Source organism: Vigna radiata, chromosome 8 (assembly GCF_000741045.1).
Source record: "Vigna radiata var. radiata cultivar VC1973A chromosome 8, Vradiata_ver6, whole genome shotgun sequence".
NCBI classification, from domain to species: Eukaryota; Viridiplantae; Streptophyta; class Magnoliopsida; order Fabales; family Fabaceae; genus Vigna; species Vigna radiata.
In genome coordinates, this window is record NC_028358.1 from 33,829,959 (window position 1) to 33,891,662 (window position 61,704).

At 31.1% G+C, this 61,704-nt stretch overlaps 6 protein-coding genes across 9 annotated transcripts; 4 read left to right on the forward strand and 2 right to left on the reverse strand.

Moving 5' to 3' along the window:
• The first annotated feature begins 9,395 nt into the window (after positions 1 to 9,395).
• On the forward strand, positions 9,396 to 18,132 carry LOC106771933 (protein HLB1). The gene is made up of 14 exons (XM_014657993.2): positions 9,396 to 9,899; positions 10,200 to 10,322; positions 10,488 to 10,557; positions 11,331 to 11,444; positions 14,650 to 14,733; positions 14,924 to 14,974; positions 15,165 to 15,194; positions 15,911 to 15,973; positions 16,095 to 16,160; positions 16,280 to 16,408; positions 16,517 to 16,552; positions 16,885 to 17,004; positions 17,123 to 17,311; positions 17,786 to 18,132. The coding sequence occupies exons 1-14, from the start codon at positions 9,541 to 9,543 to the stop codon at positions 17,894 to 17,896; spliced, it is 1,545 nt and encodes a 514-aa protein (XP_014513479.1). The 5' UTR covers positions 9,396 to 9,540; the 3' UTR covers positions 17,897 to 18,132.
• A 155-nt stretch (positions 18,133 to 18,287) lies between these two features.
• On the reverse strand, positions 18,288 to 21,662 carry LOC106771932 (metal-nicotianamine transporter YSL1-like). Of its 2 annotated transcripts, XM_014657992.2 has the most exons (7): positions 21,496 to 21,662; positions 20,927 to 21,334; positions 20,626 to 20,798; positions 20,283 to 20,377; positions 20,059 to 20,193; positions 19,669 to 19,973; positions 18,288 to 19,438 (listed from the first exon to the last, which is right to left on the reverse strand). In XM_014657992.2, the coding sequence occupies exons 2-7, from the start codon at positions 21,303 to 21,305 to the stop codon at positions 18,522 to 18,524; spliced, it is 2,004 nt and encodes a 667-aa protein (XP_014513478.1). In that variant the 5' UTR covers positions 21,306 to 21,334; positions 21,496 to 21,662; the 3' UTR covers positions 18,288 to 18,521. The 2 variants fall into 2 exon arrangements, with proteins under 2 accessions (XP_014513478.1, XP_022640988.1); XM_022785267.1 differs by lacking the exon at positions 21,496 to 21,662 and having other exon boundaries at positions 20,927 to 21,460.
• A 19,252-nt stretch (positions 21,663 to 40,914) lies between these two features.
• LOC106771969 (serine/threonine-protein kinase BLUS1) lies at positions 40,915 to 48,744 on the forward strand. 2 transcript variants are annotated; one of them, XR_001376543.2, is made up of 20 exons: positions 40,915 to 41,760; positions 41,851 to 41,895; positions 42,170 to 42,251; positions 42,378 to 42,446; positions 42,794 to 42,964; positions 43,056 to 43,121; positions 44,171 to 44,239; positions 44,319 to 44,387; positions 44,460 to 44,734; positions 46,516 to 46,652; positions 46,760 to 46,857; positions 46,926 to 46,964; positions 47,055 to 47,114; positions 47,283 to 47,384; positions 47,512 to 47,563; positions 47,651 to 47,706; positions 47,882 to 47,946; positions 48,038 to 48,089; positions 48,253 to 48,438; positions 48,567 to 48,744. XR_001376543.2 is itself a non-coding variant. In XM_014658051.2 (19 exons), the coding sequence occupies exons 1-19, from the start codon at positions 41,222 to 41,224 to the stop codon at positions 48,316 to 48,318; spliced, it is 2,112 nt and encodes a 703-aa protein (XP_014513537.1). In that variant the 5' UTR covers positions 40,915 to 41,221; the 3' UTR covers positions 48,319 to 48,744. The 2 variants fall into 2 exon arrangements, 1 of the variants encoding a protein (XP_014513537.1); XM_014658051.2 differs by having other exon boundaries at positions 48,253 to 48,744.
• Positions 48,745 to 50,205: 1,461 nt separating this feature from the next.
• On the forward strand, positions 50,206 to 51,468 carry LOC106771970 (early nodulin-like protein 3). Its single transcript, XM_014658052.2, has 2 exons — positions 50,206 to 50,696; positions 50,796 to 51,468. Exons 1-2 carry the CDS (start codon positions 50,504 to 50,506, stop codon positions 51,221 to 51,223), a joined length of 621 nt encoding a protein of 206 aa, XP_014513538.1. The 5' UTR covers positions 50,206 to 50,503; the 3' UTR covers positions 51,224 to 51,468.
• A 157-nt stretch (positions 51,469 to 51,625) lies between these two features.
• Positions 51,626 to 53,275, forward strand: LOC106771971 (protein yippee-like At4g27745). 2 transcript variants are annotated; one of them, XM_014658054.2, is made up of 3 exons: positions 51,626 to 52,049; positions 52,155 to 52,276; positions 52,927 to 53,275. In XM_014658054.2, the coding sequence occupies exons 2-3, from the start codon at positions 52,184 to 52,186 to the stop codon at positions 53,155 to 53,157; spliced, it is 324 nt and encodes a 107-aa protein (XP_014513540.1). In that variant the 5' UTR covers positions 51,626 to 52,049; positions 52,155 to 52,183; the 3' UTR covers positions 53,158 to 53,275. The 2 variants fall into 2 exon arrangements, with proteins under 2 accessions (XP_014513540.1, XP_014513541.1); XM_014658055.2 differs by having other exon boundaries at positions 51,626 to 52,045.
• An 823-nt stretch (positions 53,276 to 54,098) lies between these two features.
• On the reverse strand, positions 54,099 to 59,127 carry LOC106769720 (plant UBX domain-containing protein 10). The gene is made up of 4 exons (XM_014655450.2): positions 58,262 to 59,127; positions 55,280 to 55,450; positions 54,908 to 55,111; positions 54,099 to 54,604 (listed from the first exon to the last, which is right to left on the reverse strand). The coding sequence occupies exons 1-4, from the start codon at positions 59,021 to 59,023 to the stop codon at positions 54,368 to 54,370; spliced, it is 1,374 nt and encodes a 457-aa protein (XP_014510936.2). The 5' UTR covers positions 59,024 to 59,127; the 3' UTR covers positions 54,099 to 54,367.
• Between the last annotated feature and the right edge of the window lie 2,577 nt (positions 59,128 to 61,704).

Consider the following 61,704-nt stretch of genomic DNA (forward strand, 5'->3'; position numbering starts at 1 on the left):
TTTTTAATTAAAAATTTAATTAATCTAAATATTTTTAATTATTAATTTATGTTTATAATTAATGATTTATGTTTTTAATTAAAAATTTAATTAATATAAATCTTTTTTAATTATTAATTTATGTTTTTAAATATAATCAATTATATATATTTGATAGTAATAATTATGTCTGTGATTAAATTAATTTTATTTTTTAATTTTGTCAATTAATAAATTTTAGCAATATTTATTAAAATTATATTATTTAAATTATATTTTTATTAATTTATATTAAGTAGACATAATTTAAATTAATTAAATTATTAAAAAAAGTAAAATGTAAAGGGATACATGACTTCAACTATGAAGTCGTATATCCCTTATATCTTCACTTTTTTAATAATTTAATTAATCTAAATTAATTTTTTTTTATGTTAGACTAAAATTGTGTCAAGAGACATAATTTCTTTATTTGTCTGGATCGATTTATCTATTTATGTAAAAAATAATTCTTTTTGTCTAAATATGTAAATTTAAAATCACTTTTGTTTATTTTGATGAAAAACCAAATATTTGAATATATTTTATATTATTATATATTTAATGTGAGTGTATTATATATTGCATTTTTTTTCCTAAGCATTTTAGTAGTATTATTACTTGTATAATTTTTCTTCAAAAATGACACATTTGTTTCAAAATCTTGTCAACAAGATTTTTTATATAAAACTCGTATACTTACTTGACTTTGAGATATCCACATATATGTTTGTAACTAAATAAAATACATATAACTAATTGATATTCAAATAAATTGATTATAATTGAATAATGACATTTTTTTTATAGGTAACAATAATTAATTATATCTCATACTTATTTTGTTTATCTTTTAACTTTTATTCAAGATTCCAAAAGTCTATCAATACAAATTTATTTCATAGGAAATACTCACTTAATTCTCACTCCTAACTTATACTTAGTTCATTGTGTTCTTATTAACTTAAACATCAAAGAATCTTCTATAAATAAATATATCATCACGTTTTTAACCAATAACTCAACAACAAACCATTAGAGCTATCATCTTGACTTTGGAAAGCCTCACTCTTTTCACCTCAAAAACACCTTGTCTAAGTTTGATAAGAACAATATTGTACTTGTATAAGCTAGTTACCAAGACAAACTATTAATTATGATATAATTATTAGAATAATTCAAAGAGAGATAATTTAGAATATTTGAACCAACAAGTTAATAATTAATCCATACCAGAGACTACAACACCTATTCCATTTCAAAATCTTAAGACAATGAGTTTGTGGGTATTTTTTTCTTTTATGCTACTTAACTTACTCACTTTTACTCAATACAAGACTTAAACTCACACTTGAATTTATGATAATCACATGATTAAAACTAACTCCAATGACACATCTTTTGTATAAGCATGTAGATTCTCAAGTCCATCCTAATTTCAAAAGGTGGTATAAGATGTGGTTAGGGGTCATTTCAACAATAATGTATCATTGTCATATGGATGTTAGCCTATGAAATCTTAAATTGATCCCAACTTCAGCAAGTAATGGGAAATAAGAATCATTTAAGGCTTGCTCTAACAAGAATGTATCATTGCCCTATGCATGCAAGCATGCCTAACCTTTATGGATTTTGCGACGACTATTCACTGGAAAAATACAACAATAATAAGACATGAGTTCAATCCATATAAGAAATTGACATCAATTTTAATCCAAAACCTTAAAACGATGAGTTTTGGGGTTTTCTTCTTTATATGTTGCTCAACTTTATTATCTTTACTCAATGACGAACTTAGACTCATACTTGAATTTTAAACAATCTTCCCCCTCATATGTGAGTTTCTTCTCATTGGTACATCTCCCTCAAGCTAACCACATATATTCCTTATTTGTGCCATATTCATATTAACAAGATGTTTTTCTAAACCTCTACCTATAAGAGTTTTGATATAGGGGTCATTGAGTCAATCACCACGATTTATCTTTGATTATGATACCATTGATGGATCTTTCAAGTGATATTTATAACACCAATATGACATGAGTCCAACCTACATAAGGAATCAACACCATTCAATCCAAAATCCTAATGCAATAGGTTTATGAATCTTCTTCCTTCTATGTTGCTAATTCTTCTCATCTCCACTCAATATAGATTTAGATCCATACTTAGATTTCCAATAAGTCTTAATCGGTCACAAATGAAATTGAGAATGTTTCCTTTTGAAACAAAAAACAATTAATTGTCTTATGAATTTTCTTTTTAAGATGCTTATTGTTTTCCATATCTAGAGACGCAAACATAAAGTCATTTGACTTTTTTGTCTACTTACTTGTTAATGACAGATGGGATGGATTATCTTAGAGTGTTATGTTTTCCAAACACGAGGGTGTGTAAACTATAATGAAGATGAATTTAATATAATAATAATAATAATTTAAATACATATTATTATCTATTATCTATTTTATTTCATGTAAATATTTTTTTTTGGGTCTTACAACCACTCCCTATTGTTTTAGTTCCTCCATTGCCTACATAACATGAGTGAGTTGGCCATTATTTGCCATTGTTGTCTTGCTCAACCCATCTTCTTTAACATTAGGTTTAAACCATTTAGACGTCTCTATTTTTGTTAGATATTTCCAATTTAGTCCTCTTCTTTTAAAGTCTCCCAATTGAGTCCTTATAAGTGCTAATTTGAAACAAATTAGCCCCTACCGTTAAAAATCGTGTTAAGTTTTTACTGAAATTGACTATTGACGTGGCCAATTTTTGAAATATGACATTCGCACATGGAATTTTATAAAAAAAACATTTTAAAAATAAAAATCCTGACCTAGGTATCTTCTTCTCAACCCAGAAAGAGAGAAAGCCTAGGGTTCCCTCTCATCATCTGCGACAATCATCTGCCCTCGACAAGACCAGTCCGCCACACGTCCCTATGGCCGGCCGGAAAAGTTGTCGGTGACATCACCTGTTCTGGAAGCACCGCCACATACTGCGGCATTTCTCCCTCCATGCTCGGGATGCAAGTTCCGACACCACAAAGCATGGACGACGACACTGTTGCTCGCCTCTCTGTTGCCGAAGGTTCTCGTCATGACGTCGTCGCCGACAACACTGGTCATCATCGAAGCATCACCTTATTTCTTCTTCCTTCATCCATACCTGTGAAGGTCAACCCTTCCTTTCCGCTGTTTCTCTTTTTTTTTTCTAATGTGCAAGAAGATTGGAGCATTGACTAGCAATGGAGGGTGTTGAACTTGTTTTTCTTGTGTATTTTTTTTAGTGTAGTGGAAATAAAAGAAAAGTGCAATGAGAGGGATGAGAATGGGGTCTTTTGGAGAAGACGATGGTAAAGGTCGTGCCTCTCTTTTCCCTTTTTTCAGTTTTTTTTTCTCTGCTGTATCAAAAGTTCGTGTCTTTTGCAATTGTTACTGTTCCCTTTCATAAACATTCACAGAATTCATTCATTCCTTTGTTACCCATCAATATTTGCTCTGTCAGCATGTCTCAGACTATCTGGGAAGCTCTCTTCCCTCTCTTTTTCTTTTCCCCCCCAAACCTTAGGTGAAAGATTTGTGATCCCTAAAAATTATTTTTTTTAATCCAAAGAAAAACAAAATCCTTGTTGATGGCGGTGCTGCAGGAACCTTTGAATTTAATTTTAATTGGTAGGTTCTGTGTTGCAGGGTTTGAATCAAAGGTCAAAGACTAAGGTTCTCGTGGTCGAAACTGTAACTTTGAATCTGGCTGAATATGTATCTGTGGTTGATCAAAAGGATTTTGATTTAAACATTCTTATTACAGTTTTTGGTGGTGTTGCGGAGTCCCTCCCTTTACTTAGTGTATGTCTGTCATCCACCATGCTTTAGTTGATTCTGTTGAGAGACTGGTGGTTGTTTTCGTAATCAATATTTGTGTTTGTTGTTTTTGTGTTCATCTTCTCTCTTTGTTGTGTCTCTCTGGGAAGAAGATTTCTGAGTATTATTTCTAGGTAGGATTTCTGGGTAGAATTTCTCTGTGGTGTTTTTAATGGAGGATGATTTTCTTTTTACATTTTTAATCAAATATTTCACCTAACACCCAACTTACTTAAAAAAATTAACACATCAACACTCCATCTATGCAAAAACTTAACACTGTTAAAGATTTTTAACGGAAGAGGCTAATTTGTTTCAAATTAGCACTTATAAGGACTCAATTAAGTGACTTTTAAAAGAAGGGGACCAAATTGGAAATACCTAACAAAAATAGGAACGCCTAAATGGTTTAAACCTTAACATTATAGTGATTAGTTCTATAGCCTTGATTGTGCAGAGAACGATATGACTGAACCCCAACCCCACGGTAGGCGCCAAAATGTTCCTAGTTAAGCTGAATTAAAAAGCTAGACCGGAGACACTTACTCTTAATTTATTCTCATGTCTCTTCTTTTTTTGTTTCCCTTTTCCGGAGATTGTGTTGTTTATATATTGTTTAATTTCTTCAACTGCCATTGTAGTTAGTTCCATGAACCAAGATGGAACCTTGGTTAGATTGCTTCTTATCTTACACATGGCAAAGGGAGCGACATACCTGAAAGGGATGGAGTTAGTTATGTGCAGTGTTATCCAAATGACACACGCGGAATAACATAGTCTGTAACTGTTATTATCTGATTGGCCTAATGTACAAGAATGCTCATATCCTTTAGAAGTGAGATACGAGCTACTCAGAGTAAACTCATCCCAAAGACAACATACATACCATTAGCCTCTTAGACTCAAGTTTGCAAGTGATAAAAGTATAAATTTTGACACAAAGATAGTAAACCTTCGACCTAATGTCTTTTAGGTGAGATACAGATTACTCACCATATACCAAATAAGAATACTTTAAAAAAATTCTCTACATTTCACATTAAATGTTAATAACTAATATTCAATGCTCACTAATGTTATATTTAACCCTTATTATTTAAATGATTAAATTAAAAAAAAGAAACAAAGAAAACACTTTCAAAACCATATCATATAATTTTAATATTTTTATATTTAAATTTGTCATAAGAAACAAAATATAATATTTGATTTTCTCATTCTAATTTTATCCGTTTAAAAACATCCTAAAGTAATCCATGCTTACAATTCTTTACTAAAATATTGAATTTTGTAATTGTATTTATTGACTGTGTTATGTTTATGTTCTATTACTCTCGTATGCAGTTTGTTGATGTTGTTCAATTTTTCTTTTCTTTCCTTTTTTTTCTATAGTCCTTTTTAGTTTGTGTTGTGATGAATCTATATTGTGAATCATTAATATTTTTGTTTTCCTTTATCCCTGTAATTGTAATATGATATAAAAAACATGCTTTTTCCCTTTCTATTTTTTTTTCCATGTTCTCATCTTTCATGGTTATCCAACTTAAAAAATTCCAATCAAGATTATACTCATCTCTTTTTCTTGCATTAATGCAGAAGTACAATAGTAAGTAAGCAAGTGTGAATTTCTTTTCTTATTTTCTTATATATATATATATATATATATATATATATATATTATATTTATAGTTTCTATTACTAATATTTCTTATTATTCTTATTGTTTTGTTATATCATTAATTAATAATAAAATAGAAATATTTAAAAAAAAAATAGACACAACGCTTGTTTTTACGCTAATGTATATAAAAGAAATTTCTTTCTACCATTTCTTTTCCAATTTTACTTTTTAAATTAAAATAATTATTTTATGCAAGTGAGTGTTTCTTTCTATTTTAATCATTTTCATATTTTTAAAATTTAACTATTTTTTAATTAAAAAAAATACCTACAAAATAATTAAAAACTAATGAAAATTAAATTATAAAAAAATATTTATATTTAATTTTGTAATAATAATAATAGCAACAATAAATTTATTATTTTTTATTGTCATAAAAAAAATAACGCACGACGAGTTTTTTCACGGTATATATTAAAAACTTAACTATTTTTATATATTAAGTGGCTTGTTTTATAAATATTAACATTTTTTAGAATTATACTTTTATTATTCTATGTGAAAAAGTATTTTTTCCATCAAATAGAAGTGGTAGAAAATAGAATGAATATTTAAATTGGAGTTTTCATTAAAGTAAATTGATATTCTGTCTCTTTGGATTATTTGATAGCATGTGTATGGTTTATTATTTGCATGTAAAATATTGTCATTGAAAATGAATTTATTTAGCTTAATATCAAAATGAAATATTTAATTTTTGAAAGAAAGTTACAACTTCTTTCATGTCTTGTGATCATTGAAGTCATCCTTTAGAACACTATGAAGTCAGAAAACTCAAATTCATAATTTATGTTATTATTAAAGAAGTCTTTGAAATATTTTTAAAAATCTTAAGTTTGGATATTTGATATTGGATGTTTTTAAATTATGTTGAATTTTGATGAATAAAGCATATATAATTACATATAATAATGAGTTGGGTCAAATATAGCTATTGATATTTGCCATATACTTGAAAAATATATATAATATAAATTAAATTATATATAAATTAAAATTTAATTTAAATTAAATTAAATATAATAAAATATAAATTAATTTTTTATTTTATATTTTTGTAAATAATATATATTATATTCAACTTGTTTATAAATAAATATTAAATTATTCATTACTCAAATATAAATATATATAGATATTAACTATCTATTATAGATTTTATATATAAATATGGGGTTTGCTAACTTGCGTACGCCTGTTTTTCAGTTGGTACATTTTAGCAATGTGTACCGGGTTTCAGTAGACAAAAATACCCTTATATATCATGAATTCTAAGTTTTAAGGTTAAGGCTATTTTAAAAATTTTCATTCTCAAAATTAAAAAAATAAAAAAAGGAAATCCCTCAAACCCTTACCCACCTCTCTCATTCCTCTCAACCCTTCTTCTTTCATCTCTTTCACTCCAACATTTTCTCTCTGTCATCCATACTCTAGCCCAAATTGAAAAAAATCAGAAACACTTGCTTTATTTTAATAATTTTCATTCTCAAGATTAAAAAAAGAAACCCCAAACTCTTACTCACCTCCTTCATTCCTCTTAACCCTTTCTCCTTCATCTCTTTCACTCAAACATACATTTTTTCTGTCGTCTCTCCACTAGCCCCAACTAAAAAAACACTCATTATTAAATAAAATGGTTAGAGAAAAAAAATACTCACAAATAAAAAATTAAAACACCTAATTTTTTTCTTTATATAATTTTAAATAAAATTTCAAGATTTACAATTTTTATTGTTTGATTTTATCGTTGAGAATTTTATTGTATTTTGATTTGTTTTTTCTTTATTAAAGGAAAACAAGTTAATGAATTTCTACCAAAAAAAATTAAATGGCCACGGAGCAAATGTTACGTAGTAGTCTCAGAATGTAAAGGAAGGATGCTCATAAGTCTTGGTGGAAGTTGAGTCCCGGCTGTAATATATATATAGTCAAGATAATGAAATTAAAGAGATTTTGAATGAACTTTTTTCGGAAAATGAATATGTTAATGACTCAACTCTTTACAAAAGTAAATCGTTTAATAATAAGTGTTTTTTAGTTGGGGCTAGTGTAGAGACGACAAGGAAAATGTTTGAGTAAGAGAGATGAAAGAGAAATGGTTGAGAGGAATGAAGGAGGTGAGTAAGGGTTTGGGTTTTTTTTATTAGTTTTGAGAATAAAAATTATTAAAATAAGACAAGTGTTTCTGATTTTTTTTTTTTCAATTGGAGATATAGTAGGGATAACAGAGAAAAGGTTGGTTGGAGTGAAAGAGATGAGAGAAAAAGGGTTGAGAGGGATGAGAGATGTGAGTAAGGGTTTGGGGGTTTCTTTTTTATTTTAAATTATTAAAATACCCTTAACCTTAAAACTTAGAATTCATGATATACAAGGGTATTTTTGTCTACTGAAACCCGGTACACATTGCTAAAATGTACCGAAAAACAAGCGTACGCAAGTTAGCAAATCCCTATAAATATTTATGAGTATAAGTATTTTTTGTCACTCTTACATTGAAGTAAAAGATTTAAAAATTTTATTTTATATATATTATAAATATTATGAGGTTTATTGTTGATGTTTATCTAAATAAAAATATTCTTTGACACAACTAAATTTTTCATTCATTTGATATTATCCTTACTTACTTTTTACTCTCTTCTTTCTTGAAAAATTACAAAATTTTACACTTTTGGGACTATTTTGTCCTTATATTCTGTGTTAAATGAATGTAAAAGTGTGTCATGGTATTATTACTCTTATCTAAATTGAGTTTGAATGAATTGTTAAACTATATTGATTATTTTGTAATAATGGATTTGAGATATATTATTGAACTTTACTTGTTTTATTTATATGATTTTGGTAAAAAAATTGAAAAACTATTTAAAAACTTGTAAAATTTTATAAGTTTTTTTTTTACTCAAATAGATTTCTTGTTTCTTATACTTTTAATAACGCTCAAGAAGGAAGTTGCGATAAAGCATTAGACCAATTTACGGATTAATTATGAAGTGTCACGTTGACTTTTTCTTCTAAAATTAGAAGGTATGTTTTGTGTGATGGATTTCATATGCCAAATATTCATTTAATAAAAGACTAAGATAAATTTGATCAGAAAAATAGAAAAATGACTTCTAAAGTTAGAAGGTATGTTTTGTGTGATGGATTCATATGCCAAATATTCATTTAATAAAAAATTAAGATAAATTTGATCAGAAAAATAGAAAATGATTTACTTAGGTTTTGAATATCTATTTAATACAATTAATTGTAATTTATTTTTTAATAATATTTAATCCCTCACAATAATATCTTTTTAAAGTCTCAAATTTTCTACTGTTGTTTAAAAGTTATGTAGATTGAATCGGTTAAACTGTTCTCTTCTCAAAATCTATCGATACAATATTATACTATTCTCACATAATTACCAATATTAAAAAAGCAATTAAGGTTTAAATATACATGTTCAAGAGTCTAATTGATTAATTAATTCCTTTAAGACGTGATATTAGTGCTTTTCTTTAAAAACACGTTTTGTTTTACTAAAAATAATATAAAAATACATTAAAAATAACAAATAAAACAATTTTGACATATTTCAAAATAAAAAAGTACTTTACACTCTTTAACTAATGTAATGAGAATTTAAATTTAAACCTCATTATTACAATCATTATCTATACTATTAACAAACTCATCGTTCAAACCTTATTAATCAATCATTTACACTAATTAGTTTAAACACGGGTACAATTAAATAAATTACTTTTTTTGTAATGCTTTTTTATTTACCTCTTTATTCTAGTTCTTCCTTGTTTTCATACATCAGTATAAAGAAAGGCAAACGAAAATTATACCAATTAAAAAGTGTTTCGCTTACGCTGTCTTCTTCCTTCAGTCCTCGCACTTCCCATTTCTCGACTCGGATCGGAGACTCGCTTTTCTTCTCAATTTTTCATTTCACTCTCTCTAAAACCCTAACATTTCATAATGCCCGAACCGGAGTCGCTAAACCACGAGGCAGTGCCGGCAGAAAAAACAGAAGTGGTACCGGAATCGAGATCAGCATCCGGACCCGTATCAAATCCGCAGCCAAAAACAGAACCCGTGCGGACGGAACAAGCGCAAACACAATTGGGGCCGAAATCGGAATCAAAAGCTGATCCCGCGGAAAAAGACGCAGATCTCAGGAAAACGACGGTCCGTTCCAATGAGGCGAACGCCAATCCTTCTCCCACTCCGCAGCTTCGGAAAGACGAAGGAAGCCGTACGTTCACCATGAGAGAATTACTGAACGGATTGAAAAACGATTCCGAACCGGAGAAAGAAGATGCTAACTCACCTTACAGGTTAATGCTCTTTCGCTTCATTGAATTAGGAAACGTAAAACGATAATGCGCTTGGCTTACTTCTTGATGCAATCTTTTGCTTAGTTACGGAATGGTAGAACACATGAATGGTTGATTGTTGCGTGTAAAATATTTGATTAAGAAGTGGTTCTAGTTTTAGCTTCTATTAGCGAATTTCTTTTTGTTCAGCTATGGTAAATAAAAGTGATATAGATTTAAGGGTTTGACTTTTGGGTTAGCTTGTTTTCCTTTTGTGCAACGTGAACTGCGGCTTACACTGTAGTGTTTGAAAAATTTCAGCCCAGAACGACAGCAACAGCACGCAGAGCAGAACAACGCTGCTATGGATTTGATAAATAGCGTTGTAGGTGTTGATGATGAAGGCCGGTCCCGACAGAGGATTCTAACATTTGCTGCCAGGAGGTAACATGTCTGCTTCTATTTGCTACTGGGAATTACCCACTCCGAACACTTGGTGCAAAACTGCAATCTGCTTTGTAATCTTTTGCAAATAGTATGTGCTCCTTGGTAGGGGCTGCACTTGTCCATATTTATTCAAACTTGTAACTTCTTATTTTGACTTTCTAGGTATGCTACTGCAATTGAGAGGAACCCTGAAGATTATGATGCATTATACAATTGGGCATTAGTACTTCAGGTCCGATGGTAGTCGAGTGGCTGGTTTCCATGTTATGTTTTTATGTTTTTTGCTTATTGGCCTTTTTTCCCCTTCTGTTTGTGGTTAGAATACTTGGGTGGTATGTTTTCAAATTGTTGTTCTGTATAAGTTAGTCTGTCATGACATTCCAATAGTATGATGGAATTTTGTTGGCTACTTATATTTTGCATTATTGTAACTGAAATAAATATTTTTTGTTTTCTGATGAAATGGAATTACAACTTCATATTATTTTAGCAAATGAAATTCCTTGGATATCCACTCCAAACAAAGTTCTATTGGTTTATGTTAAACTCAAGAGTAACCACAATGAACTATGTAGAAACAATCTAGTTTTTAGGCCAGAATTACAGAACAAGATACAGGCAATGCAGGGTCTCCCCACAACAAGAAGTTTCCTCCTGCATTTAGCAATTAGTAAGAAAACTACCCAATAAATACCCTTAATCTCTGTACATATTATGCATCACATCACACACTAACTGTGCTTCATTGAATTGACCGTTTTACATCTGACTAATTAACTAAATTAAAACTGAAATAATGCGCAAAAGCAATAGTTTGGATCCATAGCTACCTAAGGACAATTTCTATGCAAACTCTAATAATGCATGCCTACTAAATTTCGGTTTCCTTCTTATCCTTTCTTACATAAACTTTCCAAGTTCTATCTCTGTTGGTTTGAATTGTAGTTATGCTATACTTGCTCCAAGCTTTACATAAGCTTTCTATTGAATCCTTTCTGGTGGCAGGAAAGTGCAGATAATGTTAGTCCAGACTCCACTTCACCCTCCAAAGATGCTTTGCTGGAGGAGGCTTGTAAGAAGTATGATGAGGCCACTCTCCTATGTCCCACACTACATGATGTATGTAATATTGTCCTTCTCCATAATGTTTTATATGAATGGTTAGCAAAAGTTTGGCTAGGATCTGGATACAAGTGTGGGTGAGTTGAACATTAGAAATGCTTGGGCATGGCCAAAAACAGTCAAGCCTTAATGAGTCTAAACCTCAAATCAGACTTGGTATGCAAATGCTAATAAATACCACTTAAAAACCTTTGAAATGGGCATGCATACACATATGTGGAAGCTGTAAATATTATTGTGTATATTATTATTTTCTTACTATTTTATTTTTATTTGAGCTATTAACTAGCTGAGCCAGGCAGTAAAATTCTCAAGCTCAAATATTTTATCGAATGAGTTTGAGTCTTTTGGGTTAGTCATGAATGTGAAAAGTTCAAAATTGGACCAAATTTGGGAAGAAATGAGGGATTCTTATAATGAAATGATCAGTATGGATGTGATAATGACAAGTGATCAAGAATGATACTACTTCTGGTCCTATATATAAGAAACAAATGAGAAGTACATTTTTGTTCTAAATACTCTCTTTGGGCTTTAATATAATTCTAACGGAATAACACGAACCAATACAAATTTAGTTCATTTTGTTTGTTTTAAAAACTGTTACCAATGCACCAATTATACTTTCAATATTAATGACTTGAAAAATTCTTTTCTCATTATTCATTAATATAAAACACAGACTCATAATATTTAATAGAGGCAAACAAGGAAAATAAATCTGATGTTGTATAGAAGTTATAAAATGCCTTATAAAAGGACAATATGAGTTTCTTATAAAATGTGCCTTATATTAAAGACCGGGAGGTGCATTAGAAACATATAATCACCACATAAACAATTCGATTTTATGAACATTTGTTTCTTATATACAAGATTAGATGTAGTATTATGAATCTCTCATTCCCGGATCAGGTGTTCAACATATCAACTTATTTACTTTACATGTTTTTTAAATATGCAACCAATTGTTCCAACTAAACTAATAGTCAATAAACATATTGAGTATGCCAAGTATCTAATGTAGTGAGTCAGTGATTGATACCCAGTAGTTAGTTAGTTAGTTACATTGTTGAGTTAGTTAGGTTTGTGTGCCAGAATAGGTTGAAGCAGATATGCTGTCTATAAATAAGAAGGGAGGTTAAGAGAGGGATCACATTGTCATTTGTGAGAGTAAATTAGGATCATATGATGGCATAGGAAGGCACAAATACCCAAATGCAGTGTGTGTGTCCTATTCTATAAACTGGGGATTTCTTCCCTTATTTTTGTAATAAAGATGCTAGATTTCTATTAATGATACACAACTACCAGAGTTCTGATCTTGGAGCTTTGAGTAGTGTAGATGGGAGGACCTAGGGGCTCTACAAGTTTGGCAAGAATGAAGAAACAGTTTTTTTATGTTCTTGAAGAAATCAGAATAGAGAATAGAAAGTTTTAGGCTTTCGGTCTCAAGGAAGAATGATAATTGTTGGTGCAAAAATACGATGAGAAGGTAAAAGACCTTGGAAGGAAGAAAATAAAGGGGATGTTGAAGTCTTGAAAGATGGAGGTGAAATCTTAGGAGCAATAAAATAGAAGGGAAGAGAAAGTCTTGAAGGATAGAACAGTCACTGAGATGGTTGAAGCAGAAAAAAAGATGAAATCCGAACTGTTCTCATTGGAGGATGGGAGCAAAGGAATGAAGGACTGATTCATGTAAATGAAGAAACAATAAAATTTAAAAAGTGCAAAAGATAGGAATCGACATCGAAATGAGGCAGAATTTTGAAAAATTGAAGGTGAAGATGTAGGGATTGGTTTAAGGTAAATCAAATTTCACCAGTGAATCACAAACTGCAAAAGGTGAAGAGTTTCAGGTCATCAAACAAAAAGAGATAGTTGGGGGACCTGAAGGGTTGACCGTAATGGGTGAATATGTGAAGTACTGTTCTGCCATGCCTACAGGTGTTTGTATCTCAGGTTGTCCAGTCAAGGAATTGCTACAAATGCCACCAGCTTTGTGTTCTTGCATGGATTTAGATGGGTCACTGTCAAAGATGGAGGTGTGTCCCTCGTGTGTTTAGCTTTCTTCTCAGTTTGATTGGGATGCTGGTAAGGTGGTTGTTGTTGCTCTATTAATGAGACAACAGTGGAGAAAGGCACTGCCTGTCAATTCCAAAGAAACACAGTTCATATGACAACAAGTAGTGCAGAAACAAAGTATAACATATTATCCAAGCCATCATCATCGAAACCACTGGATCATGTTTTTACGAGAAAGAGGACAATGACAATGAAGGAAGAGTGACTGACAAAGCAGGAGAAATAAAATTATGAGTTTAAAGGGTCAACCCAATCTACTAAAGACAGTGAGTACCAAGGAAAAAGTTGTTATTCAATTCACGGGGGAACCAGGATGTCTCATTACAGCTAAGCAGTGATGATGATTCTCTTTTCATGGCTAATATTGAAGAAGAAAAGTTGTTATGCAATTCACAGGGGAACTGGGATGTCTCATTTGATGCAGAAGTGTAAGTTCATTTTGGGCTGCCTGCAGTGGCCTGGTTGGGTTGGTCACAGTGCTTCAAAATTAAACAACTGGAAAACTGGTGTATGTTTCTTTGATTAGTTGACCGTCAGTTGAAGGTTAGTAAGTCAATTGGTTAGGTTACTGAGCTGAAATAATTTGAACAAGGCATGTTGTTTATAAATAAGTGGGGTGGTTGAGAGACGGATCATCTTGTTATTTGCGAGAGAAAATTAGGTCCTTTTAACATTGAGTGGTTCAGACCCTCAAAATTCTGTGGCATGTAGAACTTCTAGATCTTTTATTATTATCACCCTTGTTAATTAAAGAAATTTGTTGTCCATGTGTAACCCTTTTGGAATTTCCTGGTCATGTAATCCCACAATTCCATTGTATTAGTATTAGTATGAGCTACATTTTACATAACCAGGCATGCTTCACCAAATATCCGTATCCATACCTGGTGGGAGTAGTAACCTGTGCTATCTCGGTAGCCCTGCATTATCAGTAGCCCATCTATCTGCAGGAAAATGCTGTCCATATTTTGATGATACATAAGTAGTACCTTTGTCAAAGTCTATTTATATAATAGGAAAGCTCAAAATTGTTCCTATTTGCCTAAGTATGTCTGTGTTTTTACACAAAAGTGCAGGTCTTTACTTTTCATTTTCCTCTACATTTGATTGTATTCAGGCTTTCTACAATTGGGCTATAGCAATTTCTGATCGGGCAAAGATGCGTGGCCGCACGAAGGAAGCTGAAGAGCTGTGGAAGCAGGTCAGTAAAAGTAAATGCTTCCTTTTATTAATGATTTTCATGCACATTTTGTGTTATTATGGGCAAAGAACTGAATTTCATACTGAACTTCAATGGAAGAACTGTTCACATTTTGGTTATAGCTGTCAAGGTTTGGTTGATTGAGAGAGGCCTATCATAACTTATCTAATTTTTTTAATATTTTTCCCAGGCAACAAGGAATTATGAAAAAGCGGTTCAACTTAACTGGAACAGTCCCCAGGTTCTTCTCAATTTATTTTTAAGATTTTGTCTTACAATTTCTTATAATATCCAAACATGATTTTGAAATAGCCTTTCTTGTTTCCTTTGTTATATTTGCTTTATTCCGTGTACACACACTTTCTGTTCCTACACTTTCAATTTTCTTCACAATTACCCCTAGTTACTAACATTCCCGGAATCTATTTCAGGCGCTCAATAATTGGGGACTTGCCCTTCAGGTATATTTAATTTTCCTGAGTACCAGCATTTCACTACTGCATACAAATGGCAATGAAAAATAGTAGTGTATTTGCATTGTTTCAAGCTTCTAGCTGCATTGTCTCCCCCATTGATACATATGTATATTGCAAATAATGAAAATAGAATTTTAGGAGAAGCTACATTAAATGCTTTTTAAAAGCACATTTTCATTTCTCTGAGACTTGGATCTTTTCACTTCATCTGAAACTTTCTTTATACCAAATTCACTTTGGGCCCTTTTGAATAAATCTCATGAATTGTGCAGTGATAATAACTATCTTTTCAAGTATTATAATTAATCACCTAAACTTGAAAGTGGTACAGTAGCTCTTCTGGTTCATTCAATGCTGTAATTAAGCATCCCTGGGCACAGTTCAATCGTGAATCCATGTCAGAAAAATTCAACTTAGTTTTAGTTTGGCTGTGGATGGACAGTATTATCTCAAGCTTCTATAAATGAAAAAGAAAAGAATGGGATAAAATCTTCAAACCACTGCACCACATATGTACCCCTTTATTTATTTTTTTAATCATAGCCAACTCTTCTCTTTTTCAGAATATGTTTCCCCATGCCCTGAGAGTTATTTTGCAAACATTGTACTTTATTATTATAAAATTCATAAATTTTTTTATTGGAAATTCTCGGTTAATTTGTTTGTATTGTCTTGGCTTAAAAAATTGATTTCCAATTTAGGAACTCAGTGCCATTGTTCCAGCCCGAGAAAAGCAAAAGATTGTGAGAACTGCAATCAGCAAGGTAACAATTTTTTGGAGGAAATTAGATGGAAGTGACAAAAAGTTGTTTTACATCAGCCATGTCCTCTGAATATACCACATTTCCTCTTCCACTTTTGACTTTTTCATATTCTTTGATGCAGTTTCGTGCAGCCATACAGTTGCAATTTGATTTCCATCGGGCAATTTACAATCTTGGGACTGTTCTGGTCATATTGCTTCTTCATTTTTACACATATTTAATGACACATTATACTTTGGTGTCTTGTATTGACATGTATGTAATAGTATTAAGAGTTAATATTTGACTAGCTTAATGCCTTCACAGTATGGGTTGGCAGAGGACACTTTAAGAACTGGGGGATCAGTGAGTGCTCAAGAAGTTTCACCCAATGAATTGTACAGCCAGTCTGCAATTTATATTGCTGCCGCTCATGCATTGAAACCAAATTATTCAGTAAGAAGCCACTATTTATCCTTGGATCCTGTTAATTTTTTTCTCCTATTTTAATCATGCAATCTGCTTATGTATTGTTTTTACTCATTATTTTGGTGTATCTAACAGGTTTATAGCAGTGCCTTGCGGTTGGTGCGCTCTATGGTGAGTACAATTTATCCTAAAACATCCGGATGAACATTGCAAGATGCTACATAATTTATCATTTAAACGACTTAAAAAATATTGCTCTTTATAGCTTTCTGAATTTTGGTTTCAACTAAGAAACCGTGCGGTTTATGGGATTATTGGTTCTCACGTCTCATCCCTTCAAGTAGTACTTGCAGTGAGACAATATATATTATTTTCTTTAGAAGCTAACTTATCCTCCTTGGATTGATATGTACCATCCGTTATTATTGTTTCATTACTTTGTAATGTCAGTCGATGGAATCATTCATTTAAATACTAACTTTGACAGAACTCATTTTTCACAGCTACCATTACCACACCTTAAAGTTGGATATTTAACTGCACCTCCTGTGGGGTCAACGATTGCACCCCATAATGACTGGAAACGGTCAGAGTTCCTTTTGGATCATGAAAAGCTTCAGCAGGTAAGTTGCGGCTGACAAATTGAATTTGTTTAGTTAGTTTAAAAATCATTTATAACCCTATAGGTTCTAGTCTTACAACTGCTAATTTTGATTAAATAATTTGCATTCCTTCATTCAGGTACCCAGAGGAGATCATAAACAAGTACCTCAAAGCCTCTCAGGCAGATCAGTAGATGCGGTGAATGCGGATAAGAAGACTATCAAAGTAGATATAGCAGATATAATTTCTGTATCAGCATGTGCTGATCTGACCTTACCACCTGGTGCAGGGCTCTGCATAGATACAAGTCATGGATCGTTTTACCTGGTAAGCAACAGTTTGTTGATCTGAGTTTGTTCTTATTGCACCGATTTATTGCTTGTTTCCTCTGCACTTATCAAATATTGTTTAATCAATTGAACTAAATCAATTTTGACTGAAGACAACATTTAATTAGGACACAGACATTGGAGTGACAGTCAATGACCTCTTTCATAATGAAGTAATCACTGCACCTAGAGGGCATAACCTCCATGCTTCGAATAGTTTTTCCGTGCTTTTGCACAGAAAGGCAAAGTCCTTTCATGTGTTTTTGTGTTTCCCAAGTATTCACCACTGATCACCACCATTGTTCTTTAAAATTGGATATCCTAAATCCAAATTTAATTCATTATACAAGGGTTGATTTCATATTTGAGATGAAATCTTTGAAATGTGATTTCATCTCAATCTAGAAACACGAGCATCTCTTTAGATTTTGAAAATGCAGCTCTAATCTTCATTTTTACTTGCATTATCAAGGTTGCTGACTCTTGGGAATCATTGGATGGCTGGCTGGATGCACTTCGTCTAGTTTACACAATTTATGTGCGAGGCAAAAGTGATGTTCTGGCTGGTATAATAACAGGATGAATATAAGTTTTAAGTGTACCATCAATTTAATATTCCAATTTAGTAAGAACTAATTCCCGCGTTTTGCACTTCTCCGCGAACTTGTGTATAATATTGAGTTATGTATGAAATAATTTCAATACAATTGAAAAGTCTTGGTTTACTCGTTAACGAGGTTGTTTCTAACGTTTACAAATATACATTTTGCAAAAGTTGCAGAGTTTTAGGAACTGAAATATGAATTAATGTTGTTTACACTCTCATTTCTATGAATTTCTTTTCCCGTTCAAGGCTTATTTTCGTTGCTTGATCCTCCGCGCGATTTTACACTTCGTTGGTTATACATTCTTAAGTCCGTGTCCTGGCAAGGCTGAAAAACCATGTATAACTCAAGACTACATGGTTTCTTTACTTTTTTTTGCTGGGATGGGGTGTACCTGCAAGAACTGCGCTAAAAAAAACAGACCTTATTTTTGTCAGAAAATTTTGATGATACAAACTGTATGCGGTTACACTGACACTCTTCTGCAATGCATATGGATGATGTCAGTCCAGAGTGTAGTTGTGTTCACCAAGGAAAAAGAAGGGTACGCTAGCTAATTCCTATAGCATTTAATTAACAGCTTGTCCTGTTGTCGGTCAAACTTTAGGAGGGAACGAATTTCATGCAGATGGGAGGATGGATTCTTGCAAGAGCTAGAATAGCAGCAGGTAAAGTCCATAGTCCTTCCCCACAAATGAGTCCAGAAGCAGCTGCTGGAACCATGGACTCTGCCTTCATGGAGTCCAGCTTGTGCCACGCAAACACAACCACGCTACCTATGAACATGTCGATAGCGAAGTATGCTCCAACCAGAAATGGTACGGCCATGACCATTGGTAACGGCATCCATTTACCAATCTTTTTTGGTGAAAAGTCTCTGATCATGTTTACTCCAATGGCAAAAGCGAAGAACCCAAAGCAAAGCTGCAAGCAATGCTGAGGCAGTGCTGAGAAACCTTGGACACCAATGATTGCCATGTTCCTGTAAATTAAAGCATAAGGAGCTTTGAATTCTCCTTGCGGATTTCCCACATCGAATGCCTTGTAGTATAGGAAGAAACTGAGAGGAGCTGTGACACAGCCCATTGCAACGCCGATTACTTGGCATACGAACATGGCTCTGGGTGAGGTACGTGTGTAATGAGCAGTTTTGAAATCTTGCATCAGAATACAGGACACTGAGACCACGGATTTAACGAGACCGCAACCTACAAGTCCAGCCACCACACCATTTTCTTTTCCAGTAAGTGCTGCCAGGGTAAAGAGTGCAACTTTCCCATAATTATATGCCATGTTTATGTCCGTCAGACCTGCTCCAAAAGCATTACAGAATGCCAGAGAAGGAGCGAATATATAAGCAACCACAACGTAGTACCATTTCAGCTGAGGAAACATGCGAGGCAAAATAATTATGGAAATTATTGTTAAAACGGCATATCCAACTATTCCAATCCGCATCGGAATGCTCTCCCTCAGAAACGTCTCAGCTTGTTTAGTCTCTTCCTTTCTATCAGCAGTCACTGTTCCAGTAAGAACACAACCTCCACATTAGATATAATATATTATTATTATTACTGTTATCATCATCATCATCATCATAATTGAAAAATAAAAGTGTAGTCACTGTTGCAATAAGAATATGATCTCATCATTAGATATAATATATTGTTATTATTATTATCTTCATCATCATCATAATTGGAAAATAAAATAGAAACAAACTCAAGTATGTGAATTTGACGGATCTTACCATTTTTATTGTTCTTGCTCTTTATTCTGTCATGGACATTGAGGACTGTGCAAATTAGAATCTTGGTGAAGTTGTATATGCCATCACCGAGGATTAGAGCGATTGATAGAAAAACCTTATAACCGTATAAACCCTTCATGTTACTTTCTTCTAAATTGTTCGGGAACCAGTCTCCTCTACGTCTATCTGTGAGTGGATATATGAGCCCATAGGAGATCACAGCTCCAAGGAGCAAAGACGCGTTCACAAGGTGAGAGCAAATCATTCCTGCTCCAACAAAAGTCATACTAAAATCGAAATAAAATCTGCAAAATAAATCCAGAGTGTGATCAGAAACATGTAGGATGCAACATTTCATTTAGAAGCACTTAGCATACTGAAAAATCATACGTTTGCTTCCAAGCTTGTAATCCAAAGGTGGGGAACTGTTCGAATCCACAGTCCTCTATCCCTGAGAAGAACCACTTGAATAAACCCCATAAGAAACTGATAGAAAAATACTTTGTGAAACACCGTACCTGCTTCCTGCAATATTTTATGAAGATAAAAATTATTATATATGCAACAAATTGCAACAAATGAAGGCTGATGCATAGTAGAGAGGTGTAGGGTACTTGGCCATTTTGTCTCCCTGGGTATGGAAACCATTGATGAGAACAGCTGTGGCCAAACCACTGGGATAAGTCAAGTTGAGGTCAACTATCATGATCTGCAGCATAAAACAAGTACTGTAAGAAGTATTTTCTTACTCGTGAGAGCATTCATTACATGCAACTCTTTCAACTTCATCAAGTCAACCAATATATCACAAAATCAACAAAAACAAAAATTTGGTCTGTTTTGTTGATGAGTGTTTCTAACAAGTTCTATATACATGCATCCAATCATATGTAAATCACATAAAGATGTTCAGCAAAGACACTTTGCGCATGCACTGAAAAGATATAAAGGTAATACCTTTCTGAGTGGAATCAAGACAAAGAGGCCTACAAAACACACCACGAAAAGAAAGGCAGTCATCCAACCAAATCCAGGTTCTTTGATAGCATTTGGGCTGTTACCCTCGTTTTCTACTCCAGACAACTCATAAGTCGTTCTGTTTAATCCCAACAGATAAGAAGCAAATCCTCCTGCCAATATATGCATAGATCAAACTTTAAACAAAAGTATACATAGAGAGGGAGAGTGAAAATTCAGTAAGAAATATATATGAAGAGGACATATATATTTTAAAAAAGATAGAAGACAAAACTCTAACCTCCAACAGCAATGCTATAACATGCAACTGCACAAGTCTGTATGATGGTGTTTTCCTGGCGGCTGAAGGGTTTGGCTACAATACCAGCCTTGTGCAAAACTTTGGTCCAGGTTCTGATAAACACAAAGGCAAGGAGTGCAGCAGAAACATTCAGGTTAGGAACCATGCCAGTTGTGAGATTGAGCTTCATGACTATTATGCTATATATGATTCCAATCATCATGCTCACAAACACTCCTCTCACAGTTATCTGTTCTCTCCATGGTTGAGACTGAACTTCATCTACAGGTAGCTGATCCTCCAAGTCTTCCTCTCTTTCAACTATCTCTAGTTTCTTCTCTTCTTCCATCTTAAGGTCACTAGAAGGGGAGATCATCATCTCTCTAACTCTAGTAACAGTTGTATGACCTGTTATGTAACACAAGCTTTGAACATTAGACAAAAACACAACTCAAGCATACCAAAACTGATAATGTCTGTTTGGTATTAATACTATGTTTTTTGGTTGTGATGTATGAGCAGAAATATTGAAAAGTGGAATTATAATATACTGTTAACATCCTCCTTACCTTAGTTTAATTGTTCTTTCTCCTTTGCCTTTTCCTCACCAATTGGATGGACCATGAAAGATATTAAGATGCTTTCTTTTCTCAAAGGCACAACTACTGTATGGATTGATGTGGGGTACATATATAGAAGCAGTGTTAGATGGGACAAACAGTAACTTCATTTGGCTTCTTGTTGCAGTGAAATTGCTTGGGCATCATTGGGTTTATCAGAGTATTTATAAATTATTATTCTCTTAGTAAATATATTCAATCTCTCTGGTAAGAAAGTGAAAAAAAAAATATATATATATAGGTTTTTACATGTTAAATGTTCGTATTTATTGAATTTTATGTTTATCAGACATTTTAACTTTCACACATTAAGCTTGTTGACCTAGGAATGCAGTGGTTGGGATATGATGTCTAAAATATCATACATAAATATCGGATTTAAAACACTACAAAAATACTATTCATTTATCCGAAAATCAACCTTGTGTCCACCAATCATACTGCAGATAACAAATTCGCTTCACTACAATTTGTTCATACAATAATCTCATATTGTACATTGTTTTCCTGTTATTTTTTTTGTCCTTTATGTAATTTTTTTTTTTATCAAAACAGAATTTTTCTATTACAAACAATTATTACTTCAATTGATTAAACAGTGTTTAGAATGCATACAAAACAATTTTTTTCAAGATAAGGACGTTAAACAGTCCTTGATCTCAAATGAAAGATATTTAAAGGATTTATTAGCTGTATAGTAAAAAAGTTATAGGTTTTTTTATTGACAAATATTATTTATTAATATTTTGTTAATGAGAAAGTTGTGTATGTCACTTTATTTTATTAGTAAGTTAATCTTATAATTCCAAAAGAAATTATAGTTTTTTTCTACAGGAAGAAATTAGTATATTTTAATATTATAGGTAATAACATATTTAAAAAAAAAAATAACAAATATAATGTTAATATTTAATAGAACCCGACTTGGTCTCCGTGATTCAAAGAAGGATGAATATTTAAAAGAAAATAGATATTAATAAAAATTTATTAACTGAATCACAACTGTTTCAAAGCTTGAAAAGTATTATATAATATAATACTATTACATGTTTATGGTTTTCATCAATCTTTACCCAGTATAATCAATTTTTTCAATTTACAAAAAATAATAAAACTTGGATACAAATTATGTAAAATTCAACAATTTCTTTCACAAATACACGAGAAACATACACCCATAAAAAAATATCATGTCATTGTAATGACTTATGTCAATTATTACATCACTAATTACTTGTAAAAAAGAAAATTTTCTAATATAATCAATCATCTTGAATTATGTAATTCGATTGATAAAGGCTGAAATAAAATGATCAAGATAATGATATTTAGCCAACATTTTTTTTACAATATTTGAACAACATCTACGTATATTATTCTGTGATTGGTCTATAGTGATGTTTATAATTATTAATATTGATTGTAGAGTAATGACTCGTAGATGATGTTCAAATATTGTCAAAAAAATATTGTCTAAGTATCATTAACCTATTTTTTAATTAAAATAAGAGGGAAATTAAGTTCTTTACCTTGTTTTGTTTCTGTAAAGTGTTGCTCCATAATTTGATGGATTTTGTTCTTCAAGAAGAACCCATAAACTATACACTTAAAGTCTCGAGGAACAAACAGTTTTGACTATCGAAAATTTACTTTTCACAGATTCGCCACAAGAACAGCAAATATGTGCCACTTTGAAAAAAATGACAAGGTTCATCTGTCCAACCACATATATATGCGTTCAGAATCAGAATATATATATACACACAACAGGCACACGCACAAAGGTAATGAATTGGATGCACTTGCCATGGCAACAAAAGCTTTTCTTTCTGTTGTTTGCTTTGACTAATTAACGTTACTATTGACCCACCTTTTTTCCACTTTTACCCTCGCATGAGGTTCTGATAACATTTGTAACTAGTGGCAAAGATTCTCTTCCCATAAGGAGACTAAGCTGAGCCATTGCATCCCTTAGTGGATGGGTTGCCCTGTCATATATCAGCATCCAGTTTGAAAACGATACAATTCTGATAAACTTGGATCAATACTTTCTTTTTTTTTCTTCTTTTTCTTAATAATATAAATAATATTAATAAAATAAGGTATTTTGAAGCAATTAAATGATATGGGAAATAAAAAGTTTATATCTTGCAAATCAGATCTGGTCTGAAACTTTATCAGTCTATGTGTGCTGATTTCAGCTCATAGGATAATAATTGAAGTGTGATGAATTGGGTGCTGAAAATATAGCAGAACTTTCTGCCTAGCATTTTGAAGATGGTGATGATGATGATGATGATGATGTAGTTGCATCATTAGAACCGTTGAATATGAGCACTTGGTTTGTTTGTTTGAAAGATGCTACACTCACACATCACACATCACATCGTGCACAAATTCTGTGTCTGAATGTAATTGTACATATGCAGAATGAAAGGGTAAGTTAGATAATTTAGAAGAATGAAAGTGTTTGTGCATCAATTCATGTTATCATGTGTGAGTGGCTATGGCTATAGGTAGCATCTATTTCTACAGAAAAGAAAGGTGAAGGTTTTTTCTGTGTGTTTGTGATGACCACTAATTTATAGTGGATACTTGAATTTGAATCTAGTGGCTCATGGTAGATCAAATGAAACAGGACATTGACACGTAACACGAAATTCTACCTTAGTTAGTGTGTGGAGTGTGGTCGCCATGTGCCTCATTCCTACGCTTTTGCCTAAACCTCAGCTTGACACTGATTTTCTGTCTTTTTGGAACCTTACAAAATGCATTCACAACTACATAGTAATAATAACACTGTTAAGAACAAAGAATAACATTAGTTGCTTAACAACAAAAGGAAAAACTAAGTTAACAGTGTTGTGTTTTGTTCATATTTAGACAAAGAGACTCAAAATCAACTTCTGATGTCATGTTATGTACTTCAATTATTACAGGATGGTAAATGATTGATTGTGATAAGCATTTCGAAAATTTTGACAAGTTATGGAAATTATTTTACGTGAATTAAAAAAGTAAATAGAGATTTAATAAATTTTTGTTATTTATATGAGAAAATTTAAAAAAATATTCAGATATAAAAAAAAATTAAATGTATGAATAAGACTTTCTTCCACCTTTCTCTTCCGTCTAAGGATCAAACAAAAGAAAAGTATTTGGAACCTACCCCAAACCAAACAAAATAGAATAACATGTTAAAAAAATAATGATAAGCTATTTCATACTTATCCATAATTATTCTTCTTTTTTTTATTTTTCTGACTTATCATTATTCTTTCTCATTCTCACCAATCAAATAAAGAAGGAAACTATATTTGTATATCAATGAAACAAAAAAATCTAATTAAACATATTGTGTCTACATAAGAAGTCAGGCACCAAATTTTTGTAATTCCTTGTTATTTACTATATGATTTCTTTTTAATATAATCAGAAGTTTGTGTTAAAGGAGTGTTTTATAACTAGAAAATAAGTAAATATATAAATTATCTTTATTTTCAACCTGAAATGACAATAATATTAAAATTGTGATTTTTCTTTTTTGAAACAAACATATATGTAAATAAGTATAATCACCATGCATATAATAATAATAGTAATAATATAATTAGTTAATGCAGATTTACAACTGTATTCCATTTTTCGGTACTTCAATATTTTTGTTTTCATTTATAAATTATACATTCATATTACATTTTGTTCTATAAATTAAACAGGGTCAACATGCAAATAACTCTAATAACAATGTTTTTAATAGTGTGTATTCTCTTCAATGAAACCCCTAATCTTTTTTTTAATATAAATTTTGTAGTCTTGTCATCATGATATATTTTCATATTTAAAATTACATCTTTTGGTTGATCATAAACACTATTTGAACATGGTGTGCTTGCAAATAAAATCTAATTACTATGTAAATATTATAATTAATTACTTTTTTTATTAAATTTAATTTTACTATTTTATCTCTCTTTTGGGCTGGGAAATGCTAGCTTTAGACTTTGTTTATTTACTAAATTAAGATGTAAAATTTTGTTTTCACAAACTCAAATGGAAGCAATAGGGGAGAGTTCTCATATATACATGGTTTTTTCTTCCAGCACTCCATGATCATTAACTGAAATCCTATACTAATACTACAAAGAGATTTTATATATATATATATATATATATATATATATATATATATATATATATATTAGTGATGTAAAATGTTGAGTTTATACAAAAATTGGTTTAATGAACTTATTTTATAGAGTATCTCATATAATCAGCAAAACTCGTGTTATGGAAAGCATCAAATAAGTTATGAAAAGTCTAGTTCAAAAATTTTGTTTTTAAATTGAAAAAAATATTTCAAAAATCTTGTTTCAAAATGTCTTTCATATTTTTTTTGAAAATTTTGTCCTAAAAGTTTTGTTTAGAAAATCCTGTTTCAATTTTTTTTTTTCTAGAAATACAGTTCTAAATTTTTTGAAGAACTTTCAAGAATTGTAAAGGATTAAATATTATTTTAATAATTATGAAGGTGTGGTTGGATGTTACAGGGGTGCATAAAGCAAAAGACATTCACATTAACCCTTTTAGTTGGTGGGCTTATCCACAAGATTGTTGGGTCATACCAGATCCCATCTCAATCTCATCACCTTCCTTATCCATAAACCTTGAACCACTTATACCAAAATAATTTAATATTTGAAGTTAAATTATTCATCATAAATTTTAAATATAATATATATTTAAAAAATATTTATTTTTATGAAATATTAAAAAAAAATTATTTCAAAGTTTAGTTATTTAAAGATAAATATTTGTTTTATACAATATAAGTACTAATATGCAAGCATTAAAATAAGTTGGGTTAAATATGTTTTTAGTCGACGATTTTGGTTTTAGTCCATTTTCAACTAAGGTACAATTTAGTCCTTCAACTTTAGAAAACTCTGGTTTTAGTCTTTTTTACCAATTTTTTTAACTTTATTTATTATTTCAAATGCGTTTCTCAGTTAACATTGAAGCAAAAATATGTCAAACAGTGTAAACAATCCAAATGCTATAATAAAACGTAGAAGGACTAAAAACATATTTAACCCAAATAAGTTACTTGTAACTCAAATTATTTATTTCGCATTGAGAAGATAATTATTCCATTTGTAACTTTTTTATTATTAAAATTAAATATTATTATTTATATTAATAAGTGACAAATTTATTCAATTTATCTTTTCTGACATAACGCAGACGAATAGGTCAAAACATTTGTTCATGTATCAACTTCTTAATGTATAATAATCATAAATTGTGTGCATGGACTCAAAATATATCAACCTTACTATTAACTATCACTGTGCCTTGTATTTCTTTTTTACATATTACAATAACTATACATCACAACATCAAAATTTGGGAATAAAATAATAAATGAAAAAAATCATAAAAAAACTAATATTAAAAATAATAAAACTATTTGAGAGACTAATTTAAAAGTTAGTAAAATAAATTAAGAGAGATTCTGAAATGTAAGATTTCACCTTTCTTGTTATTCAATCTCATATCTGATATAATGATTGAAGGATAACAAGAGGAAAAAATATAATATTTAAATTATAAATAAAGTATTGAATTTTTATTTCTAATCACGACTCTCAATTTAAATAAATTAAATAAAAGAAAACATTTCAAATTGTGTCTTCGCTAAAACATAGTTATTGATATATTTTATTATATAATAAAAAAAAACTACTTTTAATATAAATTTTTTAATTCAATTAATTTTATTTAAATTTTTCTAATGGTTAATATAATAAATAAATATAAACAACAAAATTAAAGATCAAATATATATTTAATTACTTCAATTATTAATAAATTTTAAATAAAATAAAAAGAAAAATATAATTTATATTTTTATTATATTAAAAATAAGACATGCTGATATTTATGATGTTAAATAACTATTTATTTAAAAATATATTATAAACAGTAAAAAAAAAGGTTAGAATAGTCCAACCAAAAGAAACAGAAACTTTGTTCTTCGTATAAAATCATTTACTATGCTCCAACAATCTTCATAAACAGCATCGAAGCTCTAAGAAGCGTTTGTCACAATGATTTTCCAAAACAAATATCAATATATAGTTCACATATTTTTAAAATGATACAACACAAAAATACAAAAATAGTCTGTCAGTATATAAAGGAATCATGATTTCTATCTTTGAACTCGTATTTTTATTTGTTTTTTTTTATATTCATTTTTTTTTTCTAAAAGGAATTAAAAATTACTTATATAAAAATTTATTGTTTATTAATTATTAATCAGTGTTTAGATACATAATCTAACATCCATTTCAAAACGACGTAATTTTTTTTTCTTTTCCATTTCAGACGGCAACATAGAACTTGTGGTCATCGATTTCACCAAATTCACTTCCACAACCAAAAACATTAGGTGACACAAATAAACATTAAAAAATAAAAAAACAGTGAATCTAAGGTAACCCGTGAGTGAAGAATCTGAATCACGGGACCCTTTGGTAGTTGATTTATGTAGAAATATAAATATATGCATGGTGGTGTCTGTTCCATGTCTCATAGTGCATAGACAATTACAAATGTAACTTAAAAAATAACACTAATCCGTGTCTTGTTCTTCTCAAATAAACACGATTTAAATGTTATTTTAGGAATGTGTTGGAAGTCTCACATATTGATTAGAGATAAGGTAAATTAATAATATAATTGGTGTAAATCTCATCTTACAAACTAAATTTTGTGGGATTGAGTTAGACTTAAAGTCCACTTTTAACATGATATCAGAACCATTGTTAAAACCTATCCTAGTTATATTTGTTGTTTGTTGGATATATTGTTTTATCCGTTATCGGGCCGTTATCAGACCGTATGCTAATGTCTAATTTCATGCTTGAGATGTATATACTTTGACTGATGGGGTGTGTTGGAAGTCCCACATCAATTAAAGATAAAACAAATTAATAGTATATTTGAATGCAAACCTTATCTTACAAACCACTTTTATGAAATTTAGTTAAATTTAAAGTTCACTTATAACACTATAATGTGCATTGGAAATGTGCAATGTACCTTAGGTAAAAGTGTTGTGTCTTACAATATAGGAACAAGCAACAGAGCTTCATTAAACATTGATAATGAAAGTATTCATAGATTCATTTTCTCATAACAAGTTCAGGAGTTGGTTGGTGTGACGCAACTGCTACATATCAATCATATATAGTTTTTTTTGTTGTTGTTAATTTCTGCCATTTTTGTTGATTTATTTTTCCCTTTTTCTTTAACAACTACATCTTATTGATTAAGATTAATTTGACAAGATTGATAATAAAATTGAGATTATGATATCTAAATTAATTTCAAATTCAATAATGCCTTAACTATAATTTGAACCACTTATAAACACTTTACAAGTTGACTAAAAATGTCTCAATTAAAATTAACTAGATCATTTAATCAAGCATTTATTTATAATAAACATTATTTTTTTTATTTTATAAAACTTAAATAGACGTGTCATCTAAATCTGATTAATAAAATTTAATTTGAAACCAATTCATTAAACTATAATTAATGTGATTTTGATTAATATTTATATTTATATATAAAGTATTTTTTTTTAGTGTTCACATTCATTTAGATTTATTCTGTTTTTAAATTAAAATAATTACTTTATCAATTTTATCATTTTTTAAAATGTAATTATTTTCTTTCAGTTTAACATTTTTTTAAATTTAATCATTCTTTAATTATAAAAGTACTTATTAAAAAATAAAAACTATTTACAATAAAATTATAAAAATATTGTATTTGATTTTATAATTATAATAAAATAATTTTATTATTTTTTATTATCATAAAAAAATAAAGACGCAAACATGTTTTTTTAACTAGTAATTATGAAAAGATTTAAATTTTTGCATTTTCTTTGTTGAGTTTCAGTCTTATTTCTTGAATCAAATTCACTACTAATAAGTGCATATATAACTGATTTCTTTTTACTTGTTATTATTACAAGGCACATAAGAAAAAGTAGATGAAGAAATCTTGGTTTGGTTGTCTTAACAAATGGGATAAGTTGAATGTCCAAGTTCATTCACTTGAGTGATAAAGTTGAGTTAAAATAAATGTCAAAACTTGCATCATGTTGGGCCATATTTAATACAAAATTCTAAAAGCCAATAGATTTTTCTCCAGTTTTATTAAAGTTAAGTATTAGTTAGATTTTCTTTTCTTATACAAAAAAAAAGGTTGTTCATCAATATTTTTAAATATTTTATGATAATTAAAATATTTTATGATAATTGAAATATTTTATAAAAAAATATTGTTGAAAGTCCGCATCATAAATACACTGTTGAATCTTAAGAAATAGTAGTTGATAATGAAAGTCTGCAACATAACTAAGCTACTGTACATGAACAATTGCCAAAATAAATAAATAAAAAGTCTAAATTAATAAATTAACAAACGATGACCAATCAAACTTCTTAAAATTCATTAGTATAGTCATCTAATTTTACGATCAACCTAACAAACAAGAGGAACACTTATTGGACAATAAAATGAAAAAAGAAAAAGCTTAATTTTTTTTTATAAAGAGCGTGAAGTCATTGGAAGTAATAAAAATAAGAGTTTAAATAATATTTTTAAATTCTTTTTACAATATAATATCTCATAAATAAATGTGAATGTATATTTAGAACCGTTAGATTTTATGGAAAGTGTTTAGAAGAATTTGAACTTGTTATGAAATAATATTAATACTCTCGTATTTTAACTCGTCTAATAGTTAGATTTGTTTTAATTGTTTATATCTTGCTTTCAATCTTATTCAAATTAGTTTATGTTATTTTAAGAGTTTGTTGTGCTTATTATGAATCAATTTCACTGTCATTTTCGGCATCATTTACTAAAATAATTATGTCATTATTATTTATTCTAGCAAACTCCTCATCAAAGCGATTGTTAACCATTGGTCTTTAAGATGTATTCTCAAAATACCTATATCAACAGTTGAAGCAATAGGCAATTGATTAGGTAATACTCCAATTTGTCCGCTATTAGTAGGTAAAATGATTTCCTTCACTTCTGAATCCCAAACAATTCGATTGGGGGTCAATACACAAAGATTTAAAGTCATTTCTTCAAATTGCTCTCCGTTTCTAAGTTTGTAGCTTTCATAGTAGCTTCATCCATATTACTTACCAAATAAAAAGCTTGTTCAGGAAGGCTGTCTAATTCTCCAGAAAAAAAATCAAATTAAACCCTCTAATTGTTTCTACTAGACCAACATATTTTTCAACTAAACCAGTAAAAACTTCTGCTACGAAAAGAGATTGTGATAAGAAACACTCAATTTTTCGTGCTCTTGCTACAGTTAAACAATCTTTTTTGGATAATTGTCCAAGCCAAGGATAACTATAATATCTTGAAGTTCTTTGTAACATTGTAAAGTTTGTTTAACTCATTGCGCAGTTTCATAATGTTCTTCACCAACGATTCGAGGTTAGAGCATAATTGAGGTTGAATCCAAGGATCTATTACTAGATAGATACCTTTGGAAGCTAATCCTCTTGATAGTACATTGGTAGCATCTAAATGTGAAAATGTCGTAGCAGGGGTAGGGTCAGTTAAATCGTCTGCGGGTACATAAACTGCTTGAATAGAAGCCATGGACCCTTCTTTGGTAGAAGTGATTCTTTCTTGTAAAGAACCTATTTCAATACTAAAAGTGGATTGATAACCAACAACAAAGGGCATTCGACCCAATAAGGCAGATACTTCAGATCCTGCTTGAACGAAGCGGAAGATATTGTCGATAAATAAAAGTACATCTTGCTCATTGGCATCTCAAAAATATTTCACCATAGTTAGGGTAGTTAAACCAACTCTCATACGAGCTCCGGGTGGTTCATTCATTTGACCATATACTAGAGCTACTTTAGATTATACAATATTTTGTTCATTAATTACTCCATATTCTTTCATTTCCATATAAAGATCATTTTCCTCGTGAGTATGCTCACCTACTCTGCCAAATACAGATACACCTGTGTGAGCTTTGACACTGTTTTACCCACTCCAACTCCATCGAAAAGTCCTTTTTTTCCTCCGCGACGATAAGGAGCTAAAAGATCTACTACTTTTATTCCTGTTTCAAAAATAGATAATTTTGTATCTAATTGTATAAAGGTAGGCACATATCTATGAATATGAAATGTTGTATTCTAAACAACTTATGGTATCCTAAGTATTCTAGCTACTCTTGGCATCCTGAGTATTCTAGCCACTCTTGACATCCTGAGTATCCTAGCCACTCCTGACATCTTGAGTATTCTAGCCACCCTTGGCATCCCTAGAAAACCTGATACCAACCTAATACGTTGCCTAAATTGAGTATCATCCACTCATGGTTACAAGTGTTTTATTTCTCTCCAAAACATACAACAAATCTACTACAGGGTATTACAAGATATTACAAGATACAAAAGTTTAATGCACGATGAGAGGATATGTTTACAATCATAATTTGACACTTGTTCACTTACAATCTCAATTTAACTCTCTTAGAAAGGAAAAAATAATGAGATGCAGTCTTGTAACATGGTGGTTGTTTTCTTTGTTGAAGAGCATTAGACGATATAGGATTAGAGAATGGCGAGGTTAATCTTCAATTTTCATGCTTATGCTTGCTCTTTATCTCTTCTTTTCAATAAGATTATTGGTTTGAGAAGCATTAGACGGTGTAGCATGAAAAGTAACAAGGTTGATCTTCAATTTTCATGCTTATGCTTTCTTTCATTTCTTCTCTTTTCTTTGAGGAAGTTGTTCTTCTTGATTGAAGAGTTATAGAATGTGTAAACTCTAAGCAACCACTATATTCAACATTCAATCAATTTCCATATGATTGGTCCTTCTCTTCTCCATTCCTTATAGATGGAAGAGCATTAGACAATGTATATAGGCTATATGAGCAATAGGATGAATATTCAATTTGTGCTCTCTTTCTTTTCTTCTCTTCTTCTTTTCTTTTCAATATTTTCTCTTCATTTTTTACTCCATTTCAACCTCAGCTATTTCAACTTTTTTTTTCTCTTTTAGGCCGTAAATATATTTCATTCTTCTCTTCTTCTTTTTTTCACCCATTTTTCCTTCTCTTTTTCATTTCATTTCTTTTTCACCATCTTTCTCTTTTCTTCAAATCTTCTTTATATATCCTTTGAGCGAGATGACCATTGGATGTAAAGTTGACCCTTGTGTAGACTTCTTAGTGTGTTTTGATAGATGGTCAGACTTAAGTCTTATTATGAAAATGTATAACGTTTTGTAAAATAATATTCATGGAAGTGTGTGTCATAAAATAATACTCTTAACAATTTTATATAACTTAGAAACTAAGATCAAAATCAATTTATATACATTTTTTTCTCATATTTTTTGTGATGTTTTTCAAAAGTAAAACCATGAAATTAAATTTAGTTATTAATTTTAATAGTACAATGATATGAAATAGTTCAAAAGAGATAATACATCAAATTTAATTATTAAGTTTAATGATACAATGATTTGAAATAATTTGAATTTGTAGTGACTCGAATTTATACTAGTAGTTTAGTTAAACTAAGTTTGATGGTGACAATATATTTTATCATGCAAGTTAAACTAAACTACTATTTTATATATCTTTTTAAATATTAATTTTACATTTTTTTAACACATCTATTTTACCAAAATTTTAGAAGATTGTCATAATTAAAATCCAACAGAAACAAAAATATATATATTAAATCAACTAACAATAGATCAAAAGTGGAGTATAGCTATGAGACACTTATATACTTCTTCCATTTCATTAAAGTTAAAACCTAAATATATAAGTGACAATATTGAGCTATTACATTAGCATTGAGAGCAACTATTTTGATCCTCATACAAAGGACTTGGACCACGTGACACCACAAACCTAATCTAAATTTACCTTTTTTACTGAAAATTCGTAAGATGCGTCACATAAAAAAATAAAATAAAATAAATTGACAATCTCATTACTATCATGTAACACCAAAAACATATGATTGAGTATATAATCATTCATCAATAATCTTCAACCAACATCATCACATTAACCTAAAGTAAAAATTACTAATATATTTTTCATCTTTTACATTTTTCTTTATCACATCTAATAGTTTTATATCATTTAAAATTCAAGGACAAAAATAATTTATAACTTATAAAAACGTTTAAAAAAAACGAAATTTCAATCTTTAAAACCAGCAATATTTTAAATGTATGATAGTTTAGTTAACTTTATTAATATCATGTAACGAAATCAAAACATAATTTTTTAACTTACATATACGTAAAGAACTTTTATTAAAATACTTAATCTTTGTACTCATACAAAATAATATATACAAATACTTTATTTTCCTTAATTCCAATTAAGAGAACTAAATAAACAAATGATAAAAGTGTCGAATATAAGTATAAAAAATCAATATTGGAGTGGTGTGTTTAAAAGGATGTATACTCAATACTTCATCATTTAATGAAACGTCACAGTCAAAATACTTTCAGGAAAAGTTCCTTACACTAAAATATAAGATTTTACTCATTCAGTGAAATCAAAAGCTACTTTGCCTCTTTCTTTTCTTATAATTTCCTTTTACTTCATCGTTCCATAAAAAACCAAATCTAAACACAACTTCTTTATGCTATATTTCATAGGTATCTGTCATACTATTAATGTTTATGAAATGCATACAGACAATTATAAAATAAATAAATAAATAAATAATCCAATATTAAAATATTTGTTACAAAAACTTAAACAAAGTCGTATGCATTGAACCCACTCTCACTTTCCTTTTCAAATATATGAATAATAACAGGAAAAAGATATGTTGTGATTAGTGATTTATGCAAAGAGATATAAGAGAATGCGTCACTTAATTTTTATGATAAAACTTTCAATTGAAAAAATTATTGAGTGGATAAAGTCTATGATTTTTTAAGAAAATTTAAAAGTATTTCATTATATATATAAATTTTAGTTGAAAGATTGCGTAAATACTACTTAAAAAAAAAGTTATGCACTGAATTGATATCAAAATATCCGATCTTTATATTAATAAAATTGAATGTATGATATGCGTAACAATATATAAAAAATTATGGTAATTATAACTATAATTTCTTTTCTATAATCAGATATATACAATAATTCTAGTTACAATTACAATAATTCTATATATTGTTTCTTTCGTCATACACAACTAATTTGGCATACGAATTTACAATATTATCAATAAAATTGAATTATTTCACTTAACAAGTTTTTATTATATATATGGAAATTAATAAATAAAAATTTGAGAGATGGTAATTAAACATGCAAATTTATATGCATTTTATTTATCAATTATTTTAATATACATATTCTTTTTAAAATGTAAGAATATTAATTATAATATTTACCTACAAATATGTAATTGATCTAAAGCTTTACGTGAATAATCATCACACTGTTTTCGCATTGTCTAAGGGATAAATATATTTTTACTAATACATTTTGTTATATATAGAGGGAGAAAAAGGAAAAAAAATTGACATCATGATTGTTAAAAATATCTACTTTATATTTATTTCATTTAATAAAATATTATATTATAATAAAAAATATTCATTTTGTAAGTAAAAAGGTAAAGCGGTGTGAATGTGTCCTGATTAGGATATAATGCAAAAATATAGATTTTGGATGCACTATATATTAATCATTTTCTTAGAGTGAATGTTTCAATTTAAATTTAAATTAATAGAAAATGTATATAGAGTACATTATTAAACCTAAAATAAACGTATGTATTATAAAGTAAAGTATCTTTTATTTTTAGAAAAAATATTAAAATATTAATTAATCTACTTTTAAATATGTAATTTCATTGTTGATTTGTTACCATTTTTTTAAAAAAATAAAAGCAATTATGTTAAGGATTTTTCTTTTATGCTAAACAAAATTTATTGATACATTATTTTATATTCATTTTGATTGGTAAATTGCATTCGGCTTATCAAACATAGATAGTAATGACTTAGTGTTCTCTTGATAAAGGTGAAACTTTGATGAACATTTAATGAAATATACATAACATATAAAGACATTTCGGTAAGAGTTATATATATATATATATAGATGGATCTTTAATCTTAATCTTAAAGATAAAATTAACTATGGTGTCATGTAAAGAAATAAATAAAGAATAATTTTCTTTACAGAGATTTTCAAAATCTCGAAAATATTATTTGTATTTTTTTCCTTAATATAAAATATATGTACTCTGAATATTAAAAAATTAAAAATAAAATTTATTATTGAAATTTGTAACATCATGTTTTAATAATATAAAATTATTAAAATAAAATGTTATATAGTTTATAATTTACAAGAGAATTGAGATTTATAAAGAAAGAATTCTTACACTGAAGAAACTCAATCTATCTATAATGTTTTTTCTCATTTTATGCTAAATTAACCGGAAAGATGTCTCCTTCCTAAACTCACACCAGTTAAGGTAATCATTACAAAAGAAAAAAAATACACACAATAAGGGTAAGCTAGTAGTAAAACAATTCATCTTAATCAACTTAAAATTCCATCATACATTATATTACACAAAAAATAAAAATAAACATTCATCCTAAACTTGCCATTGACTTAAACTTAACCATCCGAATATAGTATGAATGTCAAGTTACAATAATTCATGCATTTGTAGTGGTGATACTCCTGGCTCAATCCAAGCTACCACACAAGGTTAGTCCGTTAAAGTGTCCTTTGTCACACGGAGAAAGGTCCTCAGACTAAGACCTCTTGCTACTCTCCACGACATAATTATCTATCTCTATTTGAGATTGAGGTTATTGAGAGCGTCAAGATAAACCTCCAACTTAACTCCGGTCATTTATACTAATAACACTACAAGGCACCACCATGTAACCTCTCCACGAGGATCATGGAATTGCGTCCATCAATACCATTCACTTAATCAACAACATACTTATCATCATCATCATCATCATATTTTACACATAATCACATACATATATTCCACATAAACATAGTAAAAAATCTCATATAACCATGCAAAAGAACAAATGAATCACTAAATATCTATCACAAAACCATAAACAACCATCAAGAAAATCACAACAAAGCCTAAAACCACCTAAAGAGGAAGAAAGAGTTGGCACTCAGGTACCCAGAAGCTAACGCTCAAGCGTCCAAAAGCTGGCGCTCAAGCTCCCAGAAGCTGGCTCTCGGCATCCTAGCTTCTATTTTCTGGCATTTAACGCCCTGAGGCTGACGCTCAGTGCTAATGCCACTAGAATCTGGCACTTAGGGGGCGCTCAAGCGTCATATCAGATGGCAACACACTTTGTTGATGGATTCCCATGAACTTGGGATTTGTTCTAATGACCAAATGAATTTCTTACACCTTATAATTGATGTAGAAACACATTTAGAATTAAGGCAAAGTACTCCTTTGATTATTAGATCGAAGTTAAGTGCACTAAGTTCATTTGATAGCTCTAAAAAGACCTAAACTCAAAACAACAACTTCTAACTCATATTTATGCAAACTAAGAGTTTTAACAAGTCATAAATGACTTAAAAAATTCTCCAACACCTCAAATTCACTACAACCTCTATATTTTAGATTTTCGTTATCTAGAACCTCCAAATTGAACTTAAAACGTAACACAAAAACAACACACATACTCCATATTAGATCCACTATAGATTTGACCCAACTTAACTCCTAAACAAGTTCTAAAAAACTTAGGAACTAACCCTAAGACACTGGTGTAACTCTAAAACCGCTTTCTAAAAAACTCAACTGTCAAAACCCTTGAAAATGAATTTGAACCTTTCTAAAAGCCACTCTATTGCTAACACTTGTTTCCACATCAGATTCTTCTATACATGACTCAAACAAGTTCTAATTGTCCATAGAAAATATTCGAAATAGATATTTCTTCCCTTAGACTCCCATTTCTAGTATTCACCTCTCAAACTTTTACTTTTACTATAACTAATGACTTGTAGCTTAAACCAAACCAACTTCTCTCCAAATTACAACCAAATTATCATTACCAACAACTCAACAACATTATAAACAAAATCAATTCCAAAACAATTCATCAAAACATACCAACATCATTCAACCAATAATCATTATTTTACTAACATTTCAAACTCAAAAACAATCATTTTAACACAATCAACAACATGCATCATTTTCTTGAACTATTAAATATCATTTTACACTCAATAATTCAATTACAAAATAAAATTAGCTTCCCTTACCTTACACTAAAGCTACTGAACTTTAAGAACGCCAAAACCCTTGCTTCTGACTCAAGGAACTCTAAAAATGCCTACAAATTGTTGGAAGTCCCACATCGACTAGAGATAAGGCCATTTAAGTGTATATAAGTGGGTGCAAACCTCACCCTACAAGCCGATTTTGTGGGGTTGAGTTAGGCCTAAAACCCACTTCTAACATGGTATCAGAGCCAAGTTAGAGCCTATCCTAGCGATATTTGTTGGACAGATTGTTCCACCCACTATTGGCTGTGATCGAAGTGAGTCCTTAGGACCACACATTTACAAAGAATCAAGAATAGAGTACAAACAAATAACAAAAGGAAAATTAAGAAGATTAAATGAGTGAGTAAAGAGATTTCTTAGGGAGAACTAAGAGAAAATTAAGAAGAATAGTTTTATAGAAATGATTTGTGTTTTAAGTAATGTGACAAGTTTAAATTTTTGTTTATTTATCTTAGTGAATTATTTTAATTTTAAAATAATCGATCTTATTATTTTAAAATATCTATCCATTCTAATACTCCATTTTCTATAAAATATTTTATTTTGACAAAGTAATTAAAATATATTATATTTCAATATTTTTAATAAAATAATCAACTTTTTTTAACAAAAAACAGTTTAAAATAGTATGTATTTTAAAATTTAAATTGAATATATATATATATATATATATATATATATATTAGTCAAATTTAAATATTTAAATAGCACTACAATTTAATATTTTCAATATGTATGTTTATAGTCTGAATGAAAAAGAATGATTAGTTAAGTAGAGATGAAAAAATACAAGTGAGTATTTATTAGTTACGAATATTTTAATATCTGTTTAGTAAATAGATTTGATGTGAATATTATTTTACAAATACTTGTTATTTATAAAAATAAAAATAAAAATATAATTTATATTTTATATTTTATTAAGTTATATTTAATTAATATTAAAAATAATTTATATTTTATTAAGTTAAATTTAATTAATTTTTATTTAATTTAATTTGTATTTTATACTTTTTATAATTTTATTTAGATTTAATTTTAAAAATTTATAAAATATTTTTTTTAAGTATTCGTTTAGTACGTAAAATACTCACAAATATTTTCAAACAAATATTTAACAAATTAGACAACATATAACAAGTAAATTTTTTTGGTTATTAGTTAAATAAATTATCTGTGTTCCACCATACATTTTCATTTCCAATTGTAAAATTTCAATTTTCTTTTAATTTAAAATTATATTTCTTAGTTATTTGAAATATTTTTTAAAAATTTGAAATTTCAATTTCCTTAACTGAATAATTCATTTTAGTTCAAGTAATTTCAACTTCATCTTATATTCTTTCATGAAGTACACTATTATGTTATATTTGTATGAAATATTTCAACAATTGAAATAAATGTTATGTGAATTGTTTATAATCAAATCCTCTTAATTCTCTAAAAAATTTGTTTGGATAACATTTCAATTTTCATTGAATTCCTCTTTTGAAATACAATTTTATTTTAAAAATATGTATTTTAAAATTAACAATTCCAATTTTGTTTTTGTTAAATTTAATATTAAAATAATATTTAACAATTTAATGTTTTTCAATGTGTATATTTGTATAATGTGTATAAAACTTAGAAGTATCAATTTGACTTAGATGATAGAGCTTGGTTTTTATATGCAAGGATGGATCTTGATCCATATGAATTAAAACAAAATAAAATCATAAGATAAAAAAACCCACATGAAAGAAAGTAGAGAAAAAGAGAGTAACAAATACATGAAAAGAAGACTTTTATTTTAGAAGAAGGTCTCTGTATGCTATTATTACTTAACTTTTCCATACTCGTTAATTTAAATTAAATAAACGTTGACCTGACTTTAAGTTTTTCATAAAAAAAAAATTCACACACTATAACAAACAATATGAACATATTTTAAACATTATTTTGTACACTCTAAATTTTTGAAATTCTCATACTCTAATTTATAAAGTTGACTAACAAAATAATATGAAAAAAATAGACCTATTAATTTTGTTATTAACTATATAGAGTAAGATACATTGTCCTTCATGACTTACTCACAATGATTAAATTTTATATTTATTTTTTATTTTATTTTCTTAAAAAACAATTATGTATATACTATATTATTTTCTCTGAATTTTCACTCATTTAAAATTTTTAATTTAAAAGTTTAAAGTATAATTCCTCACTATATTTTTAACCAACTCAACAGGTAAGAAATTTAATTGATGTATCAAGAATATTAATTGGTAATATTTTTTCTTTTATTTGCTTACAATTTTAATTTTTTACTAAAACTCAAATAAACATACTAACATTTTTCTCTTAAATATTTTATTTACATATCATAATTGTAAAAAATGAAAAGAGCAAAAAAGAGATACCATTACAAAATCACAAATACTCTTAACAAAATTATTTATATTTTTAATTCATATATTATTTTCTAAAATAACTGAACGAATAAGAACAAACCAATACGCATTTTCTTTCTCATCGAAACAATAAACTTTTTCTAGCAGTGAAGATATAATTTAATATATTTTACTTCATTTTAAAATAAATTACCATTGAAAAAAAAAATTATCCACTTGCATTGTTATGAACGACAAAATATAAAGTAGACTAACTTTTACAATGAATACAATAAAAGTCAATTTATCCGGGTAAACGATATAATCTACTTTTATATATATTTTCTGACTTTCAATATTTCAAATTCAGATAAATTTTTAAAAAAATCTGATTTTTTTTTTATAATTTATTGCATCGATGTTTCTACCATCATAAATACAAGTTGAATGTAATGGCATGAAAAATATGATTAATAAAATATGGTAAAATAAATGAAAAAAAAAATGGAGAAGAATGATTGGGAAAAGTTAAGGGCAGTAGAAAGTGAAAAAAGAGTGGAGGGTCCCATTGGAAGAGTCGGAAGAAGCGGAGAGGAGAGAGAGGACGAGGAAGAAGGAACATGTCAGGCGTTAGAAATGGGCGTTGTTGTTTTGTTGGTGTGCCCACCCTTCACCGTCATTCTTCTCTACTCTTAAGTCTTTACTTCTCTTCACCACTCTAATAATCTACTTCTTATTCTTATTATTGGTATTGATATTCCTTATTATTCATACTCCATACTCTCTTCTACTCTTTTCAATTCAATTGATGTGGGTCAACGAGAGCTGAGGGTCAATTTAGGTCTTCCTTCACTTAATTCAGTTTCAAATGGGGAGCAGAAGCTACTCCGCCAATCCCGCCGATTACAAGCTTCTAGAAGAAGTTGGTTACGGTGCTAGCGCCACCGTCTACCGGGCAATCTACCTTCCCTACAACGAGGAGGTCGCCGTCAAGTGTCTGGATCTGGATCGATGCAACAGCAATCTCGACGATATAAGGAGGGAGGCGCAGACCATGAGTCTCATCGAGCATCCCAACGTGGTCAGGGCCTTCTGCTCCTTCGTCGTAGACCGCAGTCTGTGGGTGGTCATGGGATTCATGGCGCAGGGCTCCTGCTTGCACCTCATGAAGGCGGCTTATCCAGAAGGATTCGAAGAGGCAGCCATCGGATCTATTCTCAAGGAGACTCTCAAGGCGCTCGAGTACCTCCACCGACATGGACACATTCACCGCGATGTTAAGGCCGGGAATATTCTTCTCGATTCCAACGGTCAGGTCAAGCTCGCCGACTTTGGAGTTTCCGCTTGCATGTTCGACACGGGCGACCGCCAGCGTTCCAGGAATACCTTCGTCGGAACTCCCTGCTGGTGCTTCTCTCGCTTCGGTTACAGTTTTACTGTTCTTCTTTTTGTGCTTCCTTATATGATTTTCATGGTTTAGTGTTCATGTTTTCGCAGGATGGCGCCGGAGGTGCTGCAGCCTGGAACCGGTTATAATTTCAAGTCAGTTAGTGCTCTTTTTCTTCTGGATAAAACTTGGCGATTTTTAATGTTGTTTTTATTAGAATTGGAGTTTAGCCTTGTTAGCTTGTTAATTTGTGTTGACCTTTAGTGTGGACCGTATTATGCGTATTTACGAAATAAAACCAATTCTAATTCTGATTGAAGAAACACCAGGAGTACTTTAGTAACTTCATCTACGTTTTGTTTGGTGGTTTTGATTACTTGTGATTCAAATTTGGTTTCTTATTTGCTTGAATTGTGATGGGTTGGGCAGAGCGGATATTTGGTCTTTTGGAATCACGGCGTTGGAGTTGGCCCATGGTCACGCACCTTTCTCCAAGTATCCTCCCATGAAGGTATGTCAAAATGGTATTTATTTGCTGCAGCGTGTTCAGAATGGTTATGTTCTTCGGGTTGTAGGTTTTTGTGATTTGTTGTGATGTGCATATGAAATAGGGATTCATAGTTAGTTTTTTGTGTAGGTTCTTTTGATGACAATTCAGAATGCTCCTCCGGGGCTTGATTATGATCGTGACAGAAAGTTCTCCAAGGTATGGGTGTTCTTTCTGCCTAGACCAATACTTCGGTATTAAATGCATTTGTGGCTTTATTTGGTTTATCGTCAAGGTTTATTAAATGTGAAGACACAAACACACAAACATGATGGCGACTATGTTTCTGCTAAACAGACACACAATAAAAAAATATTGAACAATTTAATTTTCATGTCAATATATAATTAGATGAATTGTTAAAATATATCAAATTTAAAGAAATAGAAACGTGGACACATAGAAATGCCATGCTTGTGCTTTCACTACTGATATAAGAATAATAATCATTATTATTATAGTAGGAGTAGTAGCAGTCTAATTAAAGTATTTCCAGTTGTGACCAGTCTTTTAAGGAAATGGTTGCTATGTGCCTGGTAAAAGATCAAACAAAGAGGCCATCCGTGGAGAAGTTGCTCAAACACTCCTTCTTCAGACAAGCTAAGCCTCCGGAGCTTTCTGTTAAGAAATTATTTGCTGATTTACCACCTCTGTGGAACCGTGTCAAATCCCTCCAGGTTTGTCGTCATGCATACTTCACTGAATGTCTGTTATATAAATTCACTTAATCTGTTGCTTTTCCTGTGCTTGACAACACAAACCTTGCAGCTTAAAGATGCAGCTCAGCTAGCACTAAAGAAAATGCCTTCTGCAGAACAAGAAGCTATATCTCAAGTAAGTCCGATATCATATTTTATTTGTCACGTGATGTGATATATAGTCAATGATCCATAAGAGCATTTTCAAGAATGACTGACGTTATCCAAGTTTGTCCCTGCTCCCCTTTCCTTGATACTGGTTTCCTTTTCTGCTTGAAACCTTGATAGCATATTCAAGTTTGGTTGATTGGTACAGTGCATTACATACTTTAAATGGTATAACTCTGGTTGATCTTGCTTCAATATTTGTCGATTTCCTCTTGTACTGTAAGTTAGAACACAATTTGGAGAGTGACACTCATTCTCCTCACTTTCTTAATCAGGCATTCCCAATATTCTCTTTCTTTTCTCCATTTGGATATCCATCTTTAACGCCACTCCTGCAGTTGACTTATGAATTTCCCTATCAACCTTTTTGAATTGTCCTTCTCTTGTCTTCATATATATGCTTGATCTTCTTAATCACCTATGTCTTTCAATCTATCCGCATTTTTCATCTTTTATCTATACCTTAAACTTTAGTATCTTTTTTGAGAAATTTTCAATCAAAAGTTAAAAGTAGCCTTGCATCACTATTTAAATTGCTCATTATAAATCCAAAATTGAACATTTATTTCGTGCAATTTGCAAACTAAAATACTAAGGGGACCATTTCAACACTTATATACAATAACCAAGATTTCCTGCTTATTTGGCCTTGCTATGAAATTTTCTTTGTTAATAAGTACTTTTTTGAAAAACATTTCAATAAAAAGATTTATTATAAATAAATAATTCTGTCGTAAAATTATGTTTTTCCTGCTTGTGCATTGTTTCCCTGGAAAATCTCCAGTTTCCAGTTTATTACACCTTTTTAGTCTTTACAACCGAGAGGAATTTAGGCAATTGGTCCCAGTTCTGAAAAAGGCCTTTCCAAGTGAGATTCAAAGATAGCCATTTATTTTGGAAGCTTGGCTTTTGAAGTTTCAGTTAACATCCAAGAACACGAATATCAAGGAAAAATAGCCTTGTTACTTTTATAACCAACCATTGAAATCTAATCCACTTATTTATTTTATTTTCTAGAGTGAATATCATCGGGGAGTTAGTGCGTGGAACTTCGATATTGATGATTTGAAAGCTCAAGCTGCATTGGTATGCTATGTTTCTTTTAGATGGTTTTTACTTGACTAGTTTTTCTCTTGATCTGAACAAATGTCTTCAATTTTACCAGATGCAGGACGATGATGATATTGCAGAGATGAGGGAAGAAGATGAAAACAAATTCTTCAGCTCTTACAAGGTTTGATCAACTGTTCTAAACTTTCTATATCTCAAAAGTGATTTCTAAAATCTTTGTTGTTTGTCATGACAGGGTATAAGTGATTTCCAGTTTTCTATGGACAAAAAGAATTCAAATAACTTGCAACAAGATGAGTTTGCAGTACAAGTAGGTAGTAACGACATACCACAGAGTGAGAAGAGAAATGGATCAGTGGCTGAAGCAACATCTTCTACTCTAGAGAATGATACCGGAACAAGCAAGATTAAATCACAATCAGTGAAACTTGGTAAAACCCAAAGTGGACCCCTGGTGCCAGGATCAGTGCTTGGTCATTCTTTATCTGAAAAAGGGCGTGCATTTGAAAGGTACGCTGTATTTTCAAATTATATATTTATTAGTTTTTATATTAGGCTGGTGTTGGTAGTTTGAGAGAAAATGGAATAGAAAAGGAAAGGGACGGAAGGAATGGAAATAAATTGCCTTCCCTATATTTAATGATCAAAGGGGAAGAAAATGTGGGGTAAAAAAGGTGGTCCAGTGCATGTGCCTCCCACCCAGTGATGGTCTGAGTAGGGTACATGTGTTCAGCCTTACCTTTGAAAGCTGCATGGCTGTTCCTAGGACCTGTGACCTATAGGTCACAAGTGGCAATGGTTCCCATCATACTTACCTTTGTATTGTTTTAGTAGTCAGGGAGCTATTTCCTTCCACGCCACTCGTTGTACCTTGTGCATTTAGGCTTTGAAGTGAAGAAAGATGAAAAATAGTAGGCTTTGATGTTTTAGTGTTGAAGATATACTGCTATATATAAATTATTAGACCCATGACCTGGTACTTTTTTAATTTGCAAGTTTAGATACTTTTTATTTTGTCTTGACTACCAAGTATTGGACCTAGAAATCTAGGAAATCAATTTCTCAAATTCAAGGAAAAAAGTACCATTCAGAAGTTACCTGTATGTAAAATAATATCATGAATATAAGCTGTATATATTGGTTCTATACTTTATATCTTTGAAAGCATTTCAGTTCTACGTTGCTTTTTGGTTTGAGCATGTGTATATACCCTAGTATGGAAAGTGGATCAGCTGGAGGGTAACCCTATTGTTAAATGTAGAAGAAACTAAGATAAGCAAGAGTGAAATCATTAGAAGGATTTAGAGGTCAATGGTTTGCCTATAAACATCACTCACGGTAGAATATTATGATGATGTTTGATTCTTGTAGTGAATCATAATATAACATTGATTGGTTATTGTTTTAGTTGTTCAAGATCATAGAAATAAATTATGCTAAAATATTTGTTATAGGGAGTACCGTAAGGTGATTTCCTTCATGTGTGTAAGCAATGGAGATAGTAAGGCTTTAAAAGGGTTGAACTGTTCATAACTTTTTAAAACTCATTAATAGCTTGTTTTTTTTTTTTTGGTATCAAAGACAAAATCCTGTAATTCAGATAAGGTAATGTCTAAAAAATACTGCATATTATTACTTAGTAAATTATGAATGTATATTGAGAACTTTAATTTAATTTATAACCTATTACTACCCACAAGTTACCTGCCTTCATTGTGTTGCACTTTCCTCAAAGTCTTACTTCATCTTCTACAGTAATTCTTCGTGAGCACAATAGCACAACCAATTGAAAAGCTTTGAATGTACTAGATTTTATGATAATATAATCCAATGGTCATCCACTGGAAAGTTAATAATTGGTGAAAGCGTGAGTGTAATTCGCATCAACATGAGTTGATCCACGTGTCTGCACATACCTGCCAAGTTGGGATGCATTCTCCTTTTGGAATTTGCATTGATAGTGTGAAATAGCCTTTAATTTAGAAACTATGTCTGGTGACCTATAAACAAGGCAATCAGTCATACTTATTTTATTTTTACGGAGTTCTGGTAAGTTCAAAGTCTATCTTTGTAATTTGCGTATTTTCTGGATAATCTTCTTTATCCCTTCTATATTTCTTGAGTTGTCCATAAATGCACTCTGTAAAATGTGTAGTTTGAATTTTGGATGAATAAATCCAATGTGTACTTTTTTGTTCCGCCCTTTATGCTGCTTGGGGATTGAGGTTTTCATATTATCAATAATGCAATATTTGGCTTGTTAAGATTTGTAATGCTCTTATTACTTTTAGGTTTGAGAATGAAAATCAGTTGTCAGGTGAGAAAAGTAATCGTGATATTCGACGAGCTCCAAGCTTTAGTGGTCCATTAATGCTTCCAAACCGAGCTTCAGCAAATAGTTTATCAGCACCAATAAAATCTTCTGGAGGTATTTGAATCATCATGTACACCGTAAGGTTATTTGTACAAGTTCTAGTATATTTTAATCAGCCATAATAAACCTTGGTGTTGATTCTGTTCCCCAATTCTTGCTAGGATTCAGAGATTCCTTGGATGATAAGTCTAATAAGGCCAATCTAGTGCAAATTAAAGGACGGTTTTCAGTGACATCAGAAAATTTAGATCTGGTGAAGGTATGCATTTTCTTAATAATCAATTTGTCCCTTTGAAGAACCTTATCTGACTTCATCTTATTGCATAGGATATTCCTGTAAGTTCAGTTTCTCGCCGATCGTCACAGGTTGGTTGATGATATAATTGATTATTGTTTTATTTTGATGTTTTTTCTTATCCCTCAGCTGACATTCTCTTCCTGTTACATTACATGCAGGGGTCTCCAATGAGGAAATCTGCCAGTGTTGGTGATTGGATGGTGGATTACAAACAAATGGTTTGTACAATTTCCATCGGCTCTATACCCAAATTCCTTTAACATTTTTTTTTTCTTTTTTAGTATTTGGATTCTTTGGTTGCTTACAGATTGAGTAGGATGTTTCATTTATTATTGTATTCGATAACTAATACTTCTCTGTCTTTCATTGGATGTATTTCTCTTCAGCCAATTGGTCAGTCCTCCAATGATTCTGCCAATATCAATATTCCTGCATCATTTCTAGTGCCTCATCTTCATAATCTTTTCCAGCAAACATCTATTCAACAGGTGAGAGAAGCTTCAAGTTCGAGCAATGACACATAATTTGCTTGTGTTTGTCTGCTGAAAAACTGATAATTTTAAATGTAACCTCTACCAATTTATAATCATACTGGAAAGTTCTCTTTAATTGCAGGATCTTATAATGAATATGTTGAATGGCTTGCAATCCGCAGAGGCAAATGATGGTGAGTGAAGGATTTTTCATCGGTTACGTTTGAGGATATTTTTTCCTTAATATTGGATGAACTAACGAGTACAATCAATTTTTTCAGCTTCTCAGAATGGAAAGTTGCCACCATTGCCTCGCAATTCAGAAAACAATGGAAGTGTAAGCAAATTTTGTTAGATTAATTCTTTTCACTTGTTCGCTTAATTTTTATTAACTACTTTGTGTCAATTTTCTGCTCAGAGCTAGTCGCCTCTTTTTTGACATAAACCTGCAGTAGAACACGGTGATTTTTCATCAGCTTTACGTCTTACCTGACATTTGCGTCATTTTATAGGTTGATACAGCAGTTTCAGAGAGGGAACAGGTGCTGCTAGCCAAAATTTCAGAACTTCAATCTCGGTTAGTAAATATCAAATCATAAAATGCTTTCCTGGTCAACATTTCTCTCTGCTTCACGAAGTTAACACACCTTCTGGCATTGTATTATCAGGATGATTAATTTGACTGATGAACTAACTTATGAGAAATTAAGATACGTGCAGGTTAGTTTCTGTACAAGATTTTATGTTTCACCATTTGTTCTGGATTTTCTTCCGCTACTTGCTTGGATAACAAAAAAATTCATATCCAAGCTGAGTCCATTTAAATTGAAGCTTTGAAGGTGCCTGTGAAACTAATGATCGATCTGGTTATCGCTTTGTACAGTTACAACAACAGCTAGCTGCTGTCTACAGCCAAGAACAAAATGGGGAAAGAGAGGAATATGCATGAAGGTTGATAATTATGATCCTCTTTGATGAAGTACATGTAGGTGTACATGTACATCCAGGCGAGTGATCAATCATGCTTTGGACTCCCATTCTCTCTTTACTGAAGGAGAAATAGTCCTTGGTAAGTGTCATATATATTTCTGATCCAGCCTTCCTTGTGTTCAATAAGCCTTTGTGACTATCTAAGCCCAGCTAGTGCAAATGATATGTCATAGTCAATCTCATTATTTATTTCATTTAAAAATTCAGATGTAAATAAGCTTCTCTGCTGTATCCTTCTGCAACGTGCCATGTTTGCAGATTAATCCGGAATTCTCGTGATAACTGATAAGAAAGTTGTGGGGACCACCCCGTGGCAGAAATAACATCCCTATATATTGAACTCTTTTTATTATTATCCTTAATCTATATCGGATTTGAACTTGTATAGTCTTGTTGTATTCTACCACCTCAAAAATAGGTTCTGTATCAAATCAAACTCAACATGCCAAAATATTCTCGTTGTACTATTCTATTTACGTTATACCATCGAATTTAACAATTTAATTATGTAACACGAGCCAACGTTAAGCAATTGATTGTTCAATTAGGACCTCATTTTCAACCTAAAAAGGAAAGGTTATTTTATGATGCAATATTTGTTGTATATTTTTTTTCATATGCCATTGTTTTCCGTTTGATACGAAAGTGTTAGAATAACTTTTTTGAGGTCTTGATGTTTTTCTTAAAAAATCTTGTATAATTACCATGCTCTTATAAAAGGTATCTTTTAATCAAGAAAGTATTTTTCTTAAAACCCAATAATTTTTACCTAGATTAAAATTTTATTAATGTAGCCGTTAAGTATATTTTGTTATTAATTGGATGATTTTGTATACTATATGTTAGAAGAATTGGATAGTTACAATTAACAAATTTTAAAAATATTGTTTGTTGAGTTAAATTTGTAAACAAAGTACTTGTATGAAAATTATAATAGTATAATGGTGCTGAGAGTTGACTCAAATTGTAAGATTTGAAGGCTAATCCTCATATGTTAAAAGATCTAATTGATTTATGAATACGAATTTATTGGTTGTTGAAATATTTAATTTATGAATTTTACATCGATTTTAAAAATTTCATCTTTACTTTATCTGGACCATCAAGCTTAAAATTTGTAGAATTTTCTCCTTCTTCTGAAAAACCTCAAACTACTATTGGGACGGATTGCTTTACAGTGTCTTTAACTTTAATACGTACTACCGATCCTGTTACTTTATCAAACAGCTTTTGTACCACTCATCTCATACAAACAGCTTTTGTACCACTCATCTCATACAATCTCCGTAAACGTTGACTTTCCTTTTTCGCTCCAACAAACATCTGCCACAAATTTTAACTAACAAAATTTTTCCAATGTTCATTATTATTTTCGTGTATGTAACGAAATAACAACAAATTCTTTTTAATATACTTGTTGTTGACGTGCTGAAAATGTTTTACTTTTAATTTTGTAACTTGTAATAAATTTTATCAAATAGCTTGTTAAAAAACAACTACATTTATCATGTTTGTTTATTCTTACAACTTTTGATTGATTTAAATTTTTTTAATTCATTATTGATGTCTGATAAATTACGAACAGATTTCAGGCATCCCATTTAGCTAGCCATGTGATGTGTCTGGAGAAGTTTGCTGTTTTTCTTCCTCGCCGCACATAATAATGCAATATTGTGTGAGGCAATTATACACACAGACACTATTAATATAAGAAGAAACCTCATTAACTAATATACTTTGCCAACTGGCTCATGTGCACATTATTAGTGCATATAGTTGTCAAGTTTATCTATTTCTTTGTTTTTAACCCTTTACACTCAGCACTACTTTCTTGCCATCACATTATTCCATATTCTTCTTCTATCACTATCTTACTCTTATTTAGTCTTAACCATCTTTCTTTTCTCATGTTCTGGATTGTTCAGTTTTCATTTTAAATCTAGGTCTCTTTCATAAGAACAAAACTAATGAATGACAACCAATAAATTGTATCATGTAAGAATTATAATAGGGGCACTCAAGTAAATTGACCTTCAAAGTGTGGTTCTTTTTGGATCTCATTATCAACCCTCCATTGGCCATATCTCAGTGGTCCTAGATTATAACTTCAAAATCTAATGTGAGTGTGACTGAGAAGAAGCAAGATGGGCAATCTTTCAAGTCCCAACAGAATATTGGCGTTTCTCTTCCTCACATTGGTCCAAATCCAAAGCAAGGTGTTTTGCTACCAATACAAAGTTGGAGATCTTGATGCTTGGGGCATACCCACCTCAACAAATCCACAAGTCTACAAAAAATGGTCCACATATCACAATCTCACAATTGGAGATTCCCTCCGTAAGTTTACACTATTTGCTATATCATGTTTTTCAATTTGGTTTATACAACTCTACACCAATGATGATCTCATGTGTATCATTGTATATGCTTACACAGTGTTTCTATACCCACCAAGCCAAGATTCAGTGATTCAAGTTACTGAAGAATCCTACAAGAAGTGCAACATCAAAGACCCTATCTTGTACATGAACAATGGCAACTCTTTGTTTAACATCACATCGAAGGGCCAATTTTACTTCACTAGTGGTGTGGCTGGCCATTGCCAAAAGAATCAGAAGCTTCATATAGCTGTAGGTGAAGGAATAACAGAAAATGTGGATGATGCAGCTGCTCCTGCATCTGCACCCTCTTATCCCACAGTATTTGGCAATATTCCAGTAGCTGCTTCTACCTCAACCCCAACCTCAACCTCATCTCAACTCACTTCAACTTTTCAACTTCTCATCATTGGATTTCTGACATCTGCACTCTTTTCTACCTTATGTGATGCCAAAATGCCCTTACCTTTACCATCACAGGCTTAAATCAACAGGTTTGAGTATTAGCTACGTAACTATGTTAAATATTTGGAGAGGGAGTTTTGACAGTAATCATATATTACTGCTGCCTGTGTCAATGTCAATGCTCAATAATTCATCATGTTGATTTATTTTTTGAGTTTACCCTTTTCATTACAAGGGCCTACTTATACATTACAGCATTATTCTTTCACCATTGTGATACTTTGTAATGTTTCAATCCTTCATTTATCAGAGAGGAATTTGACAAATGTGGCGCGGTTACAACCATAAAGTTTGTCTCTTATAATAAACGTGTTGTGTTGAATTATCGTCATTCTTTTAAAAGATCTTATGCAATCAAAGTTATGAAATAATCAGATGTAAAGTATTTCATATTCGTTACGGTGAATTATCCTCATTCTGCACTATCAAACAAAAACAAGAAAAGTTAAAATCAATTCTGTATATATCCAGAGACATACTTTCATTAATGACTCAAAATAGGAGGTGGGGGATCGAAAAACTATCTTTTTTCTCTGTTCTTCACAAGAAATTAGACGAAATTACACGTGTTAAGAGAGTAGTATCTGCTACCGACCATTTTTTTTAAAAAAAATAGGTGGCACTGAAATTCTAGAGACTTTTCAGTGTACTGATAGAAAATCTTTTAACTTTGGAATTAAATCACTGTGTTAATCAAACCCCACCATGATATAACTTGTTAGAGAGAGAAATCTCACATTCTGTGACTGAGGAAGCAGAAGAAAGCCCTGAAAAGGAGAAGTTACTAAGGAAAGGGGGCATCTTTGAAGACAGAGCAGAGTCAATCATCCACTGCTACAAAAGGCAGGTACCTGCAAATTCATTTCCAAGTTGTAATTCAAAACCTAAAATGCTATGATCATGGTTCTTGATCTGATGAACACTATTGATTAAACTGTTCTTGGTTGAAAAGGAGTGATTTGAGTTGAGAGAATCCTTGAGATGGAGGAAGTGAATGGACTCAGATTGTACTGTTGCTCTAATTGTAGAAACCATGTTGCCCTTCATGATGATGTGATTTCAAAGGCTTTTCAGGTGAACACTATTCTTAGTCAGCTTTATCTCTTATTCACAGCATACCCTGCTATCATGATCATATCACATGATATCATTAGATTTTTGGAAGAACTTCAGCTTGCTTTCTATTCATTCTTTTTTAATGTGTAATTTTCTAAAAGGAACACAACTTTTTCTCATTCTATGAAAATGATGAACTTTAGCACAAAATCTTAACTTTTATAAATCGTGTATCTTTATTTTGTAAACTTTAGACAAAACTCCATCCAAATGAGAAAAGTATTGGATTCTCAAATGAGAAAAGTTTTAAAACAGAATTTGAGTATTATAAAATAATGATGATAATAATCTATTTCGAATTCAAAATGGAAACATTACATTAAAATGTTTGTGAAAAGTTTATTGATGAGATGGAATAAATGTAATTTTTAAAATAGTTTTAATGAACTGAATAACAAAAATGAAATGAAAGTTTATTCATTTAATTATTAATGATTCATCTGCATTGTTTATTTTATTGCAATGCTTTTGAAACGATTCCGATAATTATGCCATCAATGGTTATTAATTCTGTTCCATTACTCTAATGCTCATAAATTATTTTACCGTTTGAATATTAATAATTTCTCAAATTTAATTGGAAACGAAGTGTTTTAATTTAATTTCAGGGGAAAAGTGGGAGAGCTTTTCTGTTTGGTCATGCATTGAATGTTAGTGTGGGATCAAAAGAAGACAGAGAACTGATGACAGGTCTCCACACTGTTGCTGATGTCTACTGTTCTGACTGCAAACAAGTTCTTGGTTGGAAGTATGAGAGAGCCTATGAGGAATCTCAGAAGTACAAGGAAGGCAAGTTTGTTCTTGAAAAGGCTAAAATTGTCAGGGAAAACTGCTACTAAGCATTTTAAAGTGCTTCTTATGTGTTTGTGATTATGCTCATTTCACCATTTTTTTTGTTGCTTGCTGTTTGCACTCTCCTCAATTTATTTATGTATGTTTGGAGTGATTTCTTTGTTTTATTTAAGTTCTGAATCATCATGAAAATAGTATATTGAAAATCCACATTATTGTAAGAAGGTATAATAATTTGGATATATTTAAATAAAATCTAAAAGAAGTATTTTTTTTTTTTGTGGGTGAAATTTGTATGGTATCCTAATAATTTAATGTATGGAAAAATATCTGATATGGAATGATGTGATATTGAGGGTGTAGTTGGTTAGTGTGTCACTTTTTTCACAGAAAAACGACCTTTCAGCTGATTCGATCATCAGTTGCAGGCACCACATTCGATCAACTCCACCAAAGAATCTTCAGAAAAATATTCTTTTGGATGAATAAACTTGCATTTCAGTGTATAAAAGAACTTGACGGTAATGTTCTTGAGTTTAAAAATAATTTCTTTATCTGTCTCTTTTAAAACTTTTGAAGAGAATTAACATAATCGTGAAATTAATAAGCTTCGTAACGACATACATATACAGCACTGCAAAGGTAGAGAACACCTATTCGTACTTGACATGGTATGGTGAAACAACAGCAATAATAAGTAATGTGGGACATATTATCAAGAACACAGATACCAGAGCCTATGAAGCGATCATATTTCCAATATTTTGAATATCATTTTAATGTTTTCAAACATTTTATATTTTAGTCTTTACTTTTTTATATAACTAATAATATATAAATTTTATGAGGATTAAAATCAATATTTTAAGACCAAAAACAGATACTACCTTCGATAAATACTATAAAAATGTACTGCTCGTGCCAACCCGGTAACTGGTTGAATAGAATGAATATATGATCAGAAACAAAATATACAGACAGATAACACTTAGGAACTTCCTAATTAAGGGAAGGGCCAAATATATATTATATATTATATATATCATTATTCTAAACCATCTCCACATGTCGCTATCTGTTTGATTGATTCAATTGAAAATAAGAAAAATAAAAACTACAAAAACCACGACAACCTATGCATCTAACAATTTTAATTGTTCAACCAGTCAATTTTTTTAGACAGAAGAATGAAACACCACAGAATTTCCCTATTTGCAGGCCTTATCTTCATGTATTCATAAGAGTATTAGGCAAGTTTCATTCTAATGAAGTGAGCTCCACAAATAAGCTGGCCTGAGGATGCAATCCTGCTTCCTTCAAAGACAATGCCAGTTTGTCTTGTTCATACTTTACAATTGGAAAATTGGATACCAGGATGTAACTGTCGACTTCTAAACTTCCCAGTGAATCAACATAGTCATATAAAGACTGAATTGTCGCTGTGTTGTGGAACCTTCTTCCCTTACGTTCACCATTTGGAAACCGTACCATAACCTATCCATTCATCAACATAGATGTAATTATCATGTAAATTACAACACAATCAAACAAAAACTGAAATGAAAATAGAGAAACTAAAGAAGGAGGCTAAGCAATTCCAAAACATACAGAACTAGAAGTAAATATCATTCATCATACATATAAGTGAAACCATCAAGAATTTTAAGTTCAACCTTATCATATGAATTAAAGCTGAGATCATAAATACAAGTGAAACTATATAAGCTGAACAGTTATTATATAAACTAATGAAAGATGCTGGCACGAAAGGAGAAATAAAACATAGTAATACTGTACCTGTGTAACATCAGGTCCTTTTTCAGGTTCTTCACCAAGAGACTCAGCTTTCTCTTGACGTATTTTAGCTAATGCAGCTTGTTTCTCTGCAGCTTCTTGTGCTGCTCTTTCACGAGCCTCTTCCTCCTCTTTGCGCTTCCTCTCAGCTTCAGCAGCTTCCCTTGCAAGACGTTCTTCTTCTTCTCTCCTCTGACGTTCCCTAGCCTGAACATATGTACAACATTAATCGATAGCACTAACAGGCCTGTTCTTTCAATAAAAGGCTCTGCAAAGAAAATTGAGATAGAAAAAATAGACAAGACATTGTCTGCAGACCACAAAAAATTATACGAAACAAGAAAACAAAAAATCATAAACTGCAAAACAACATACTTGATCAGCTTCTAGCGCAGCCCTGTATGCAGCATCTTGCTCTTCTCTTAAGCGCATATTATTTCGTCTTTCTTCTGCATCAAGCCTAGCTGCAACAAGAACAGGGGAACTTTCTTCAAGCACTCTCTGCAGTGTCACTAGCAGCTCCTCACTAGATTTTGGACCTTCAACCTGCATTACATGAACTATATTAACAATGAAAGCATCATAATCAGAATACTTTATCAACTATAATAAGTGGCACACCATTTCAGTAGAAACAAAAAAATATGGACTCAATAAGCCTTTCTAGAAAAAACTACTTACTGGATTTACGGAGCTTTACTTTAGGTATACAAAAAGGGAGGAAAAGGATATAAAAGTGACTGAATACTTAGTTAAATACAATCAAATTGATATGATTAGTGTCTTACAAAGTGATATAAAACATGAAGAGTTAATTACTAGATCATAATGAATAATAATGAACTATGAGACAATAGGGAAACTAAGGCTAATAAATAACTCTAAGAAACTCATCAGGGAAAATCAAATGTGCAAAGCCTGAAATCCGGAGATTCCTTGTCAGCGGAAAAGCCTGTCTTGTCTATGCAATGAAGACATAAATTCAGAGTATTTACTCTTGGGTTTAACAATCTAACATACAATATTTTTATGTCATTAGGTGAAATATTCTTCACATATTCTGACAATACTGATGGAATTGAATCTATATACGGTTATCCTAAGCATACTTGTGGCACAACCACTTGACATCAATCAAAAACTTTCACATATGCAGAAGTGTTTTGTACCAACTGGGGAGGAGGAAAACATTTTCAAGTGACGAAGGACCAAACCGAGCAACATAAAAAATATAAGTTGTCAAAACCAGCTCTACCCAGCAAGTCCAATCAGTTGGGCTGGGAACTGGTTGCATAGCAGGTCTAAAATCTTTATTGGATTGAATATGTCACTGAACTGGTGTAAACTGATTTTAGAATACTTATTTTTTAATTCATGAGTTTGACGCAGTGAAGTGGATCTTCACATTGTGCAACAAAAACTGACATGCATCCCTGTGCACACAGACTAAGTCTATAAGCAGAGTGAGTTTGCTATCCCAAGGAAATTATTTACTAAGATCGAAAGCGTTACCAAGTTTTAAAGACCTCCACACAAGGTAGAATTTGAACCCAGCTACTTGGATTGGTAAAGCTTCCCTTGTCAACTTATACAGTGATATTAGTATTCATCTATGTACCAAATTTATTTATATACAATACCTTACATGCATTTTTTTATATAATTAATATATACCAGTTCACGCAACTTAACCATTGATCCACCTCAACCAGTTCAATAACTGGTCCAACATTTAAACAGTACTAAAAACTAAGCAGAACATCGACAACAATCCCTATCCTACTAGGTAGGAATAGCTACATAGATCAAACAATCAGCTTCAAGGCTCATTAGATACATCAAGTGAATCTTCATCTAGCCAACATCAGTTCTTGCTACATGATAAAGAAAAAGGTACTTGATACCAAAATGTATTTCTTTTTTTTTATTATTGGCAAGTGTTAGTTGTTAGTATTATGTTAGTGGGAGTTGAACCCACAATCTCTCCCTCCCTCCTTCCAACTTTACCACCAAGCCACATTATTAACTCCTACAAAAATGTATTTCTAATGATGATCATTGTGATCTATTATTCTAGTACTGAAGTAGATTGCAATATGTTTAAGTCTAGTGAAAAGGAAGAGAGGAAAATCAAAAAGGACATCGAAGGAAGTCAGCAAGGGAGATCTCATGGTAAATAATATTCCTAAAACTTAGTTTTAAAGGTGCCGAATGGTGCCATGTGATTCCTGTAGCCAACCTAAGTTTGTGTGATTTGTTTTTGTTCTAGCTCTAGCACTGGAAATCAAGTTCTGTACAATAAAATAGAGGAGTTTTATTCAGCTTCGTAACAACCTCTAAGGTATGAAGACAGATATCACACCAGTAAGAAAATGAAAAAGTGGTTATCCCCAATAAGAGGATCCTGAAAAGGATGTTTCCTTCACGATGTCATTGTCAGTGTTTAAACTGTGTGTGGAACTAGCAAGATTATTTGCCACTTGTCATTATTCCTTTCTCTGACAATAACAAGGACTAAACAACATCAAGAGTTACATTTAAATCCTCGAGACTCTGGAATCATATAACATTAAGAATTTTTTTGGGGGGAAGTCTTTTATCCGTGTTTTAACAGATTATGAACATAGTTGTCGCATTACGAAGTGCCGAAAGCCAATTTCGCCGTCTGATCTATCATAACTTACCAATTCTAACAACGTTAAAAGTGTAAACCTTGTTTTACATGCAATTTTTGCAAATGAGGGTTGGCTCAGCCACTAAACAAATAGCATTGAACTGCGTGAATATGACTGGCATGCCTAAACTTGGAATCGGTAACACGCAATAAACACAAGGCATATCAAGTAAGAAAACTCTTGTGAGAACCAAGAAGAGATAATCTTATAGAAAACGGCAAATATCTCAATGCTTGTCTAGTCTGACCACATATCACGCCAAGGAATTCCACGACACTACAAAACACTACAACTAGGACATGATAGAACTACGGGTACAGCAGCGATGACAGCAGATGATCATGAAGGCGGGAGGTTGAAGGAAGTTGCAAGAGGAGGACGACAAATCCATAATGCAATCAAATTCAGAAAGTGGAGAAAGTGATGAGAGCAAGTATGTGCATAGAGGTAATGTAACTGACGTTAACTAGAGCTACAATAGGCATATAGTCGCACAGACTGTGACTACTTAAATCATACAGGGGCACAGAAAATGCAAGCCGAAACACATCAAAGAAACTATAACCTGCCCAAAGACTAATCATGATGACAAATATAAATATTTTCATTTCATATATGTTTCTCAACCTGACCCAGTTCACTCCAATTCGCCAAACCGAAAAATCCATAAGAAATAACAAACCTGTTGAAGGAGAGCGATCCTCTGATTAGTGGCGGCCATGACGAGAGCACAAAAGGGAAAGCGAGAGGCTTTCAAGCTGTTACTCATCTTAAACCCTTCGCTGGCACGAATGCTGCCACCCCAGCAAACAAAATTCTCGTTAACAAAGGCGGCAATGATTTCGGAACAGAGAGTACTGCGACAAAACGAAGGCGTATCGGGGTGATCGGGGGAATGCAAGTAAACAAAGAGAAGCTTGAAGGAATTCCGGGAGCGCTGGAGCGCGTCCATGAACCCCTCGCCGACGAAATTGGGCCCAGAAGAGCCATACTCCCTCTCGAATGCGGCGACAAAATCCATGGCCTCGGAAGTGGCCGCAGAAACGGAAACCAGGGGAGCAGAGGAGGAAGAGGAAGGGGTGGAGCCAAGGCCCACCAGGCCGAGGGAGTAGGAGAGTACTCCCCCTGCGGCCCATAGGCCCAAGCCGATCGCGCCGGAGATCAAGCCTAGACTGCCGGAAATAACGGAAACGGGTAGCGTGATGAGTTTCCAGGCAAGACCTGGCGGCGGTTGGGGTAGAGGTTGGAGATCGGGTGCGGAGGGAAGATGATTGTTAGGGTTAGGTTGCGGGGTGTCGGTGGTGGGGTTTACGGAAGTGGTGAAGGAAGAGATTGCGAGTTCGAGGTCCCAATTGTGAGCAGCTAGGATTTCAGTGCAGAGGTCTGCATCTTCTAAACCAGTTATCGCTTGAAAATACGCTAATTTATCTGCTACATCTCCCATTTTCCTTCCTTCTTCCACCTTCTTCTTCTTCTTCTCTTCTCTTCTCTCTTTAGGGTTTACTTTCAAGATCCTTCCTTCTTCTCCATCAAATTTATTCAGCTCACAACCGCCTTTTCTTTTCATATGGGTCTATCTTATTTTGTTATTTTAGATATTCAAACACTATTTTATCATCTTTTATCTCTAATATATTTCTCAACTAACTATTTTCATATACATTATCAAAGATAAATTACAATTTATACAAGATAAACTCACATCCACATATAACTACTATTTTATTTATCAAAATATGCCAATATCTCACTGACAAAATATTCCTACTACTTTTCATTAATCATAAAAATAACACTTACATTATTTAGAGAAATATCACTCATATTATATTATTATTAATTATTTAACTAATAATAATATTATTATTTATATTATAATAATTGTTATTATATTGTTATTATAACTATTATTGTTAATATTATTTTTTTAATTATTATTCTTATAATTATTAATATTATTATTATTCTTTTAATTATTATTACTAATGTTATTATTAATAATAATATTAATATTATTACTGTTATTGTTATTGATATTAGAACAATAATAATTATTATTATTATTTTATTATTATTAATATTAGCATTATTTGTATTATTATTATTATTTGTGTTAATAATTATATTAGTATTAGCAATATTAGTATAAGCATAAATATTTATTATTATTATTATTATAGATAATATTATTAATATTTTTTGTTTATTATTATTATAATTAATATTAATATTAACATTAACTTTAACAATAATATTATAATTATTATTATTATTGATATCATTATTATTAATAATAGTAATATTAGTATTATTATTGTTATTTATACGTCAATATCTAAACTTTTATGTATGGATTTGCATGTATTTTTATTTAAAATTTTTAACACCAACTCCGTATCTAAACGTTCTAGATGACTATGAGTAGCTAATTCTTTCTTTCGTTGGAATTGAATGTAATGTCTGATGTAATCTTCCTATTCAATATATATATATATATATATATATATATATATGTGTGTGTGTGTGTGTCTGTGTTCATATATTTTTCTTATTTTACTTGTCATTATATGGAAGTATAATGTATTTTATATATTCAAGCTGTGTTGAAAAGTAAATTTGAATACGAACGTAAGAAAAATAACCAAAAGTAAGGATATTAGGAATAGTTTCAATTCTTCTGATCATTTATAAACATCAGATTTTTTTTTTTTAATGCAAGGATTATGTTTAATTATTTAAGGAATTAATAATTGAACATATATCTTTAGAACTTGTTTTAAGGAATTAAACCAAGATACAATCATGTTAATGTTTGAACTCATTTCCAACGAAGATTACTTTTAACTTTTAAATTCAAATTTTTAGTATTTTGTTAATTTCATTATTTTTAGTTTACAGGAATCAAATTTTCATTGTTATTAAATTCATTTTGATAAACAAACTTGATTAAATAATTGACTCAAATTTCTTTAGGAAAGAATATTTTACTTATTCATTACTTGTAAGAAATTAGTACACTTGCCAAAAATTTTAGGGCGTTGCTCCTTGCACCTCTCCATTTTCTCCCTCTACCTCTCCCTTCCTCGTTTACTCCTTACTTTATTTTTTCATTCCTAATTTATCCTTTTCATTTTTAGGATTAAAACATACTCCCGCCCGTGATAACCTTTAAACGGATGCTCATATACGTTACCGGATGTCAACATCCGCCCTAAACAAGCCAATAACTTCTCGTAACCAATTGCATAAACCCCATTTTCACAAGAATCACAAGCACGTGTTTTAAGCACCCCAACTATATACATTCTCCATTATCATCCCTCTCTTTGTATTACTCACCCTTGAATAGATAGATGACTGATGTAAATGTCGCTTCATTTGAGGCCTTTCTCCAAGGCTAGATGGTGTGCCAAAAAGACTTCCTTGGTGAGCTTCACTCAGCTCATCAATAGTATGAGGAGGAGAAGAGAGCAATGTCATCCCAGGCATCAAAGTGGACACGGTATGACGACACTGTTGGAAGAGAGCCAAAACAGGACCAATGTTCTTAAGAAGGACAATTTCTTGTGTTGTAGCTTCAAGAGTAAATTGTTGATGGGTGACGGAAAGAGAAGGAGAAGACGGGAGGAGGGTGAGGGTGGGTGACGGGAGCTATGAACAGAGAGTAAAAGTGACATTAAAAGTAAAAAAGTAAAAAAAAAAAGTAAAAAGAGTTAAAAAGAGAAAAAAAAAAGGTTATTTTTGTAATACAAAAAAGATGGAGAAAGTTGGGGAGGTGGAGGGAGGAAACGAGGAGGTAGAGAGAGTAACACCCAAAATTTTACCACTTGAAGCAAAAATCTCAAATAAGAAACTAAATCCGCTAAAGAATTGAATAACAAGAGAGAGGGTGTTTCATCTTCCACCTCCAAGCATTTCATCCTGCACCTCCAAACTTTAATAAAATTCCAATTTTAACCCTAATTAAAAATGTATTTTAATTTTTAAAATCTGTTTAATCTTTAAAGGTGGTCAAAGATTCCACTGCACAGTTTGAATTTCAGAGAGAGAGAGTGTGATGATATTGAATTTGAGAGAGAGAGTATCGGAATTCACTCTCACTCTCACAGAACACCATTATTTTCC

What these genes read in the sequence shown, in the direction of transcription:
- LOC106771933 (XM_014657993.2), top strand. Translation starts at nt 9,541, where the DNA reads ATGCCCGAACCGGAGTCGCTAAACCACGAGGCAGTGCCGGCAGAAAAA. An exon ending in GATGCTAACTCACCTTACAG is followed by an intron (nt 9,900 to 10,199) that starts GTTAATGCTCTT and finishes GAAAAATTTCAG; the next exon opens with CCCAGAACGACAGCAACAGC. An exon ending in ATCATGAAAAGCTTCAGCAG is followed by an intron (nt 17,005 to 17,122) that starts GTAAGTTGCGGC and finishes TCCTTCATTCAG; the next exon opens with GTACCCAGAGGAGATCATAA.
- LOC106771932 (XM_014657992.2), bottom strand. Translation starts at nt 21,305, where the DNA reads ATGATGATCTCCCCTTCTAGTGACCTTAAGATGGAAGAAGAGAAGAAA. An exon ending in TTATAGCATTGCTGTTGGAG is followed by an intron (nt 20,799 to 20,926) that starts GTTAGAGTTTTG and finishes ATATATTGGCAG; the next exon opens with GAGGATTTGCTTCTTATCTG. An exon ending in TCTTGATTCCACTCAGAAAG is followed by an intron (nt 20,378 to 20,625) that starts GTATTACCTTTA and finishes TTTATGCTGCAG; the next exon opens with ATCATGATAGTTGACCTCAA.
- LOC106771969 (XM_014658051.2), top strand. Translation starts at nt 41,222, where the DNA reads ATGGGGAGCAGAAGCTACTCCGCCAATCCCGCCGATTACAAGCTTCTA. An exon ending in AATTCTTCAGCTCTTACAAG is followed by an intron (nt 44,388 to 44,459) that starts GTTTGATCAACT and finishes TTGTCATGACAG; the next exon opens with GGTATAAGTGATTTCCAGTT. An exon ending in ACCAATAAAATCTTCTGGAG is followed by an intron (nt 46,653 to 46,759) that starts GTATTTGAATCA and finishes AATTCTTGCTAG; the next exon opens with GATTCAGAGATTCCTTGGAT.
- LOC106771970 (XM_014658052.2), top strand. Translation starts at nt 50,504, where the DNA reads ATGGGCAATCTTTCAAGTCCCAACAGAATATTGGCGTTTCTCTTCCTC. An exon ending in CACAATTGGAGATTCCCTCC is followed by an intron (nt 50,697 to 50,795) that starts GTAAGTTTACAC and finishes ATGCTTACACAG; the next exon opens with TGTTTCTATACCCACCAAGC.
- LOC106771971 (XM_014658054.2), top strand. Translation starts at nt 52,184, where the DNA reads ATGGAGGAAGTGAATGGACTCAGATTGTACTGTTGCTCTAATTGTAGA. An exon ending in TGATTTCAAAGGCTTTTCAG is followed by an intron (nt 52,277 to 52,926) that starts GTGAACACTATT and finishes ATTTAATTTCAG; the next exon opens with GGGAAAAGTGGGAGAGCTTT.
- LOC106769720 (XM_014655450.2), bottom strand. Translation starts at nt 59,023, where the DNA reads ATGGGAGATGTAGCAGATAAATTAGCGTATTTTCAAGCGATAACTGGT. An exon ending in GGATCGCTCTCCTTCAACAG is followed by an intron (nt 55,451 to 58,261) that starts GTTTGTTATTTC and finishes CATGTAATGCAG; the next exon opens with GTTGAAGGTCCAAAATCTAG. An exon ending in CTGCGCTAGAAGCTGATCAA is followed by an intron (nt 55,112 to 55,279) that starts GTATGTTGTTTT and finishes ACATATGTTCAG; the next exon opens with GCTAGGGAACGTCAGAGGAG.